The 72,089-nt window shown below is 33.8% G+C and overlaps 2 protein-coding genes and 1 long non-coding RNA gene across 8 annotated transcripts in view; 2 read left to right on the top strand and 1 right to left on the bottom strand.

Annotated features, from left to right (window-relative positions):
- The first annotated feature begins 3,774 nt into the window (after window positions 1-3,774).
- On the top strand, window positions 3,775-11,710 carry LOC107875700 (THO complex subunit 7A). Of its 3 annotated transcripts, XM_047402109.1 has the most exons (4): window positions 3,786-3,944; window positions 8,158-8,765; window positions 10,928-10,998; window positions 11,112-11,244. In XM_047402109.1, exons 2-4 carry the CDS (start codon window positions 8,172-8,174, stop codon window positions 11,176-11,178), a joined length of 732 nt encoding a protein of 243 aa, XP_047258065.1. In that variant the 5' UTR covers window positions 3,786-3,944; window positions 8,158-8,171; the 3' UTR covers window positions 11,179-11,244. The 3 variants fall into 3 exon arrangements, with proteins under 3 accessions (XP_016578004.1, XP_047258065.1, XP_047258066.1); XM_016722518.2 differs by lacking the exons at window positions 10,928-10,998; window positions 11,112-11,244 and adding an exon at window positions 11,352-11,710 and having other exon boundaries at window positions 3,775-3,944; XM_047402110.1 differs by lacking the exon at window positions 10,928-10,998.
- Window positions 11,711-13,292: 1,582 nt separating this feature from the next.
- On the bottom strand, window positions 13,293-15,473 carry LOC124890269. The gene is made up of 4 exons (XR_007049061.1): window positions 14,779-15,473; window positions 14,368-14,500; window positions 13,903-13,950; window positions 13,293-13,580 (listed from the first exon to the last, which is right to left on the bottom strand). It is a non-coding gene; the product is annotated as an uncharacterized LOC124890269 (long non-coding RNA).
- A 52,981-nt stretch (window positions 15,474-68,454) lies between these two features.
- LOC107875716 (probable E3 ubiquitin-protein ligase RHC1A) overlaps window positions 68,455-72,089 on the top strand; it is a 4,861-nt gene continuing 1,226 nt past the window's right edge. The window contains exons 1-2 of one of the 4 annotated variants that reach the window (XM_016722534.2): window positions 68,455-68,695; window positions 72,021-72,089. The exon at window positions 72,021-72,089 is cut by the window's right edge and continues 1,226 nt beyond it. In XM_016722534.2, the coding sequence (XP_016578020.1) occupies window positions 72,079-72,089 (11 nt within the window). In that variant the 5' untranslated portion in view covers window positions 68,455-68,695; window positions 72,021-72,078. Of the gene's footprint in view, window positions 70,393-71,995 lie in introns of all 4 variants that reach the window. The other 3 variants (XM_016722541.2, XM_047402112.1, XM_047402111.1) reach the window with 3 other exon arrangements.

A 72,089-nucleotide genomic window follows, 5' to 3' on the forward strand; every position in this document is an offset into this window, starting at 1 on the left:
ATGCTCTCGATGAAATTGAATAAACAGATGACTAGCAAGTTGCAACAGATGCCACGTCTGTTGGAAAAGCAAACTGATATATTCATCCATTGCAACAGATTATCAATATGTTCTAAGTTATCTGACAGATGGAATATATTTTGTAACAGGTTACCCATCTGTTAGATTTATTTTAAAGCAATTTTCTTTTCTTTTAGAAATACAATAAAAAAATAAAATGTTGTATTTAGATCCATTTTTTTTATTTACATTTTTTTTAATTTACATATTCAAAAAGTCACCAGTTTTATTTAATTAAGGGATATGAACAGTTGTGGCTTTTTGTTTGACTTAGTCACCCCTTCCAATTCAATGATTTTATAAATAGGTCCCTCCGGCCTCCTCTCACTAGTTCATTCTACTACACTTACAATACAAATATGTTTGGTCCAGATTCGTACAAGAAGATTCATATCGTGTCCTTTCATGAAATTCAAAGGCAGTTTGATGAACTCCAGAGGGATTTGGCCGACTTTGGAGCAAAGTTGAGGAAGGCCCTGCTGCTGCCGGATGAAAATTATCCGATTGACAATACTAATAGCAATAGTAATAATAATAATAATAATAATAATAATAATAATAATAATAATAATAATAGTAATGATAATAATAATAGTAGTAATAATAATTAGGTTATGTTTTTTTTTCTTTTAGCGTATGTATGTATTTTCCTCCTTTTGTATATCGTATCTACCCAAGGGATTCAAAAATCTATGTTTGGTGGTCGAATTTAAATTTTTAATTTTTATTTAGTATTTAATTATCATTCTTGCTTCTTTCTTATTCTCAACATGTCGACAGAGGTTAATCTGATGTGACAGATAGAGCATATGTTGCAACAGGCGGTTATTAACAAAAAAGGGTTATTGTTATTGAGAGGGTGAAAAGACATGACTTTTCGATTATTTAATATGAAAAATGGTTCGTAAATAAATAATAAGAAAATAAATGATAAACACAATTTATAACCATAACAGAACGGTTATTTAATTTTAATAACTAATCGTGACTCTTCGACATATATATTTTTAAATCTATTTTTTTAATTTATATAATAAAGACTACCAAATTTGGATTAAAGATATGTTGATTATTAAAAAGGATAACTTATATGTGCAACAGATATGTTATTTGATGCAATAGATTGTAGATTTGTTGCAATAAATGGTATATCTGTTGCAACTCAAAAAAACGATTACTAAAAAGAACTTATCAAGTCACAACTTTCAACAGTAATAAAAAAGCCACAGGTATTATAAATGGAGGTGAACAGTCGCGCCTTTTTGTTATTGAATCTATTTTTTTAATTTATATAATAATAAAAAAGTCACCAAATTTGGATTAAAGATAAAGATATGATGATTATAAAAAAAATATATGTTGCAACAGATATATTATCTGTTGCCACAACTCAAAAAAAGGGTCACTGAAAAGAACTTATCAAGTCACAACTTTCCACAGTAATCAAAAAGTCACCAGTATTAATAAATGGAGGTGAACAGTCGCGCCTTTTTTCCTAACTTATTCAAATTCAATCCTCTATAAATAGGTCCCTCCTTACTCGTTCATTCTACTACACATATCTATTTATTTCTTGCTCTTGTCTTTCATAATATTACACCTTCAACTACTTTCTCTTCAAGAACTTGATTGCTTTTCCCTGTCTCTAGTAAGTTTTTTTCTTGTTTTTTGTGTAAATATACGTTGTATTACTTTTGGATTCTTTTCTTTACTTTTATTTTTGCAGTTTTTGTCAATTTATGTGTTCTAGATATGGGCGATTCAGTGTGGGATATCGCTATTTTACGAGATAATATACGAGAACTGCAAAGGCAGGTACATGATATACAGTGGGAGTTGACCGCTGTCAGAGTAAGGATGTTGCGGGAGATCCGCAGGATAAGAAGCGCGCTGTTGTTGCCTGTCGAACATGCGGCTAGTGATAATAATAATAATAATGAAGAATCTATTAATAATAATTAGATTATTTTGTTTCTTCTTTCTTTCTAAGTCTGTATATGTATTTTTATTTGTTTTAGCTTAATAAAAAAATTATGTTTGATCAAATTTGACCATTTTAATTCATATTTAATTTTCATTTTGTCTATTATCTTCTCAACAAATATGTCGATGATTGGACGTAAGGAGTAATTTTAAATCCAATAGCAATAGCAAGATTTAAGATTTATCTGTTGGGTTTGTGGCAGGGGCTGATTTATGTTTTTCCAAACAGATTACTCATATGTTACAACAGATAACTAGTCTGTTTCAATAGATAACTTCCTCCGTCTCAAAAATTACCCTACCCATCCCAAATTGAGATGGCACATTGATTAAGAAAAATAATTAATAACATGCATAGTTTATTATAATGCCCCTTTTAAATGATGTTTACATTTTAATTTGAAGAAAAAGTGATTAATGCAAAGGTTAAAACATGAAAAAAAAATTATCTCTCTTGATTAATAAATAAAGACAAGTAAAATGAGAAATTAAATTAAAAAATTTGGGATTGGTAATTTGAGACGGAGGGAGTATTTAATTTTCATTATGTCTATTGTATTCTCAACAAACATGTTGACGATTGGACGTAAAAAATAATTTTGAATCCAGTAGCAATAAAAAAACATATTGGTTATCTGTTGGGTTTATGGCAGGGGCTGATTTGTGTTGTTCCAAACAGATTAATCAGTTTGATGCAACAGATAATAAGTCCGATGCAACAGATAATCAGTCTGATGCAACAAATATATCTTCTGTTGCAACAGATTACTCATCTGATGCACCAGATGAGTGATCTGTTTAAATTGTGGGCATTTATATTGGATTCATGATCGGCTTATATCCATTGTTGGAAAAAACAGCAGTAACTTTATGACCCAGATGAAAATTCGACTAAAAATCATAATTTGACTTACCAATAAATTAATGTCAAAGTGAAAAGTGGTGATGTTAGAAACAAAATTTGACCTAAGAAATTGATAAAATAGCAACAGTAGCGGTAACAACAACAACAATGGTCGACAAGAAGAAGATGAAGATGATAATGAAGTGAAAGATGATGATAATGAAGATGTGATAATCGGGGCTCGAAGAGTCTCGGACACCCGGTGCAAGTAAAAAAAAATGATGATAATGAAGTAGAAGATGATGAATAAAGCAGCAGCAACAACAATGAACAACAACAGTCGTGAAGAGAGAAAAAACAACAACGGATGAGAAGAGAGAGAAACACGCCTTTTTTCCCTCCATTTTCTGTTATATTAACTAACATTTAGATCAAAGTATAAATTTAAAAACATGTGGGTTATTTTTAAACTCCTCCAACTTTCTTAATCCATAATAAAGTAATTGTCGTCTCCACCTAATAATTAAGACTTGTATCACCTACACCTCATTTTAAAACTCTTTTGTTACCTATAGCCCAAAGCCCCATCTATCTATCTATCTATCTATCTATCTATCTATCTATATAGTATATTTTTATTGGGTTATCGATTTACCCAATAACTCAATAAGAAAAAATCAAATCGAACCAATAACCCGATAAAAAAATTATAAAACAATTAAAATCATTAACCCAATAATAATAAATCCATAATATTTTATCGTATTGGTTGATTTCGCACACCCCTAGTAGTAGAAATATATAGTTTCATTGTGGTGTATTTATTTTTAACATTTATTTATTAATTAAAAATTATAAAATTGCCGGTGACTTTTAAAAAATGACAACTTTTAGTCAATATATTGACAAATAGAAAGGGATGGAGGGAGCAGGGAGTAAAGAAGGTGGTTTGCTCAAAAAATAGGAAGTACTCTAAACCCCTGAGGTTTGCCTTTTAATCGTCAGAACAGCAAGAACGAACGTTTTGGCGGCACCGGAATTTATATATTTCAACAAAGTATGTATGCCTCTCTCTCTCTCTCTCTCTCACACACACAGATTCTCTGTGTAATTTGCAAGTGTTGATTACAGCGTAATGATGGTAATAAAGCATTTCTACATAGGGGAACGGACATTAACTAGTTAGGGATTGAAATTGAAGAAAATAGATTTGTATAGTCGATTCCAACTTGTTTGAGATTCCGAGACACTGTTGATTGATTGATTGAGCTCTATATTACATACTCCATCCGTTCATTTTTTTTTATTACTGTGGTGTCCGGGTCAGCTTGCGCACACTTCGTTCGACTAATTCCACGGGATACCTGCTAGCTCTCACCAGCAAAAGGTACCAGATAATTCTGTCCGCTAAGGCTAGAAAGATGGGAAAAATCACCTAGTGTTTGTCTCTATTGGGAATTGGCATTGAGACCTCATGGTATTCAACCCAACTTCATTGAGCCACTAGGCCACACCCTTGGGTTACTCCATCTATTCATTTTTACTTGTCACGTTTAGGGTTAAGTTGACTAATCTTCCAAGTTATATTGAAAGTGGTTGAATGAGAAATCCTCTATGTACTAAATGTTCACTTTTCCTATCTGAACGATTGTGATATTTTAAGTAGGAAAAGTGAGCTATTGATAATTGACAAGTGTTTTGATATATAACTCGTGATAGTTTGGGTAGGAATCCACACATGATAGTTCAAGTATGAAACTCAAAAACCGAGGTACTTTAGGTGTGTTTTTGATTCTTCACTCTTTTTTCCCTTCCAACTCATGGACCTTTCAGACACAATCTGAAGATGAAATCACTAGAAAACAGTTTAAAATTTTGTAAGTTATTCTAAACGCTAGACATTATATTAGATTAATTTAATATTTTAAATTAAGGTACTTGAAAACTAAATGAAAAATAATATAAGTTACAAATTCTTTGTCATATTAATATGATTAAGAAAATACATCTTAATATGTTGGTCAAAGTTGCACCCAAGGGTGAGGCCTTGTGGTTCAATGAAGTGGGATGAGCACCAGGTCTCATAGGTTCAATTCGCAATAGAGGCGAAATCACCATGTTTGAGTATCAAAAACATGATCAGTAATAAAAGTGAAAGGAGGGAGTAGTTGGGGATTAAAAGGGATCATGATGATTATGGAGGATTCATATAGCCGATTCCAACTAGACTGGGATTTTGAGACAGTTGATTTATTGATTAGTTTGTTGTTTGTGCAGAAAAAAGGGCATCTCATGCTCCCAATTTTGATTGATTGGTCTTTCTATTTCCTCTTGATTTTATGTTTGCAACTGTAATTGACGTACCGGATGGAAAAACAGTTAATGCACCCACTTTTATTTGAACTTTTGAGCTCCCCATTTCCTCTTCCAACAAGGGTGGCTCCGAGTGGCGAAGTCAGAAATTTCGATAAGGGTGTTCAAGGATACTTTCAAAAATTATTAGTATATATATATGAAAGTAACATTTGACTTATATACACTAGATAACTTTCCTACGAAGGGTGTCCGATAGACCACCCTTCGACATACATAGCTATGCCCCTGCCTCTAATTGTAAATGGCTTTGCATTGTGTTCCGGATTATTCTTGTGACTTTGTAGTTCTCTCTACCCCATGGAGGCGTATAATTTACTGTCCCCAGAACCCACTTGTGGGACTATACTAGGCATGACGTTGTTGTTGTTGTCGACTGTATGAGTTTTGAATTTCTCTGAATTTTACTTGCTAGGATGCATTTGGTATAGATTTTTCATGAAAAAGGTTGTGCATTTTGAAAACTTATATATGGGTCATTTTCTAGTAGTTGGTTGGATACGGAAGTAGGTGAAGTATGGTATGGTATAAGATGGAGAATAGAGGATAGGTGCACTATGGTAGTGTTTTCGTGGCAATTTTTGAGTTTCGAAGATTGACGACATTATCTGATGAATTAAGTAAGGGTTGAGATGTTAATAGTAAAATGACTTCCACTAGCAACTGATGTAAGTTGTTTTTAATAGTAAAATGACTTCTACTTGTGACCAATGTAAGTTATTTTCTCCTTTTTATTGGAAAATGTTGTCCTAGGAGAATACATTTCCAGATTTCAAGGCAACCAAATGCTAGAAAATGATATAATCAGCGAAGACATTTTAAAGGAGAAACTTCTCATAATTGCAGACATACTAATAATTCCGATCATTTTTTCCCTTCTGCTTTATCTAACTCTTCCCAACTGTTTGTTCTCTTGGTGTAATCTATCAGTTTCCCATTAGTTTGTCAATTTTTTTCCTCTTTTGTGTCTGATTGTTCTTTTCTAATTCTTGTATCTTTTGATTCGTTTCAGTGCTTTCAGGGGATTAGCTGTGTTGGACATCCTACTCCCCAAGTTACCTACTGAAAAGAAAAAAAAAAATTCTAATCTTCTAGTCAGTAACCAAAAAAGATAAATCTCATCTTCCTTTTCTTTCTGATATATCCAATTAGCTGTGTTGGACATTGTTAGAACATGAGTAGGAATAGGAATAGCATATAAAATCTTACTTGGAAAAAGATTGTAATGTAGTGTCCTATTAGGGAAAGGATTGGAAATGTATTGTCTATACATAGGGCCTCAATGTAATAATGTAGTTACAACAATTCAATAATATTTTTTTCTTGTATTTCTCACATGGTATCAGAGCTTCTACGATTTTGGTAAGGAATCAAAGAGTTTCCGCTGCCGGCGGGCGGCTATACTCCATATATGCCGCCCGTCTGGCCAATGATTATGTTAGCAAAAGTTGGGTCACTGGCTCGCTGTGTATCTTTCTAGTGACTATTTTCTCATATATTTGCGTGGCACCATGCAACTGTCCGGTAACTACTTTTTCATATCTATTTTTCTTAGCACCGTACTTCTTTTCGGTGACTATTTTCTCATATCTGATTTGCGTAGCACTTGCTAGCCGGGGGCTCAGTCTTTCAAGATTCAATCTTTCCCCTTCCGGTCCCAGGGAATGCATCTTTTCGGACTACTGTCTCATATCTGAGTTGCATAGCACCATGCATCTTTCTAGTGACTCCTCAGATTTAATTTACATAGTTCTGTACGTCTTTCCGGTGACTCCTCAGATCTTTTTTAGTAGGGTCGTGCCATCATTTCGACCCTGCCCATATAATTTCTCTTTTTCAGTAGGGTTGTGTCATCATTCCGACCCTACCCATATACTTTTTTTTTCCTCAGATTGTAGTCACTTTTCAGCCATCAAATCTAATAATCCAGCGTGTGAGATGTTTCGGCTAAGTTTCCGGTGACTTTCATGTTCAAGATCTACTCGTCTCTTGATTTCGAGATGACCCGTATATTTTATACCAGTTTTCGGCAATTTTCCAGCGACACATCGACTTTACGGCAATAGTTACTACTTTTCGGATCATTTTTTCAGTTTGTTCCGTTTCAATTGAGGTCTCCCAAATGTCCAAAACAGTCCTTATCAGTTTTCTTGCAGATATCTTCACCAAGTCCCTCACCGATTCTCATATTAGTTACATCCATAACAAGCTTGGTACATATGTCTTCTATGCACCAGCTTGAGGGGGAGTGTTAGAATATGAGTAGGAATAGGAATAGCATATAAAATCCTACTTGGAAAAGGATTGTAATGTAGTGTCCTATTAGGAAAGGGATTGGAATGTATTGTCTATAAATAGGGCCTCAATGTAATAACGTAGTTACAATAATTCAATAATATTTTTCTCTTATATTTATCACAGACATCCTACTCCCCAAGTTTCCTACTGAAAAGAAAAAAAAATTCTAATCTTCAAGTCAGTAACCAAAAAAGATAACTCTCATATTCCTTTTCTTTCTGATATATCCAATTCATCAACTAGGATAGGTCGCTTTTGGTTCTGGTGAGTAACTCTGCCTATGATAATGGCTTACTGTTGCATTGTGGCCCTATTCTAAATGAAGGATGAGGGTTGCAGGCTTGCAGCAAGTTGAGGGTTGATGTAGAAGTAGTCATTATGAGATGATATCTCTAAACATTTTTTATAAAGAATCTATATAACCTGCTACAACTAGTTTGGAATCAAGCTTAGTTGATCAAATAATGATTAGGTGAAAGTTCTGTATTGATCTTGCTGCCTACCTATTTCTGCTGTTTCCTTTTTCAGAGTTGTCAAGTTTATCCATGATTATTTATATTCCATCATTTGCTGATCCTTTGAGATGGTTTTTCATTCAGAATAGGAAGAATAGATGTTGGCGAAAGGCAGAAAAGTTGCTGGGAGGGCTGAGATGATGGCTGCAAATTATGCTTTTGGCCCACTTGAAGATGATATAATTATTAAGCATAGACTTCTCACTCGCACAACAACCACTAGAGGTGAACCGCCATTGAAGAAACTTCAGAAAAAGTTTACTGCTTTTGCTTTGGAGGTAGAGAAAGAAGCTGATAACTATGGTGATTGTGAAAGACTCGCCAAAGCTTTCTTGCAAGAGCTAAATACATTTGAGATTCCGCTCCTAAAGAGCAAAGCAGTCATAGATGCAAATGTTAGAGAGAAGGAGAACTTCAATGACCTAAAAGATGAGATAAATGGGCAAATTTTACAAGCTCAGGCTGAAATAGAAGATCTCAAGAGGCAACTTGAAGAAAGCAAGAAAGAGAGGCAGCACAAAGAAGAGTGTGAGTCTATCAGGAAGTTGGTTGCTATGCAGCCTCCAAGATCTGAAACTCAGAAGGTTATTACAGAGCTTGAGAAAGAGATAGCAATGTTGGGCACTGAGAATACTGCTAGTTCAAGAACATTGGAGCTTCGTAAAAAGCAATTTGCTCTTCTATTGCACGTGGTATGTATCGTTCTATAAAGTCTGTATCCTATTTCTGCAGGGAGTTCTAGCTAGATTCTTAATTTCTTCTGTTGAATTATGGTAGCTAAAATATGCTTTATGAGCTAAAGAGAACTGACATAACGCACTAATAAGCGACAGGTCCACAACTTCTTTAGAGAAATACTGGATAATTCTCCGTCACTTTGGATTCAGATTTTGCATACTTAATGTACTTTAAACCTGTAAAATCGGGAAGAGACATTCTCTTTACCTGACTTTCCCTATTGGTATTAATGTCAACTCTCTAATTTTAATAAAACTGATGGAGAAACTCTGGTCAATTCATTTGGAGGAAGTAACCATCAGCAGCAGGTGAAAATGCCAGGCTTCTCAAAGTTTTATTTGTTCGCTTCTACTACTGCAGGTTGTTTATTAAGCAGTATCATTTTTTAAATTATCTAAGATTTAGCCATTTGCTCTCATCATTGCCTTGGAATTCTATTTTTCTGACCTACAGCTACAAGGCAATCAAACTTCCTTTTTATTTTTTAAAAAATTGACTATTGGATTTGTCCATCCATTTAAGTCATCAATATTAGTATATCTCAAAGATGTTAAGTGATATGTAAGTCCGGTTAGGGAACTTGGCGTTGAGTATTTTTGTGTTGTTAAAAATTCTGAAGTGACTCTGCTGAAGTTCCTCTTTCAAAAGTTATTTACTTACATCTCAACGTACATGATTTGAATGTTGATGAAGGGTTTCATTGCTTCAAAAGAACTACAACATAAGAAAGAACAACTTAGAGCCTCCTTGCCGATACTTGCTGCCAGAATTAGTAAATGTGGAACAGAAACTAATTGATTCTTTTGTTTCCTTTTTTTTTTTGTCTTATATGTTCATTTTGTGACAGTAAGAAGGTTCATAAAAAAAATGCATCTTGTTCTACTTTGTCTCTTATAGAAACTTGCAAAACATTATGGTCTTGCATATAAATTGCTCAGAGAATGGTTTTAAAATTTAATGTTTTTTGAGATTAGTTATTGAGATGTAAAAGAGTTTCCTGTAACCAGTGTTGTTAAAAACCATCACATTGATTTGAAGCAAAGGGTTGTTGTTTCATGGGTGAACCCATGTGTTTCAGAGAAATGTTCAGTTCAAATAATGACTTGCAACGTGATCCAAATGAGAAGAGATTGATTCTTTGAGTCTCAACTTTGAGAATTACACTCAAAAGAAGGTGCAAGTAACACATAGAGGACAAAAAGTGGAAGGTTGCTGTAGACGGTTTGGTTGTGTTTTATAGAGATATCTGGATGCAATGACCCGTAGGTCTTGAACCATGATGGTGTTAAAAGGGAACGTAGTAGACTTAAAACCACATGGGAAAAGTTATATCAGAAGATTTATAATCTTTTAGAACAGGTAGAATTAGCGGAATATAGATACAATAGAAGAGAAGGATACATATTGTCTATACCAACTAGTTGAGATTATGGTTTAGTCTTATACTCTTGTTGGTGAGCACATATTAGTCTAATATTTTGCTAGGAGTCTTTTTGATCTTGGTACGGCATTTGTATAGTCAATAGAAAAGTAGAGAATGTGTAGTTCTAGAGAAGCTAATTCTTGAATCTTAGAATGAGAAGTATCTAAATAAGGTGAAGTGGAGAGTGAGAATTCATGTACCGACCCTATTAGTCCGGCATTGAAATTAGTTGTTGTACTGTGGCATTTGGTAGAATAACTTTCCTGTTAAAGTCAAGTACTTTACCCTTGTGAGCCTGATAATCGTAGAGCTAAAAAGTTCAGTAGATTCAAAATGAGTTATCTCCATCTTGGGGAAATATATATATGTGTGTGTGTCTCTGTGTGCTTTGTGTGTGTGTGGATGGAGAGAGAGAGAGGTTGAATTTTATGTCTTAAAGAAATTCTTGAGTTTGTGGCCCATCAATTTCAGTGGGCCAAGGCCACACACTCCCCAAGTGTCAAAAGTCTGAACTGTAGCACTGGTCCATTGGCAAGAATCTTATTTTTCCATCTATGCATTAGTTTTCTTTGTGAACTTCCATTCTTAAGATTAACAAGCTCAGTGTCTAATGATTAGAAGGGATATGTAATAAGTAAAGTTTAGAAGGGCTGTAATGTTAATGGCACGCATTATTGATCATTTTACTTGCAGTATTTTAAGGGGCTTAAAACATCTCAAATCTTGAGCTGCTACATCTCTGTGAAGGGTTATGTTAAAATTAGGTTGGCCCTTCTTTCCCCATTCCGTCATACTCCACAGTATTTTGCTTTCATATTTTGAGCTTCCACATTTTTATATGTATTCAACTATTCTCTAGTTTATTGTCACCTTGTAGCTTGTGCGACTTGCAATTACTAGAAGTGCCCAGGCTAACTTTTCTAACACCCATGAAAAGCAACTGATGTGTATAAGCAGATGACAGGATCACTATTGTAAATGAATCCATCTGAAATTTTCCATGTTTGTAGGTAGGTAAATACATTCTTGTAAGTGCTTAATAGTTTATCTGTATCTTGAGAACACTTTGATTTGTAATTATGGATATCTTTTGCTGATGTTGAAATTTTTTCGTTAGGTTGACGAGTTGCAGAACACAATAGAGGAAGAACAGAGAAGCTTGGTGGAAGAGTCGAGGAATGCAGTTGATGATCATAATAAGAGTGGGGTGGAGGATGCTACTGGGGTTCCTGAAGCAATGGCTGTGGATTAGCCAGTGAGTGCACCCAGATTCCTTAATTATAAGTGTACTCTTTATGCATCATCCAACTGTAGCATCTGTCACTGAAGATGGTTGATTTTGTTGAATTTACTTTTTTCCATTTATAAGCATGTAAAGAGTATTTACCTAATGCCATTGGCGAGCTGAAATACTCCTACAAAAATTAGCAATAGACAGTACCTAATATTGGAAGTAAAGTCTTTTAAATTTTGTAGCTTTTGTATGATTCATAACTTACTTCATATTAGGGGAATTTACATCTCACAATTCTTACGAAGTGCAGTGCTAGTACTCCCTAATGATGCTGGTGCTGAAGAGGTATTTGCTTCTTCGTGGCAGTTTCTTTTAGGTTATGCTTTGTTTTCTTTTTAATAGTTCAACAAAGTTTAACCTTTCAAGATTGGTCAGAGTCGAGTAGACAACTGTGGGCAATCTGAGTTCTATCCACAGAAGTATAGGATAAGTTGGCTTCATTTTGATTTGGCGCTGTCGCCAGGTCACAGCCCTGTCCTGAAGTAGGGATAAAATTCACTATTTTACAATGATGTTGAAGGCATAATCCAGCAGGCTGCACCAATCATGTTTGGTAGGGTCGAGGGGATGTGAAACTTTTCTTAGAATTGAGCATGAGAAATAGCACATCACATTATGCTGCACATGTAGCTTTTTGTTTTATCTTCTGGCATCTTAGACTTACCTTTACCCTGCATGCACCACATACCGTTTGGTAGGGTGTATAGGAATAGTGTTGAATAGGGTGTGTTAGTAATGCTGGTATTAGTTATGTTGAAATTTATTTCTTATGCCTTGTTTCATTTGGTGTATCAAAAATAGCATGTATTGCATAGTTTCTAAAAAGATTATGTATTTACAAAAGTACCCTCCATAAGTACGCTGAAAAGGATGTGGAAAAGGTTTTGACTTTTGAGGGACGATTGTGTCTTTAACCATTCTAATGCATGCATTAAAAACCCTTGCATTGCTAACATTGTAGTTCGTCATGCATTAGTTACACATAGCATAATACCAAATAGAGTCAAGTGTACCAAATAAGGTATTAGTAATACACAAAGCTAATGTGTGCATTATTTTTTCTAATGCTTCCTACCAAACAACCCCGGGAGTGTTGATATCTTACAGATTATCGATACAGAACACTTATTGTCTTTCTATATCTCAGTTTAATTAGTTCAATCTCATTTATGTAGTTGGCATACTAAGGGACAAGCCTTTGTCAGATGACAGATATCTCCTACCAACTGTTGTATTTAGTCCTTAGCAACCTTTGGTTTGGAAAAGAATTTCCAAGCACCTGGCTTTTTCGAGGCATACCGTAACCTCCCCCCCCCCCCCCCCCCCCCCCCCCCCAAAGGGCATTCATTTTCTTATTTTTATTTTGACAATGTAATTTGTTTTCATTATGCTATTTAATTATGGGGCTTGGATTAGTTTTCTGGTTGTAGAGATGTCGAATATGACACTCTTTTTATTGTACCATCTTGAGTTTGACATGCACAAAATTGGTGTTGCTAGAATAGAAGATGGAGTAAATACTGCTGGAAAACATAAACCATGGCATCTCAATTTCTTTGTTATTGATGGGCCATTCTGTTTTCTTTTTGGGGTCATTTGTACTTCTGTCATATTTTGTGTTAGTTTTTAATTTTACCCCTTGGTGCAAATAACTTTTTTGCCGGATATGTTATAACTAGATGACGAAGTCCGTGCTAGCGCGGGCCCAATAATAATGATGTAGCTATTATTTGTATCAGACAAATATATATCATGATCGCTTGAGAAAATCCATCAGGTGAGTTTTAGTAAGTTCCTCTTAGTTAGCACGAGAGCATGACCCCAATCCAATGAGATCTGCCATTTGCCAGTACCATATGAATTGACAACTACACTCAGGAAAAAAAGAAAATTCTAAACAATAATATTTGCCAAAATCAAGTTGCCTACACTTAGAACTTCCCCAAAGCCACAAAGATCCATCATCTGGTATGGCGGCAGAAATAACATGTGATGCAAGTGCGGCTTGAGCTCTCACTTTATTTAATTCTTGTACTCTTTTTGATGACTGACCTGAATAATTGGCACACAATTATAGTATAACTTAAGACACTCATGCACAATTTCAAAAGTGAAGTGAAAAATACCAGCGAAATAAACATCTACCCATAGTAACAATTTTCAAAGTGCCTATCAGAAAATACTGTTCAATTTACATCCTACTGCTTGTTGCCTGATAAAATAAACTCTTTATGGATCCAAAAGGTACAACAAGAAACTATAGTTCAAATATAGGATTCAAATGGTTCTAAATGAAGGGTGGTTTGCAGATGTGGAACATGACATCACGTATACATCTTTGACAACAAAACTGAAATTATTGAACAATTCTTACCTCTTGCGAGTTCAAGAGTACAACGAAGTAGTTGCTTATTGATTATATCTGTAAAAGTATCAATAACACCAATAAATTTCAAAAGCGAACATAAAACAAGTTGCAACTTAGATTCTATAATCCATATTGGTTGAACTTACAATTACACAATAATCAAAACTACATGACCCGTGAAGTAAAGTTCATCAAGAGAAAATGTATCAAGTATTTCACGAGTGAAAAATACATTGTCTGTCATCCAGAATTATTTATTATTTAACAAGGAGTGCTTGAATACCAATTATTGTAGCAAGAAATCCTCTAATCTTCAACTCATAATATTCTTTTGTTATCAAAACAAAAATCGTGTTATGTTCCTTATGTGCTCTATTCTATCATTTAATCTCCAATAGCCGGCAGTACATTTTTTAAAGAAGATTTCGATAATACATATAAACTTTTTCATTTAATAAAACGCAGAAGAACCTGAATTTCGAACACCAGTTTCATCTTATCTGGCAAAAGTTGAATCTGCTTCTGTCGCAACAGCTTTTGCTAGGTTGACTTTACTGTTCCAGGTGGGCCATATAACCAAAAGCTTTCCATGGTTGACGTTTGCCTAGTAAGAAAGTATATAGAGAAACAAGAATGTTAACTCAAAGAGCTATGAATGAAAAAGACTTCTACGAAATATTTTCATATCATCAGGAATTTCTCACTTGTACGACTCTTTTCATTATTTTACCTTTTTCAAGTCATGCCACTTAACATAAGAAAGGAAAACAAAGAAAATGCTTAAAGGCCCCGAATTTCACTTTTCAATTTGTTAGGAAACTCTTAGCATATAATAAACCATAGAAAAATAGCAGGGAGTATAAGGAGAAAGATATGAGTTACCTTTTCGTTTTTCTGTTTGTGTATAGGTTTTTGAGGTATTTTTGCAAGGTGGATGGAGGGACGAATCACTCCTACTGCTTACTATAAACATCACTTTCAGGGAGTGAAATGGCCTGCAGATAAAACAGTAGTATTAGCTGTGATAATAAATAAATGAAAACAATATTTGGTGGATTATTTGATATAATTCAAGGATGAACGAAAAACGCTCTTACATGATGTGATATTGTTTGAAGAGAGACAATATGCATGAAGTAAAAGTCGCATAGCAAAAATAAAAAATAGAACCAACCTCTTTAATGGAGAAACATTGGAAAGTTGACTATTTTCAACAGGATACCGGATTACTTTGTCCATCGGTGCTTGGGAATATGGAAAGAAATCACCTAGCGTAAACACTCCAAACACCACCGAGTAGTTGACAGACTTCCCTTCGAGTCCTATATATCGATGCCTAACCTGCTATTACCATGGTCCCATAACTTCATAAGCATCTCATCCTAAAGATCGATATCTACACCATCCTACTGAACGATGAAAAATACATTCAAACAAAAACTTTAACATTGATTTTTTTTTATAAGGAATTGATAAATTCCGATGCACTATCCATTTTAGTGAAGTATGAATAACCAACCACAACATATTGTAAAACAGAACAAAATAGAAGTGCTTCAACAAACTTCTAACAGTATATCTTATAACATAACTGGTTCAAAAAATACTAATCAAATTAGACATACAAAAAAAAGTGAAGAAATAAAACAATCTAAAGGCACAATACAGACATTTTCACTTGGCCTCAATAGCCACTAAACACTTCAACTTTGAGAATGCAAATCTGGACACCTCAACTCATCATAAATTTTGGAGGTGTCTAGATAATTATTTTGTAAGTTGGAGTGTTCTAGATATGCATCCTCAAAGATGGATTGTGTTGAGACCCAGTTAAAGGTGTCTATCTAGGTATTATGCCTAAATAAAAAAGGTGCATCTTTACATTAAGTGAGTTGATAAAGGCATCATATATAAATAGACACATAAACTTGACCTCCACTGACAAGTAAGCACTCTAACTTTTGAGAGTGTTAAGGTCTCAATTGATGACTGAACACTCTAACTCGACCCCACTATGTCTCATGGACACCCGACAATTATGTGGTACTCAAAGTTGGAGTGTTTAACTACAGGTAGTGTCTATCTATTTATTATACCATTGATAAATGCCACAGTGTGGAGATTAGAAACTAAAAATTAGAAAAGCCACCATAACCAAAAATGTAAAAACTTCAAAGGGCATCACAGAAAAAATGAATTAAATAAAAAGCTCGAAACTTTACAAGATTAAATCCCAACAACAACAACAAACCCAGTGTATTCCCACTTTGTGGGGTCTGGGGGGGGTAAGATGTACGCAGTCCATACCTCTACCTCTGATGAAGTAGAAAGGCTGTTTCCGAAAGACCCCCGGCTCAAGTTACGAGATATCAAACAAACACATAGTACAGCACAGAAGCAGATGACATAACATAGATACTGCAGCCATAAGGAATATAAAACAGAGTAAAGCAGGAATGCAGGAATATAAAGCAGAGGAAAGCACACAGATTCGTAACAAACATAGAACACGGAACACGGAACAGAACATTGAATACGGAATCATACCAGGAATACACCCCCACCAATTACCTCCCTACATTAGCGACCCGAACAGGCCCTAATCCTCTGCCGTAATTCGCGTCTTCCAGACCTTCCTATCTAGGGTCATGTCCTCGGTAAGCTGTAACTGTTCCATGTCCCGCCTAATCACCTCACCCCAGTACTTCTTCGGTCTACCCCTACCCCGTCTAAAACCATCCAACGCTAGCCTCTCACACCTACGGACCGGGGCATCCATGCCCCTCCTCTTCACGTGTCCGAACCATCTCAATCGTGCTTCCCGCATCTTACACTCCACTGAAGTCACCCCAACCTTCTCCCGGATAGTCTCATTCCGAGCTCTATCCCTTCGGGTCAGTCCACACATCCAGCGCAACAACAAGATTAAATCCCATGTTAGAAAATTTTAGCATCAAACAAACCAAATCAACAAAACCCAATATCCATAATCTCACAAAGAAGTACAACATTACCTCCTTGATCAAACAAAGAAGCTCTAAAAGGCTGCATTTTTACAACAACAACCCTATTATAAGAGGAAATTGATGGCGCTGAAGTCATACGTATCCCTGTTATTTATGTTTTTACTGCCATTCTACCCAAAAATGCCAACTTTCTATATGTACGAAACCAAGAAACTCAATAACTCAAAAGGAAAAGCAAAATCTTCTTCCAGAACTAATCTTGAAAGAAGCATGGCAGACAATTATTTGGAAGAGAAGAACAAATGATGCAGAGGATGAGCAAGCACGTACCATTTGCAGTTTGTTTCTTCAATTTGATTAGCAAGTACAGAAGCTATACGTCTCTATTTCTGGCAATCATCACACTGCACCTAGGCATTTCTTGGCTGTAAAGAAGGCTGATTCAGCTCATTTTCCGCATGATGTCCAAGTTTGAAATGCCAATAAGTATTTAACTATTGAAGAAGCAAAATTGGTTTAGGCATATCGACAAACAGTGTGCAGGCAGCATCCAAGGCTGATATTAAAACGAAAAATTTCTCCAGGAATTGGATACCCACGAAAGGAACTTGTGTATAATACAGAATATAAAATCTGAGAACAGCTTACCTTTTGCTTTACTGAGAAAAATTCAAATATATATGAAAAGTAGGCATGCAACTAATAAGCGAACAGTAACCAAAATAGTGCGATAACCGAAACATAATCTCTATTCTTAATGCAAGGAACAAATACTATACAAATGCTCCGTCATCTATGAATCTATGAATCTCACTAACAATTCAGCAGGAAAATCGTAAAATTAAGTTAACCTAAGCTCAAAGTAAAACTCCCAAAAAAATATATATAACTAGATTTAGATCAAAAGTAAAGCAAAAAATAATATCGAAATTCCTATTGAAAACATATAACTAAATTCAATTCGAATTGATTTTCAAATTCCTAAAATGATTTAGATCAAATGAAACATAAATAAATTCAAGTCGAAGTAACTTTCAACACAAAATGATTCTGAAATTCCTTACAAGATTATAACTAAATTCAAATCAAAGCAAAACGAAAACGATTTATATATTTAACCGAAATCAAATAAAAGTCAAATTTATTATTAACCTGAACGGAAGCTTGAGGAACATGATTTTTAACAAAAATGATAGCAATAGCTGCAGCGCCGAGAAGCGGAATTAGGAAAAAGAAAACCAAAATAGCTACAAAAGTAAAGATGTGATGGGGGGATGACAATAGACTGCCTGCGAGATGGATGAGACAGTGGAGTAAGGGATGGGAATAGATGCAGCGAGAGATAACTGAGGCGGTGGAGCATCATGTAGTAAAATTAAAAAAAGACTTCAGGAAAAGACCATTTTGCCCTTGGAAGCAGGCATGACGATCATCACCTGCTTCTAAGGCTCTACAAAAACGATAGCAATAGTTGCAGCGCCGAGAAGCGAAATTAGGAAAAAGAAAACCAAAACAGCTACAAAAGTAAAGATTTGATGGAAGGGACGTCAATAGACAGACTGAGAGATGGATGAGGTGGTGAAGTAAGGGATGGGAATAGATGCAGTGAGAGATGACTGAGGCGGTGGAGCATCATGTAGTAAAATTGAAAAAAGACTTCGAAAAAAGACCATTTTGCCCTTGGAAGCAGGCATGACGACCATCACCTGCTTCCAAGGCTCTTCTATATATTAGAATATAACTATTCAATTTAAGCGGCATAATGCTTAGATGACTATAATAATTAATAAGGGGTGAAATAACAAAATCGTGATTGAAGCAGCGAAGTAGAAATGTATTGAATGAATTATAATAACTAATTAGAAGTGATATAACAAAATTAATATAATAAAATACTTTTGAAAAAAATTAAGTGGATCTCATATAAGACGTCAAGTTAATTTAATATTAAATATTATTAATTTTTTAAAACTTAGATGACTTTATCATAATTTTTTAATGTTAATTTTTAATACCTAGATGACTCATAATAATTAATAAGGGGTGATATAGTAAAATTACGTCGAACTAACTAAAGCAGACATGTCAAAAATGTTTGTCTTTTTTTATTAAATATTATTAATTTTTAATGTGTAAATGACTTATAATAATTAATTAGAGGTGATACATTAAAATAATGATTGGAGCAGCTAAATTTTTTTTTTCGAATAATAAAAGTGAAACTTTGAGGAACTTAGTAGTCATTTTGAAAACTACCTTTTTATTAAATGTTATTAATATTATAATACTTAAATGAAATAATTTATAATAATTAATTAGGAGTGATGTAGTAAAATTACGTTTGAAGCAACTGAAGCAGGCAGCTGGAGCATCCAGGACGACCCCAAGCTGCTCAACATTGCCGCTTCTATTATAGGGTAACTAGCCAGCTTACGCCGTGCTATGCATGGCCCAATGTTGATCCTTAAAAATTTTACGTTATGTATAATTCTATCATTTAACTAAAAGCTTTATTTGTTTGGTTGATAAATTCTAAGTTAGACATATAATATTATATTTAGATTGATGAAATTTGCATAACGATATTTTAAGTTGTTCAAACTTTTGTGACATTGATAGTGAATTATATTTTTTAAAATAATTTAAATTCTTAATTATTGCGATTTATAATTTTTTTTCTATTCTACTAATTAGAAGTGACGTAGTAAAATTATTATAAAAATTACTTGTAAAATTTTTTTAAGTGGCTCCATATAAGATGTCATGTTAATTTAAAATATCAAAAATTAATTTATATTTTTACATCTATTTTACTTTATTTTATTAAATATTATTAATCTTTTAATACTTAAATGACTTATAATAATTAAGTATGGTTAATTTAGTAAAACTAAGATTGAAGTAGTTGAAACAGTCATGTTATAAATATCTATTTTAGTTTTTTATTAAATATTATTATTTTTTCAATACATAAATGACTTATAATAATTACTTAAGGGTAATATAGTAAAATTACAATTGAAACAGCTGAGACAGACATGTCGAAATGAGCAACCTGCTTCAGCTACTTATTGTGACTTCTTATATAGGATACTAATAATATAATTTTCTTTAATGCTTAAATAACCATAATAAGTAATTAGGGATGATATAGTAAAATCATGATTGGAGCCGCAAAGCTGACATGTATTAAAAGTGATATAGCATAATAACTATAAAAAATTACTTGTGAAAATAATCTAAGTGAGCCTCATATAAGACATCAAGGTAATTTACAGCATCAAGAGTTAATTTATTATTTTATGTTTATTTCATCTTTTTTATTAAATATTATTAATTTTTTAATACTTAGATGACTTATAATAATTAATTAGGGGTGATATGGTAAAATTACGGTTGAAGCAATTGAAGTAGACATGTCAGAAATATTTATTTTACTTATTTATATTAAATATTATTAATTTTCTAATACATAAATAACTTATAATAATTAATTAAGGGTGATACAGTAAAAACACGGTTGTAACAGCTGAAGCAGGCAACTGAAGCAGGCATGCCGACCTGCTGTCTGCTTAAGCATAAAACTCCCTCTTATATATAACTATTCAATTTAAGTGGTATAATGCTTATATGACCATAATAATTAATAAGAGGTGATATAATAAAATCATGATTGAAGCAGCGAAGTAGACATACATTGAATGAATTATAATAACTAATTAGAAGTGATATAACAAAATTAATATATGAAAATACTTTTGAAAAAACTGAAGTGGATCTCATATAAGACGTCAACTTAATTTAATATTAAATATTATTAATTTTTTAAAACTTAGATGACTTTATAATAATTTTTTAATATTAATTTTTAATACTTAGATGACTCATAATAATTAATTAGGGGTGATATAGTAAATTACGTCGAACCAACCAAAGCAGACATGTCAAAAATGTTTGTCTTTTTTTATTAAATATTATTAATTTTTAATACGTAAATGACTTATAATAATTGATTAGAGGTGACACATTAAAATTACGATTGAAGCAGTTAAATTTTTTTTTTTTGAATAATAATAAGTGAAATTTTGAGGAACTTAGAAATCATTTTGAAAACTACCCTTTTATTAAATATTATTAATATTATAATACTTAAAGAAAATAATTTATAATAATTAATTAGGGGTGATATAGTAAAATTATGTTTGAAGCAGCTGAAGCAGGTAGCTGGAACAGCCAGGACGACCCAAGCTGCTCAACATTGTCGCTTTTATTACTCTATTTTTAATACGTAAATGACTTATAATAATTAATTAGAGGTGATACATTAAAATTACGATTGAAGCAGCTAATTTTTTTTTTTTCAAATAATAATAAGTGAAACTTTGAGGAACTTAGTAGTCATTTTGAAAACTACCCTTTTATTAAATTTTATTAATATTATAATACTTAAATAAAATAACTTATAATAATTAATTAGGGGTGATATAATAAAATTACGTTTGAAGCAGCTGAAGCAGGCAGCTGGAGCAGCCAGGACGATCCCAAGTTGCTCAACATTGCCGCTTCTATTATAGAGTAAAATAAATACAGAATATCAATATCAAACTTAAAGGAAAAAGGAGACAACTTTTAGAGAATTTTAGTACTATTATTTATTACTTGAATCTATCTATAAAATTGTACAAAAGGATGACTATTTATAAACCATGAAACTTGCTCCCTAAGTTTGTTAATCTTGACATTAAGTTGTCAATTTGGTCAACTATCTTGGGTGTTCAAATTCAATTTGAACAAGTAACTTTGACGTTCAAATTCAAGTTAAATAAGTAACACTTGATGTTCAAGTTCAGGAAATTGCATGTCATATATCCAAATATGGGTGACTTTAGATATTTGACTTGAATAAGAAATGTCTTTAGAGATTAATCTTCCTTACTTTTTAAGTATAGTATAAGTACCATTTTGCCCCTCTACACCTCAAATATATTTTTAAACTTTCCATACTCATTTGTCTCTCAAATTTTATTTTTTATTATTTTCACCTTTTATTTTTTCCTTTAATTTTATTATTCTATTTTTTATTATTTTCACTTTTTTATTTTTTCCTTTAATTTTATCATTCTATTTTTTATTATTTTCACTTTTTATTTTTTCCTTTAATTTTATTTTTATGCTATAATTCATTTGTCTCAGCCTTTATTTTTTTCTCTATTTTCTTTTTTCTCAAGCATTATTTATTTCTTTTCTTAATTCATTTGTCTTTAACCTTTATTTTTCTTTTATTTTTTGTTTTTATCAGTTCTCTTTTTTTTTCCTCATTTTTCTCAAACTTTATTTTTATTTTTTCCTCTCATTTTTTATTTTCCCATTTTTTTAATTCTTCGCTTTTTTTAATCTTTATTATTTTCTTGCCTTTTTTTCTCAAACTTTTTTTTATTTCTCTATTTTGTTTAATTGCTTTTTTCTTTTTTCAGTTCTCTTTTTTCCCCTCATTTTTATCAAACTTTATTTTTATTTTTCTCAATTTTTTTAATTCTTCAATTTTTTATTGATCATTATTTTTTTCTTTCCTTTTTTTTCTCAATCTTTTTTTTATTTCTCTATTTTTTTTTTTATCAGTTCTCTTTTTTTCCCTCATTTTTCTCAAACTTTATTTTTATTTTTTCCTCTCATTTTTTATTTTCTCAATTTTCTTATTTCTTTACTTTTTTCTTAATCTTTATTGTTTTCTTGCCTTTTTTTTCTCAATCTTTTTTTTTATTTCTCTATTTTGTTTGATCGCTTTTTTCTTTTTTCAGTTCTCTTTTTTTTCCCTCGTTTTTCACAAACTTTATTTTTATTTTTGCTCTCATTTTTATTTTATTCAATTTTTTTAATTCTTCACTTTTTCATTGATCTTTATTTTTTTGTTTCCTTTTTTTTTCTCAATCTTTTTTTTATTTCTCTATTTTGTTTGATCGTGTTTTTTCGTTTTTTCCCAACTTCTATTATATTTTGCTAATAAATAAAAAATTAGATAATCTGCAAATGGATCTTCTTTTTTGACATCAAAACAAATTTAAGGACTTGAATTGTTGTTACGAAGTTCTTTGAAAATTTTTGAGATAAGTCGTGTCTCTAAGGCGAGAGTTGTGGAATATCTCATAAATAAAGACATAACGTGGTAGTGTCAACTCTTGCCCGTGGGGCATAATTTATTATTTGAAAGTCCTTGAGCTAAGTTTTGCCTCTAAGGCAAGAGTTGTAGAACATCCCATAAATGAATACATAACGTGGTAGTGTCAATTCTTGCCCCTGGGGCATAATTTATTATTTGAAAGTCCTTGAACTAAGTCTTGCCTCTAGGGCAAGAGTTGTAGAATATCCCATAAATGAAGACATAACGTGTTAGTATCAACTCTTGCCCGTGGGGCATAATTTGTAGTTTGAAAGTCCTTAAGCTAAGTATGGGCCTCTAAGGCAAGAGTTGTAGGACATCTCATAAATAAAGACATAACGCGGTAGTGTCAACTCTTGCCCGTGGGGCATAATTTATAGTCTGAAAGTCTTTGAGCGCAAGAGTTATAGAACACCTCATAAATGAATACATAACGTGGTAGTGTCAACTCTTGCCCGTGGGGCATAATTTGTAGTTTGAAAGTCTTTGAGCTAAGTCTTGCCTTAGAGGCAAGAGTTGTAGAACATCTCATAAATAAATACATAACGTGGTAGTGTCAACTTTTACCCGTGGGGCATAATTTGTAGTTTGAAAGTCTTTGAGCTATGTCTTGCCTCTAAGGCAAGAGTTGTAGAACATTTCATAAATGAAGACATAACGTGGTAGTGTCAACTCTTGCCCGTGGGGTATAATTTGTTGTTTGAAAGTCCTTGAGCTAAGTCTTACCTCTAAGGCAAGAGTTGTGGAACATCTCATAAATAAAGACATAATGTGGTAGAGTCAACTCTTTCTCGTGGAGTATAATTTATAGTTTGAAAGTCCTTGAGCTAATTAAGTTTTGTCTTTAAGGCAATAGTTGTAGAACATCTCATAAATGAAAATGTAACGTTGTAAAGTTAACTCTTGCCCGTGGGGCATAATTTGTAGTCTGAAAGTCCTTGAGCTAAGTCTTGCCTCTAAGGCAATAGTTGTAGAACAACTCATAAATGAAAACATAATGTAGTAGTATCAACTCTTGCCCATGAAACGTAGCTTGTTGTTCGAAAGTCATAAGTCTTGCCTTGTGATAGTGTCAACTCTTGCTCATGAGATGTAACTTGAATGGAAGAAATCAAAGAAAAGAAAAAAATTATAAAAATTGCAGAAAATGAGAAAAAATTTTAAAAGAAAAAAAATCAAAGAAAATGTAGAAGTTGAGAGAGAATAGAAAAAAAATAAAGGTTGATAAAATTAAAAAAAAAAAAAGATTAAACAAAAATAAAGGTCGATAAAAATTTTAAAAGAAAAAAAAATAAAAATAAAAAAAATAAAAAAGTTTTTTTTTTATAAAAGTAGACGTTGAGAGGTGTAAAGAAAAAAATAAGGGTTGAGAAAAACTAAAAAGAAAAAAAGAGGAAAGAGAAAATAAAAAAATCAAAATAATATAAAAGAAAAAATAAAAAAAAGAAGTTGAGAGGAAAAAAAAAGTAAGGTGTAAGAAAAATTAAAAAAAAAAGAGAAAAGAAAAAATAAAAATCAAAGTAAAATTAAAAACAGAAAAAAATAAAAGATGAAATATATAAATATGGAGTTGTTATCCACTGTGAGGATCATTTATGTAATTTATTCCATTGATCAGGGATAATTTCGTCCAAAAAAATATTTGTTAATAGGTAAAGGCTATTTTAAGGAAGTCTTTTTATTTGAGGCTAAAATTTTAAAGTCACCTCAATTTGGATTTATTTTTTAGATTCACTCGTTCAAGTTCAATTTAATTACTAACTACTATCTCTCATTAATGATATTCACATATACATATGTCACATGAAATCTATATTATATAACAGAATAATATATATTTTAAAATAAGATTATATAACAGAAAATTTGATAAAATAATATTGATTTTAAAATAAGATTGAAAAAATTATTCAGAAAAAAATTAAATAACTCTCCTGGTCATACTGCTCCAAAAGTGTGTCATTAAAGATTTATGATTTAGATGCAAATTACCAAGTTCATTAAAAACAATCCTTTACACAAAGCCTTCATTTCAAAGTGGAACAAATTTTTTGTTTTTTTTGTTAAGTTAAGAAAGATGCATTGATAATTAAAAGAGTTTGTACAGGTGCCTATCCAGATGCAAAAATAAAGCTGCTTTGGTTCGCTCCATGTTGAGCATTTACAGAACGGGAGAGAGTTTTCCCTTCTAAGTCTTCCCAAAAAAATATGCCTACACTCGCTGGCGGAGTCGTATAGACATGTAGTTTGTCAAAAAGGTCCTTTTCCGATCCCTGCTTAGCCAGCATGCCCGCTATCCTGTTCTGCTCCTTATAGATGTGCTGGACTGGAGGATTCTCCAAGCTCTCTATTAAAGATCTGCAAGCATTAACAATTGAATCATAGAGAGGGTTACCATGATGAAGCATATTTAAAACTTCCATTGAGTCTACCTCTACAGTTAAAGGTTTGATGTTATGATGAAGAGCTAAAGTTAGGCCTTTTCTTAAGGTCATTAGCTCCATAAGGTTTTTGGTTGTATGGGTGAAGCTTTTGCTAAAGCCCATAACCCAATCACCTTTGTTATTCCGCATAACACCTCCAACTCCCCCTTTTCCTGGATTCCCAACATAAGATCCATCAGTGTTGAGTTTGAAAATGCTGGAGTGAGGGGGACCATCTTAGATTGATGACAATGTTGGGGTGGTTTGCTTTATCATTTCCCAAAAAGTGGTATTCTATAGACTCAACATGAGGAATGTTGAAACAAGGTTGGGACTTGATATTTTGGAAAGAGTTGGCATTCCTAACCTTCCAGAGATGCCAAAGACAGAAGGGTAACAAGATGTTCCAAGGAGTGGTGGTGTCAAAGTAGAGGTTGTTAAGTCTTTCCCAAGTGTTAGGCCAATTGTTGGGGTCAAATATATTGGGGTGGAGCTCAATGTTACCTCTGTACTTTTGAATAAGTTGAGCTCATAGGGATTTGTCCATGGTGCAAGAAAAGAAGATATGGGATTAGTCTTCCTGGGTGTTGTTGTACTTATGGAAAGAGGGGTTGATGTTGATGCCCCTATTGTAAAGGTTAGTGTTTGTAGGGGGAGAGTTATGCTGGATGAGCCATATAAAGATTTTGATTTTATTGGGAATGTTCTGGTTCCAGATCCAATTAAAAGAGTTGTTAGGTGTTTGAGGGGTTTTGTTCTTATTGGCAATGTATAGGTAGGCACTCTTACAAAAGAAGGTTCCATTACCCTTCATCACCTACATAGGGTTGTCCCTGGTAGGTGAGAGATGGGAATGAAAGAATTTTTGACAGAGTTAACAATGTTAGGAGGGATATCAAAGGGTAAAGTGAGGACATCCCATCTTTCTTCCTTCCAAACATCTTAACCAGAATCGGGTTAGGAGGGTTGGTATTAGGACTGTGGATGATGGTGGCTAAGGTAGGCATCCCAGGAATCTATCTATCCCTCCAGGCATCCACTTTGGTACCATTTTTAATGACCCAATGAAGAGTATTCCTGCACCTATTCCAGCTCTTAATAATGCTGCACCAAGTCCTAGAAACATTGTAAAGGTTTTTTTCCCTGTTACCATACTTAGCAATGAGGGTACTAGCCCACAAGGTGTTAGGGTTGGAATACATTCTCCAACCCAGCCCATAGAGGAGGGCAGTATTCTTAATATCAGCCTTATGCATACCTAGCCTCCCTCCTTTTGGGTAAGAGTGATGGTGTCCCACTTAATAAGGTGAATTTTTTTCCTCAGCTCAGTGGTGCCCCAAATGAAGTTCCTTTGGGTTCTGTTAATAATTTTATACAGGGAAGTAAAGAGATGGATGTACTGCATAATGTGGTTAGGGATGCTGGCAAGGGAGGATTTAGCAAAGGTGACCCGACCAGACATGTTAAGGAATTTTGTCTTCCAGCCTGCAAGTTTGCTCTTAAAGTTGTCAATGAGGAATTGAAAATCAGACCTAACAGGATTCTTGTGGAAGATGGGAAAGCCCAAATATTTACCAAGGTTGGTAGAAGATTGGATACCTAGGAGAGAGGATATGTTATCCTGGGTATCTTGGGAACAGTTCTTGGAGAAGACAACCTTGGATTTACTATAGTTAACTCTTTGGCCTGAATGGGAGCTGAAATTATGGAGAATTCTGTTAATGGTGTGACAACTTTGAGAGTCTACCTTGGCAAACAGAGTAAGGTCATCGGCAAAGAAAAGGTGAGAGATAGAGGGCCCAGTTCTAGAGATGGATAAGGGAATCCAATTCAGAGTATCAACCTCATAGTCGATTTTTCTGGAAAGAAGTTCCATGCATAAAATGAAAAGGTAGGGTGACATAGGGTCCCCTTATCTAATGCCTCTAGAGGGGTTAAAAGGGGAAATTTCCCCCTATTAACCAGAATAGAGATGGAGGAAGTTGAGATACAAGAGACGATAAGATTAGAGAGGTTAGTGGGAAAGTTAAAGTAGAGGAGGGCCTGTCTAATAAAGGACCATTCAATCCTGTCAAAGGCTTTCTCTAAATCAATTTTCAGAATCATGTTAGTCTTCTTGCCCTTCATTTTTTAGAGATGACTAACATATTCTTGGACAATGATGGCATTGTCAAAGACTCTTCTTCCTGCCAAGAAACTGGCTTGAGTAGGGCCAATGATATTTTCCAGTAAGGGCTTGATCCTAGTGGCAATGATTTTGGTAATAATCTTGTACTGAGTGTTGCACAAACCAATAGGTCTGATATTTTTTAGGGTGTTGGAATTTCTACACTTAGGGATTAGACGCAGGTAAGTGGAGTTCACTCTAGGATCCATTGAATATGAGGTGAAGGTATCCTGATAAAATCTAACAATGGAGGGGGGGCCTAGAGTGTCCCAGAACTTTTGGTACATGAACTGATGGAGCCCATCAGGGCTAGGGGCTTTGTCAGGCTTAAAGGAGAAAACTGCTCTCTTGACCTCCTCCTGAGAAGGGACAACTTAGAGTAAGTCATGCATAGAGGAGTTGATGGATCCCTCAGAGGAGGGATTGGATTGAGTCTTAGAATACCCCAGGGTGTGCTCAGTGGTGTAGAGTTTAGAATAGTAATTGGAGACAATAGACTCAATATCTTTTTGGTGATAGTGCCAGGAGATTTTATTTCTCCTCCTTCTGTTCAGGGTGGAGGTGTGGAAAAATCTAGTATTTGAATTACCCTAGAGGAGCCAGGAAATTCTTGATTTTAATTTCCACAATTCAGTCTCTAAGTTAAGAATATTATTGAAGTCCTTCAGGAGGGTTTGTTCTGGCCCTTGGAGGAAATTACTAGTGGGATAGTTTGGGGATTTCTGGATAACAGCCAACCTTGTAAGCAAGTGCTTTTTCTTTTTGAAAATATCCCCAAAGATATGTTTATTCCAAGATCTGGCCTTGTTTTCAAAGTCAGAAGTGGCTGAGGTAATGCAAGTACAGTTATGGAAGGAGTCTCTGATGAGGTTGGGTAAGTCCTGGTGACTTAACCACATAGATTCCACTCTGAAAGGCTTATTCTCAATGGCAGGAGTGCTGCCAAAGTTGAGGAATAGAGGGGAATGGTCAGAATGGGTTCTGGGGAGGTGAGTGGTGGTGGCTTTAGGGTAGGAATGGATCCATTGATCATTTGCAAGGCATCTGTCTAGTCTTTCTAGAATGAGCTCCTGCCTATTTTTGTATCTCATGTTAGACCAGGTGTATTTACTCCCTCTAAAACCTAGATCAATAAGGTTATAGTAATTGAGGCAATTTATGAACATGTTGATTCTATTGAAGTTAACTTTTGAGCCTCCAAATTTCTTCGTGGCTCTAAGAACTTCATTGAAATTCCCTCCAACTAACCAACTCTTACCCTCAGGGGTAATATATGTGTCCGAGAAGATTGGTAACTGCTCCCAAAGTTTAATCGTAGAGCTAAGGTCTGTACTAGCATAGATAATGCTAATGAACCAGGATACAGGAGGAGAACTAACCTTGACTTGGGCATTATAGACTGAGCAGTGATGGAGATAGTGGAGATGGAGATGGAGTCATCCCTCCATATGATGACTAGACCTCCTGAGTTACCAGAAGCTTCAGATTGGATATAGCTATAAAAACCCAGGTGCTCACAAAGATCCTGATGGTTACACAACTTGGTTTCCAAGAGGGCAAGGATGCAAGGGTGATGGATGTTGATCATTGCCTTGCAATGCTTCCTGAACTCAACATTTTTGGCTCCTCTAACATTCCATATTATACAGTTCTTTATTTTGGAGTGCAGCGGATGGGGATGCATTGTCACATTCACCTTGTCCTTCTCCTTCGAGTTAGAGGTGAGAGATAAAGTTGAGGCCTTCCTCTTCTTGTTTAAAAGGGTCAGGGTGACCCTGGGAGTATCGTTCGTCGGGTTGTTCACTATATGTGAACTTACTCCCAGTTCTCCTATCCCCAGTGGGATCAGGATGGTCACTATCTCCTGGACTGGGTCTAAGAAGTCGAGAGTTAGGGGTTGGACTATGTTTAGAACCTCTGTTCTTGGTATTCTTAGCAGTAACAGGAATTCTTCCAAATCTTTATTGGATTCTTTTAGTGCCTCGAAGGCGTTTACACTCTCTATCCTCTCCAGCATTAGGTATGAAGAGATTGGGGACACAGGAGGAAAAGGTGGGATAACTTGGGGTGCCTCCGATGGGGGGTAAAGGATGGTCCCGGAAGCATCAGAGTAGGGTTGGGAGCTAGAAGAAAGGGGAGGCTCAGGCTCATTTCGTTCATAATACTGAAGAGGGACTCTGTGCTTAGCTCCTCTTGAAGAGGGGAGTTGATTACTTAGAATAGTGTGGCCATCCAGACATTGGGTCTATAAGTTTGTAACCCCTGGTTCAGACTCATCATTGTTAGTTGAGCCAGATATTGAGGGTCCTGAATGAGTATAGTGATTTGTCTTCTCTCCCATTCCAGGTAGATTAGGACTGTCTGGTTGGTTAGACAAATTTACAGCCATGAGGTTGGTTGGTGATTCGGTGCTAGAGGGACTGTTGTGATGGTTATGTTGGAATTGTGGTTGTCCATGGTTATTTTCTAGAATGCTCTTATTCGTGCATTCATCCATATATAAGGGGTAGTGAGAAGTGTCTGAAGGAAGCTGAGGCATTTGGCCTTTGGGAAGACCACTAGCATTTAATGTTGTGTCTGAACTGAGGCTGTCTTTCATCAAATCACAGGGGGAAGTGCAAGAGTTTCCCGCTGTCAGGCTAGTAGGCTTATCATTGCCTATGTCCATCTCAGCTTTGGGGGACCCACTAAGGTGGGCCTCTTTTATTTTAGTATCTTTGTTTAGAAGAGGGGGGAAATTAAATTTGGGGGGTAATCAGAAGGGAGTTGGGCCTTGTGGGCCGTCCCAAGTGGCCCAATTGGGGCACTAGAACTGGTCCTCTGCATGCCAGCTGCTTTTTCTTTCCCTTTAGGGTTGGGAGCTGATTGGGCCTGGTTAGACACTTGGCCCATGTCCCTTTTGGTACCCGTATTGGGTTTTAAGGGTTGTTCATGGTTCAGCCCAAGGGAGGTGGAAGAAGAGGCGGTGGGCCTAGCTGACCCACTCAGCGTAGGGTTAGGGCACTTACCTGGAGCCGCCGCCTGGGCTTTTATTTTTTCGGTGTTCAATCCCTTCGTGTGGGGTTGGGATTTTGTTCCTTGTTTTTTTTTCTTGGCAAAGGTTACCGTTTTTCATTTTGATGGGTTCCCTTCTGATGGTAGCTTAGATTCAATTGGGGTATTTGTAAGGTCCCCATCTTTGCTTGTGGTAGCTTCAGCCGATTTGAGATTGCGCAGGGAGAAGGAACAGCCACTCATCGTGTGCCCAATCTGCCACAATTCTTGCAGAGAAATCCCTCTCCTCGTAAAAGAGTTGTTGTTCGTGATGATTTATAGTGATGGTAGGCATCACCGGTTCATCCAGGGAAAGTTGGACACAGATTCTAGCGTATCTTCCTCTCAGAGCCGCTGAGGTGCATGCATCGACCTTTAGCAGGGTTCCAATTTCTGAGCCGATTCTATGAAGTATAGCAGCGGCATAGAGTTTTGTGGGCAGGTGTGAGAGCCTGATCCAGATCGCCGTAGAATCGATCTTTGAGTAACTTGGTACAAAATTTGGTTCCCACCTTCTTACCGATAGGTAACCGCCTGCTATAAACCATGGTCCATCCTGGAGAATGCGTGATTGGCTTTCCAAGGTGGTGAGTTTGGCTATGTAAAATCCCAATCCAAGATCTATGCGGCAAAGGGTTCTAAAAGTTGCCACAGATCGTCGAGCTTTCCTTTTAGGTATTGGAAATTGAAGTTTCCTTTTATTGGCTTGATGATAATTGAGTGAATCCCAGGAGTATAGAGGCGTAGCTTGTCTTCCTCGGATAATAGGATCCCCTTGGCTTCAGATCTTTCTTTTGTTCCCAGATCAGGCCTCGACAGTCTCGGTTGATTGAGGGAGTTTAATTTCCCTGCGGCAACATCTTTATACGAGGGGATAAGATCTTCGATGAGAATTTCTCTGGAAGGGTTGTTTCTCGATGGATTTGGTAACAAAGGGGGTGTTAGAGTTTCATCCATGGTGGATGAAAACTTTAGACTAGGGAGAAGGGAGAGGGGAAGGAAAGAGAACGGGTCCCTTCACACGAGGCTTTACCTACCGTCAATGTTACGAACAAAAATTAACTTATGATACCAAACTGTAATTTTGTCTAACTGAAGTGATTTATTGGTAACCTTTACCAATAGCCATTTTGTGCTTGGGTGTACGTATTTTGGTAAATACCCAAGTATCATATCTAAATTCCAATCTTTTGACATTTTGTTGTCCGTATTACGATATTTTATGGAAATTTAAAAAAAAAACGGTATTTGATATTTATAGAAAATAAATACTGAAATACTTATTATATGTACAATCCTAATGTATTAGTATCATAGAGGGAATAATTTACTTTATCTTTTTTATTTCCTATATAATACTAATACATTAGGATTGTACATATAATAAGTATTTCAGTATTTATTTTCTATAAATCGAAATGCCTAAAATCATAAAGTTTCGGGGCCAAATGATTTTTGCCGTTATTATCAAATACTTCCTCCGTCCTATTTTACTCGTCCTAATTTGACATTACATATTGATTAAGAAAAATAATTAATAATATGACTATTTTATCATAGTACCCCTATTAAATGATGTTTACATTTTAATTTAGAGACAACATTTAATACTAAGGGTAAAAAGAAAAAAATTGTCTTGTCTTGATTAATAAAAAATGACAAGTAAAATAGGAAATTAAATTAAAAAATTTGGGATGAATAAAATGAGACGGAGAAAGTATAAACTAAATACTCAATTACATATAGCCATGTATATAATAATATTTAATTATGTGTGTTGTTTTCACCCTAGCACTAGATAATTTTCATTCATTTCAAGCATGAGAAAGTTTTCCATCATTGCCAAATTCACAAGTCTTCCCATCATTGCCAAATTCGCAAGTCTCCACAATAGGTAAGTCAAAGTCGAACATACCAAGACTATCGACTTATTTTACTCCAGAAATCTAAACCAGATTATACTAAACTAATTCAATATAATAATAATAATAATAATAATAATAATAATAATAATAATAATAGGATATTTCAAAAACTAAATATCTAAATAATCTAATCAAAATTTTTGAAGGATAAATTAAATAATTTTCCAAACATCATTATCATTAATACTCATTATTTCATATCTTTAAAATAATTACATATAATTCTATAATTTAGGGCTTTGTTTCTTCTTATAACTTGATACATAACACATCTCGCGTATACAACTTTTACTCCACCAAACTCAATCCTTTTAACGCACATTTGTCTTTCTAATATTTCTTACCAAAAATCTCCATAAACACTCATCTTCTTCACAAACGACTTCCACCATCTCCACCATAACCATTTCCTTTTATGTTCAACACACCATAACCATTCCTCAACACCATTAATGCAGTCCCGATTGAATTGAACCTCAGTTCACTATTATACTCCCTTCAATGACACCATGAACAAACCTTGAATTGTTGGAGGAGAATAGAATTTCACCTGACTCTCACTTCACCATTGATTTCCTCCACTGATTGTTGCAAAGTCCACGATCATATTCAGATAATCACAAATTCTAGTCACCACACTCACTGTAAACAACAATCTGTCAATCACCCTTCATCATTAATTCATTAATTTTTTATCAGTTTCGAATCTTTTTTAATCTTTTAAGCCAATACCCATTAAGAAAAAGAAAAAAAATTGAACAATCAGTTGTTAGGTTTTCGATGAGATACAAAATTGGCAGTAATGGTACCAACAAATGATGGAGATTGCAGTGGTGGTGCCGGTGAATGATGGAGATGGCAATGGTGATGGATTGATATATCAATCACAAGTATCAAGTATACATGCATTAGACATATATATTTTGTTATTATTAAAGGTTGTGTTTCAATAAATTTTGAAACAAATACATTGGTTAAAGATTTTTAGAGTTATGTTTCAATTAATTTTGAATCAAATGCACCAGTTAAAAGTTTTGAGTTACAAAGAACATGAATTTGACAAATTCACTCTTCTTTAAGTTTTAAGTTTTAGGTTCTTAAAAGAAAGTTACCTTTTCATGAAGCTATTAACTATTACTTAATTAATATTTTTCTCTTGCATGAAACTTTTATCCTATAAATATTATTTCTTTTGTTTGAAAAGACAAGCACTCAAAAATACTTTTCGCTTGAGAAATAAATACATTTGAGAGACATAATCAAATGGTGAGATCACCAGTTCAAGCTTAGAATAGCAACATTCTTGAATACTACTTGTCTTGTGGCTTAGTTGAATCCTGAAGATAGAGTTGTTACTAATTCTTTCATTTGCTCGTGGGAGAGACTCCAACTAGCTTCAAGAAGTGTATTATTGTGCATCTAAGTCAAGAAAGTTTTATTTTGAATTTCTTGCACGATTATTATTATTGTTCTTATACTTTAAAGATAGGTGTCTCTATGGCTTCTATATCAATATCAAATAGTATTTCATTTTTGTCTAATCCTAATTTTAAAATATTTGATGGAAAAAACTTTTCTAGATAGTGTGGAAATATGAAATTCTTTTTAAGAAGATTAAAGTTGTCATATGTTCTTGAAGAACCTTGTCCTAATGCTCCTGGTTCTGAGGTGCATCTGACTAGGCTACTTTAATTAAAGAAAAAATTGTCAAGCGGCAATATGATGATTATTTGTACAAGAATTATATTCTTAGAGGAATGTCGAACAAATATTATGATCAATATTATGTTAAATGCAAATTTACTAAAGAGATATGGGAAACTCTTCAAGCTATTTATTTAGCAGAAGAGGCGAGTTCTAAGAAATTTCGTGTTTCAAATTATATGGAGTTCAAAATGGTTGATGACAAGTCAATCACTGAACAAGTACAAGAATTCCAACTTATAGCTACTAAAATTGCTATATCTGAAATTGCTCTTGATGAAAATTTTCATATTGGTGTTATTGTATCAAAACTTCCTCCATCTTGAAAAAAAATATCGAAGCAAACTCTTACACAAAAAGGAAGATTTGACTCTTGAACAATTGTTGCAACACTTGCAAGTTGAACAAGAGACACGATATCGTGAAAACAATATTTAGAAGGAACCTATCATTAAAGCCCATATGGTTGAAAACAATATTTTGAAGGAACCTATCATTAAAGCTCATATGGTTGAAGAAAAATCAACCAAGAAGGAACCTGCAAATAAAAAATTTCAAAGGCAAAGAAGACTACAAATTTCAAGCGTAATTGTACCAATTTTAAATTCAATGAATGCTATCATTATCACAAAATTGGTCATTATGCGTGTGATTGTAGAATTCTCAAAGACGAAAAGAAGAAAAAAAAAGTAAATTAAAAAAAAAAAAAAATCTTGTGGCAATGGTCACAGAAGCATTTGTAGTGGAACATCAAGTGGAATGGTGGATAGATACTAGCGCAACTCGTCACATATCAGATGGATGTGAAGACTACATTCCTGAACGGCTATCTAGACGAAGAAGTCTACATGAAACAACCAGAAGAATTTGTCATTTCTGGTCAAGAACGTAAAGTTTGTTAGCTTCTTAAATCTCTTTATGGATTAAAACAAGCTCCAAAGTAATAATTGATAAATTTAGAAAAGTTATGATTTCTAATGGCTACTTAATCAATGACGGAGGTATCTGCATATTTAGTAAATTTCAAGAAAATTTTGATGCTATAATATGTCTTTACGTAGATGACATATTGATTTCTGAAACTGATATCGAAAGTGTCAAAGAAATAAAATATTTTCTTGCTTCTCAGTTTGAAATGAAAGATCTTGGAGAAGCTGATGTAATTTTAGGCATCAAAATAGTAAGATTAGCAAATGATTTGAATCTTACTCTGTCAAGTTATATTGAGAAGGTTCTTTGGTCATTTTGACGACAAGTCTGCTCCTACACCATTTGAAACTAGCATCAAACTAGTGCGGAACTCTGGTGATATTCTTGATTAATTGACATATTCTCAAATTGTTAGAAGTCTTATGTATGTCATGCACTGTACCAAGCCAGATATTGGTTATGCAGTAGGAACTTTGAGCAAGTTTACTAATAGCCCTGAATTTGACCACTGAAAGGCCTTAATTCGTGTTTTAAGGTATCTGAAGGGTACAATTAATGTTGACTTGCATTATTCTATATTTTCACCCGTTTTTGAAGGCTACAATGATGCTACTTGAAATTCTTATCTGAATGACTCTAAATCTATTACTACTTTAGATTTTTACTTTGGCTGGAGTAGCAATATCTTGGAGATCAAAGAAGCAGACATGCATTACTCACTCAATCATGGAGTCAGAATTTATTGCTATTTTTTTCTGGAGAAGAAGCTGATTGACTGCGGAGTGTGCTGATAAATATTCCATTATGGGGTAAGCCAATACTACCTTTGACTATATATTGTGATACTAAAACTGCTATATTTCGAACTTTAAGTAATTGTTACAATGGCAAGTCAAGACAAGCTCCTCTCAAACACAATCATGTGAGAAAATTATTGGAAGATGACATAATATCACCTCAATATATGAAGTCCAAACTCAATTTAGCAGATCCTTTATCTAAAGGGTTAGGCAAGGAATTGATGGTACAAACTTATAATAGGATGGGAATAAAACATGTTGTAAATTGATTGTACTTTGTGAAAACCCTACCTAATGGTGAAATCTTGGGTTCAAAGGAAAAAAAAAGTAAAGTTACAACTGTGAGGCACATCAACCAAACTTTCTTATTCCCTAGAGAGTGAGTAGATGCACATAAGTTGAGATTTTACCTATTGATAAATCTATAAAACCGATCTCTGTTGGAGTAAATAATAATACTCTTGATAGATTTGACAGTATTCCTACAGAAAAGAAGAATGAGATTATATTTTCTTAATAAGTTTATACATTAATTTACTGATACTTTGTTGTAAAAGATTTACTGATACTTTGTTGTAAAAGAGGATGAGATTAATTTCTCTTAATGAAATTCATAGACAGTTTAGTCGGAGTATGTAAAGTTAATATTGATGAATTCACCTCACTAAGTGCGAAGTGGAGGCCGCTTCAATAAGATTTTAACAGGAAAATCTTAAAGCACTTAGCTAAAAGGATTCAGGACACAAGACCGTAAGGTGTCAAAGGATTTTAATTTTCACCGAAACATAATAATATGCGTTGAGTATTTTTCTACACCATTCAATGAACCACTTAGTTCAAGATTTGTTCACTAAGTAGTCAATGATTTAGAAAAGTCTTCACCAGCTAATGGTTCAAGTCCAAAAGACACCATTATTGATGCATGTTGCTAGATTGATGTCTCAAATGAATTTTATTTTTAAAGATAAAATTTCTTGAAACAAGTGAGAGATTGTTATTATTAAAGATTGTATTTCAATAAATTTTGAAACAAATACATCGGTCAAAGATTTTTAGAGTTATGTTTCAAGTAATTTTAAATCAAATGCATCAGTTAAAAATTTTGAGTTACAAAGAACATGAATTTGACAAATTCATTCTTCTTTAAGTTTTACGTTTTAGGTTCTTGAAATAAAGTTACCTTTTATTTTAAAATATTCATGTACCTATTAACTATTACGTAATTAATACTTTGCATGAAACTTTTATCCTATACATGTTTCTTTTGTTTGAAAAGACAAGCACTCAAAAATACTTCCCCCTTGAGAAATAAAAATATTTGCGAGACATTGATCAAATGGTGAGATCACCAGTTCAAGAATAGAAGAGCAACATTCTTGAATGTTACTTGTCTTGTGGCTCAGTTGAATCCTGAAGATAGAGTTGTTACTCATTCTTCCTTTTGCTCGTGGGAGAGACTCCAACCATCTTCAAGAAGTGTATTATTGTTCCTCTAAGCCAAACAAGTTTTATTTTAAATTTCTTGTACAATTAAATTATTGTTCTAACATATCTGACAATGTATCAAATAAATATATTTGATATAATAGATACATATCAAGAACTTGTGTATCTTCCCAAAAATTTAAGGATGCTACATATGTTTGAAGTCAAATACTTGTAATATATGTATCATACATGTGTATCAGATAAAATTAGTGCTACATATGTATCAATATATATATCTTTCATATGTACCAAACACACGTAAACAAGTACATAAGATGTTTGATGAAATATGTGAAAAATGTATGACAAACGTATTTTAATACATTTAAAAAGTTATCAGAAACGTGTTCAAAAGATTTCAGATTCCTACTTGAATGAAACTTAAATTTAATTGTTGTCTATGTTTGATACATATTTTTGATACACATGACACCAATCGAAAAATACCAAATCCACCACTCAATCCTACAAATGTTCAAAAACTTGAGATAGGAGAAATTGAGCAAAATTATAAATTGCAAATCATAAGATCTGATGAAATTTTTTTGAATTTTTCTTCTATTTTAAATATTTTAGAGATTCTTTTCTATGATTTATTTCCCTACATAAATGTGATTTCTATTATTTTGTTATTTAAGTTACTAATTAGTTGGTAATATATTAAAACAATGTTATGAAATTTTATGCAATTACAGAAATTATGATAAAAAATGTTAATTGACTCTTTTAACCTATGAAATTTCTTTTAAGTTATCCATTTTTAAAACTGCACTATACCATGAACCCCTTGTTGGCATGTACATCGTACTCTTCTCACTTCAAACTACAATAAAAATAGGGTATGCTATTTGGCACGGATCACTTTGGCTCGAATGACACGAAAGTTATAAAAAGACCACAATGTCCTCTAACTTCAGAACAACCATGTTTTCCTCCAAAATGCAAAACCACCTTAATTTTTTCTTTCTTATTTCCTTTAGGCTCCAAAATCATTTATTTTTTCCTCCAAAAGCAAAACCATTTTGATTTTTTTTTTATTCTTTCATAAATCATAACTTACTTTACTCTTTTAATTACTTCTTATATTTTTACTTTTTATTCTACATTTTCCTTACTTATTCTAAGCTCTTTCATCTGATTTGAAGTCTTTTAATCACCATTTTTGACTTGTATTGTATATTTTTGTTCTCCCAATACTTCTATCTCTTTATTTGTTTTACTATACAATTTTTTTTATCTTTTTTATTTTTAAATCTTTTTTTTTAATTTTAAATCCTCCATAAATCTCATCTACAAAATTCCTCCTATATTTTTTTTTAAAAAAATTAAATTCAAAATAATAAAAATATCTAACTAAGAGAAACCATGAATGAAATTTTTGGGACTAAAAATAGTGATAGTTTAATCGCTAAATTAATTTATTTATATAACAATTAATAAATAATATGATTACTTTTAAAGTTAAATTCAGTTTTATTTTGTTTACAAACAAAAGAAAGTCACCTTTAAATATCAATTCAATTGATGGTTATCAACGTGATATTTCAACTGTAAATTAATTAAGTTTGACTTAAAAGTTTCATTGTAAAAATTTTATCTTAACTCCAAATAACTCGCATGTTGAATTTATGTAGGTTTGACTGAAAATTCAACGGTATGCAAAGATTAAGTAAATAAAAAAAATTGTTGGGACCATCATATAATATTATTCTAACAAACTGGTCCAAAAATTTATAATCATTGGATCACGTGTTCGAGACTAGGCAACTGTATTAAAATACAAATTTAATTTAGTTAAATTATATTTTAATTTTTTAAAGTATTTTTATATTGTTTCACTAAAATTATAAAGTATTTTCATAATTATTTTATCTAAGGAAATTAAGTAGTTAGTAAAAATTGAACCCAAAAAAATTTTCAATTCAATATTTTTTTAATTTCATTTTCACTTCATCTCATTAAAATAAAGATTAAAAGGAAAAAGCTACATGACTGAACAAACATAAGCTCTTAATAATCTTATTTAGCTTAAGTTTTAATTAATTACAATTCAAACGATCCCTAATAGAAGAGGTAGTGAAAGGAGTTACAATTCATCGTCTCTCTGTCACGATCTGAACCAGGGCCTAGCCATGACGGGTATCTCAAGTCCCACGTAGACTGGAGATCGCTCCCTGTACCTAACCAAACCAAACACACACCACCCCATGGTCGATGAATTGCAAACATATAATAAGATAGCATGCTATAGTCTAAGATAGTTTTAAACGCATGTCTATAACCGACCACCGACGACCGTCCAAACGACAACCGACATTGCCCAATAGCCACAGTAGTCCAAATAAAGTCTTCTAAACAATGATCCAAAACTGAATGTCAATAAAGTATCGGGACATGCCCTCGACAATAACCAAATCTAACGAAATAGTCAAAATACAAAGAAAACCATAATCATGAAATGGGGTCTTTCGGGATATGGAAGCTCACCACTTTAATCTGACTCGTTAGCTGATCCCAAATTCAAGTCACTAAGCAGGAAGAGTAGAAGTATGACCAATTCCTGCATCGCGTGGGGATACAGCGTCCGAAGATGATTAGCGGGGTGAACGCTAGCATGTAAATCGGGAATAAGGATAACATAATGACATAATCAATAGTTTAAAATCATTCAAAACCAGTGTACATAATCAAATGCATAAACATACATATCTATATCTATCTATCTATCTATCTATCTCTCTCTATATATATAGAGAGATATATATATACATACATATATATATATATATCACATGCTGGACTAGAAAATAAGGCTTAACATGAGTTTCAAAACTTTAGTCTGGATTGTGTAGCTCAACCATCATATAATAGTACCCATGAGCTATATGGGCTCCATCTCTCACCCCCTAGTAGGGCCCTAGTGTGTGTAGCTGCACGAACCAGAGAATAATCTCATATATATGCAAACGGGGGACTCGAGCCTCCCAACATATCTCAAGGTAACTTAAGCACCCGATCATATAATGATTTACGGGGGACTCGAACCTCCCTAATCATGAAATAATAATAAGGGGGACTCGAACCTCCTTGGTCACTTTGACCCCCGCGTCGGCAAATGCGATTTTCAGTATTAGTCACTCAAACCTCCACTTTAATTACTCAACTACACAACCCTTATTAAAGCTCAATTAAAATAATTATCACACATTCCCATTCATTTAACCACATTCCACATTAAGGCATACATTGTTGGTATTGTAATTGCAACTACACTTGCAAAGCAACAACAACATGCCAAAATAATTTTCATTAACTTGGAGAAAACAACTCCCTTTGTTCATCAATACACGAAGGGGGTCATCGATTTCCTTTGTTCATTAGATCATATCATTATATTTCAAATACCTATTTGTATCATATAATAGTCCAACACTAGTTTAATTTTACAAATTCCCATAGTTCTCATAATTGAAACCAATTTTACTTTATGAGGTTAGGGTCATAACCACTTTAAAAGTCACAAGTTTGGGAAATCACAATACCTTAGTTCATTCACCATACCCATGCACCCACAAGTTTAAAACCATATATAAGGCATGAAAATGATATATAACCCATGAGAAACATTGTTCAATTCAAAAACATTCAAAAAAAAATCCAACCTTTTTTTCAAAACCGATATAAACATCTCATGAACAATACCTTAAAACATATTCTTTTACAAAATTAACAATGAGAGAAGAGTAACATGCTTTTCATAGTTAGATGTACGTAGGAAAACCACCCTTGAGAGCCCTAATTAATCAACCTCTTGAAAACCCTAAGTGTTCTTGAGCTTGAGAATTTGGGAGTATTTAAGACATTACTTAGATTGTTTTCTGAGCGATAATAACATCCTAAAGAGGTTATAAGATGTGGGTTTCAAGTTGGGTAAGAGGGAAAATGTCTAGAATGCCTTCAACTAAAAGCTGAAAAGGGTCGCATTTGGTTACGAGTCAACCCTTGACTCGTAGCCACTCCTTATAACTCGTCACCATGAATCTAACCATGCCACTACCACCAAGGCACCCTACACTGTTGACCTTACAACTCAATGGAACCACTCGTAATGGGGACTCTATGACTCGTAGGGTTCAGTCGTAGTCAACATAGAACCCAAATTGGTACTTACACTGGACATCCTACGACTACACTTAATGACTCGTAACATATCCTTACGGTTCTTAGTGAGACACTCATACTCAGAGCAAAATCAAGCGACAAACTTACTGATTTAGTTATGACTCATCCCAACGACTTATCAGGATACCCTACGACTCATAGGGTCCAGTCATAACTAGGGCAGTGAGCTTAAAGCTCAGGAAATTTCCAAGGACAAAAAATTTAGGGTGTTTCAATTTTTGCCACTTGGATCATTCGTCCTAAAATGACAGGTCAAGGAAATTACTAGCACGATTTTACTCCATATATCTCTACTCTTACCTTTAACAAAGTTAGAAAACAAAAATGCTAGGAATAACACATACCTTAAGAATGATTACTCGAAGCAAAAAATTAGAATGGATACTTGGACTTCATGTCCTCTTCGGCTTCCCAAGTAGCCTCTTCAACTTTGTGGTTCCTCCATAGAACCTTTATCGAGGCTACGTCCTTTGTCCGCAACCGACAAACTTGCCGATCCAAAATTTCAACAGAGACTTCCTCATAAAATAAGGACTCTGAAATACCAATATCCTTGATAGGTACAATCAGTGATGGATCACCCACACACTTTCTCAACATTGACATATGAAACACAGGGTGAATTAAGCTCAAACCAGATGGCAACTCTAATTCATATGCAACACTACCAATCCTCTTCAAGACCAAGTACGGGCCGATATACCGACGATTGAGTTTCCCCTTCCTCCCAAACCACATTACTCTCTTCATGTGAGACACTTTTAAGAACACCTAATCTCCAACACTAAACTCTAACTCCCTACGCCTCACATCCTCATAGGATTTTTGGCGACTTTGGGCAGTTTTAAGTCAATCCAGAATCACCTTCACCTTATCCATCGCTTGGTGAACCAAATCCAATCCATACATCTCTGCCTCACCAACTTCAAACCACCCAATAGGAGATCTATACCTCTTACCATACAATGCTTCAAATGGAGCCATCCCAATACTAGAGTGGTAACTATTATTATAAGAAAACTCTATAAAAGGTAAATGATCAACCCAACTACTACCATAGTCAATCACACAAGCCTGAAACATATCTTCCAATGTCTGAATAGTCCTTTCCGTATGCCCATCTGACTGTGGATGGATAGTAGTACTAAGGCTCACCGTAGTTCCTAAACCCCTCTGAAACGTACGTAAAAAATGTGATGAAAACTGAGTACCACGATCTGAAATAATAGAAATAGGCGTCCCATGCAAAATCTCTTGGAGGAATAACTTTGCATAATCCTCTGCTAAATAATTAGTCCTTACTGGCAAGAAGTGAGCAGACTTAGTCATCCTACCCACAATGTCCCAAATAGAATCAAACTGACTTCGAGATCTAGGAAGACCAGTAATGAAATCCATATTAATTATTTCTCATTCCCATACAGGCAACTCAATCTCTTGAGTCAACCCACTAGCCTTAAGTGCTCAACCTTCACTTATTGACACACCATGTATTTTGCCATAAAATTGGCCACTTTTCGCTTTATATTGTTCCACCAATAAATCTCCTTAAGATCATGATACATCTTTGTCGAACTAGGATGAATTATATAACACAGCTCATGAGCCTTAACCAAGATCCTCTCTCTTAACCCATCTATATTAGGAACACATAATCTGCCTTGGTACCTCAAGATACCATCGCCATCGATCTCAAAAGTTATAACCTTTTGCTATCCCACATCCCCCATAATCTTTATTAAGACAAGATTTAATACATGTTTCTCCTTTATCTCAGTAACAAGAGATGAGTTCACCACCTCTTGCACAAATACACCACCATCCTCAGAGTCCAAGAGACAAACTCTAAAGTTAGCCAAATAGTGAAGATATTTCACTAACTCCCGATTATCCTTATCTACATGAGCTAGACTCCCCATGAATAACCAACTAAGAACATCAACAACCATATTAGCTTTGCCTGGGTGACAGTGAAGACTCATGTCGTAGTCTTTCAATAACTTAAACCACCTCCTCTGCCTAAGATTCAACTCCTTCTGGATGAACTCATATTACAGGCGCTTATGATAAAGATATCTATATGGACTCCATACAAATAGTGATGCCAAATCTTTAATGCAAACACCACGGCCAACAACTCCAAGTCATGAGTCAGATAATTCCTCTCGTGAACTTTCAACTGCCTAGAAGAATAGGCCACCACCCTACCATGATGCATTAACACACAACCAAGTCCCACACGGGATGCATCATAATAGAAAACAAAACCACCAATGCCGTCAGGCAGAGTTAAAAGTGGGGCTGAAGTCAATTTATTTTTCAGCTTTTCAAAGCTACCCTCACAAGTATCAGATCACATGAACTTTACCTTCTTCTGAGTCAACTTAGTTAGCGGGGTAGCTATAGTCGAGAAACTCTCCACAATTATCCTATAGTAATCGGCTAAATCCAAGAAGCTCTAAATACCAATTGGAGTCATGTGCCTAGGATACTTCTTAATCACTACAGCTTTATGCGGATCCATCATGATCCTTTCACTAGAAATAAAATGACCCAGATAAATAATAATTTGCAACCAGAACTAGCACTTCAAAAACTTAGCATAAAAATGCTGATCTTTCAAGGTTTGTAACACGATTTGGAGGTGATCGGCATGATCCTCCTCATTATTGGAATACACCAGAATATCATCTATAAATACAATGACGAATAAATTAGAAACTAATGAAAGACCCTATTCATCAAATCCATGAATGTCGCTGGGGCATTAGTCAAACCAAAAGACATAACTAAGAACTCATAATTACCATACCGGATTTGGAACGCAGTCTTAGGGATATCCACCTCCCTAATCTTCAAATGATGATAACCAGACCTAGGATCAATCTTAGAGAAACATCTAGCACCCTAAAGATGGTCAAACAAATCATCAATCCAAGGAAGAGGATACTTATTCTTCACTGTATCCTTATTCAACTGATGGTAATTAATGCATATTCGAAGAGAACCATCCTTCTTATGCACAAACAAAATAAGAGAAACCCACAGAGACATACTAGGATGGATAAAATCCTTGTCAAAGAGGTCTTTCAACTATTACTTAAGCTCCTTCAATTTAGCCGGAGCCATTCTATAGGGAGGGATAGAGATAGGATGAGTATCTGGAACAAGATCAATCCTAAAATTAATTTTTCTGTCGAGAGCTACTCCAGGATGATCGTCAGGAAAAAAATTAAGGAATTCATTAACCACGAGAATAGATTGCAATGAAGGACCATACGAGTTAGAATCCTTAACCCATACCAAATGATGGAGACATCCCTTGGAAATCAACTTCTGAGCACTAAGATATGATATGAACCTTCCCTTAGGCACTAGAGAACCCTCTTCTCACTCAAAGACCAGCTCATTGAGGAATTTAAACATGACCTTACGGGTTCGACAATTTAAGGAGGCACGGCACGAGCACAACCAACCATCCCCAATATGACATCAAAATTAACTATGTCTAACTCTATCAGATCTACTAGAGTTTCTCTGCCACCAACAGATACTACACAACCCCTATAGAATCTTCTAGTAACTACAGAGTCATCCAACGAGGTAGAAACAGAAAATGGATCAGGGATACACTCGAGACCAAAACCAAAATAAACAACCACAAATGGGGTCACATAAGAAAGAGTAGACCCCAGATCAAGCAAGCAATACACATCACGAGAAATGAGTCAAAACATACCAGTGTCAACATCGAGAGATGCCTCAAAGTCCTGGCGGGTAGCAAGAGCATACAAGTAATTTCGGCCAGTGTCAATACCAGAAGCAGAAATGACACTCTTTAGTGCAAAAGCTGATGAAGTGGTAACAAGAATATTATTTGCCGCTGAAGCAACCTTAGAAGGACAATCCCTCTGCAAATGACCAATCTAACCATAATTAAAATGCTTATTCCTCTTTTCTTTAAAAAACCCATGGTGCACCTGCCTGCAGAATCTACAAGAAAGATATGATAGAGCAGACTGAGCCCCATCAGCCTGAGATTAGGCACCCGGTGCCCTAAACCCATCGTCATATTGAGAACGATGATCACCGAATGACTTTGGATAAGAAGCACTAGCCATAGAGTAGGAACTAGAACTCCCCTACTTCTTCTTAGACCACTTTCCACTATCTATACCACTCTACTACTGACTTCTACCCTGATAAAAAAATCTAAACTTCTTGCTCTGCTTCTCTCCTATCTTCGCCTGCTTCTTCTTCTCTTCCCTAATCTGTTCCATATACACAACCAATCTGGAGAGGTCTATATCCTTGTTCAATAAGAAAGCCTTACTATCTAGGATCTAATTATGAGACAACCTAGAAGCATATTTCCTCATTTTAGCTCTCATATTAGACACTAACTCGGGAACATATCGAGACAACTGATGGAATTTTAAGGCATACTCTTTGACCGTCATCCTACCTTGTTTTATATTAACAAACTCTTTCGCTTTTGCCTTTCTCAACTCTTGAGGAAAGAAGCGGTCTAGAAAAGCACTAGAGAACTCATCCCATACTACATATTCTGCATTATATCCCCTAGACTATTCCCATTTCTCATACCATTGGCATGTCATATCCTTCAGTTGATAGGCTGAGAATTATACACCCTCCACATTAGTAGCATGCATGAGCCGAAAGATCTTCTCCATCTTATTGATAAAGTTTTAAGGATTCATCTTAACGTTAACACCAGTGAACATAGAAGGACGCAATCTCATAAACTGGCCAACCTTTGTGTAATCAGAAGATGGCATAATAGAAGCTACATAGTCAGATTGGGAAGCTACCAACCGAGCCAATATATAAATGGACTGATAAAATTTTGCATTTGACACGTCAGCCTGGAGAGTTCGAGGAAGACTAGTGGGGACCGGTGGAACTCTAGGAGGGCAATAAGAACTGGACTTGTAGATCGAGTCTGTACCCCATAATCAAGATGTGTCCCATCAGCATTGTCCTCAAGTGTGACAGAGGAGTTTCTATGAGCTTCAGATTATCTAGGAGGCATGATTTGTAAAACGAACAAACGAGAGTTAGAGAGACTCAAGACCTTAAACTCTATATCTTAAAACAGAACAATAAGAAAAAGAAACATTCATAAATACCTCTTAGATTCTCCCTTATAAGTGTGGTATGCTACACACCCATAAACGAGACTCTACTTGACACAGCTTTGTTAGACACCCAATGATACTAAACCTAGGGTTTGATACCGCCTTTGTCACGACCCGAACCAGGGCCTGGCCATGATGAATATCTCAAGTCCCACGTAGATCGGAGATCACCCCTGCCCTAACCAAACCAAACACACCACACTGATCGACTGAATTCTGAATATATAAAAAGATAGCATGCAATAGTCTAAGAAATTTTTAAACGCATGTCTATAACCGACCATCGACGACCAACCAAATGATCGACCGACATCGCCCAAAAGCCACAATATTCCAAATAAAGCCTTTTAAACAATGATATCATTGTATTATTCAATATTTCATTATAAAACTGAATATCAATAAAATATCGGGACATGCCCCCGACAATAGTCAAAAACTAAATCCAAAGAAATAATCAAAATATAAAGGAAATCATAATCATGAAATGGGGTCTTTCGAAGTATGAAAGCTTACCACTTCAATCTAACTCGCTAGCCGATCTCGAATCCAAGTCACTGAGCAGAAGAAGTAGAAGTATGACTAATGCCTACATCGCATGGGGATGCAACATTCAAAGATGGTTAGCAAGGTGAACGCTAGCATGTAACTCAAGAATAAGGATAACATAATGACATGATCAACAGTTTAAAATCATTCAAAACCAGTGCACATAATCAAATCCATAAACATACATACATACATACACACACACACACACACATACACATATATATATATATATATATCACATGTTGGGATGGAGAATAAGGCTTAACATGCATTTCAAAATTGTATCCTGGATTATGTAGATCAACCATCATATAATAGTATCCACAGGTTATATGAGCCCCAGCTCTTACCTCTTGGTCGAGTCTAGTGCATGGTAGCCACACGAATTGGAGAATAATCTCACATATATGTACACGGGGGACTCGAACCCTAACATATACTAAGGTGACTTAATCATTCGATCATAGAATAATTTTCGGGGAACTCGAACCTCCCTAATCATGAAATAATAATAAAGAGAACTTAAACTTTCCTAGTCACTTTAACCCCAACGTCTGCAAATGCGATTTTTTGTACTGGTCACTAGGACCTTCACTTTCACGACTCAGTTACTCAATTCATATTAAAGCCCAATTAAAACAAGTATCACACATTCCCATTCATTTAACCACATTCCATATTAAGGCATACATTGTTGGTGTCGTCATACCAACTACACTTGCAAGGTAACAATAACATGCTAAAATAATTTTCATTAACTTGGAGAAAACAACTCCCTTTATTCATTAATACATGGAGGAGGTCACTGACTCCCTTTGTTCATTAAATCATACCATTATATTTCAAATACCTCTTTGTATCATGCAATAGTTCAAGAATAGTTCAATTTTACAAATTCCCACAATTCTCATAATCAAAACCAATTTCACTTTAAGAGGTTGAGGTCATGACCACTTCAAAAGTCACAAGTTTAGGAAAATCACAATTTCTTATTTCATTCACCATACCCATGCACCCACAAGTTCAAAGCCATATTTAAGGCATTGAAATTATATATAAACCATGAGAAACATTATTCAATTCATAAACATTCAAAAAAAACAACCTTTATTTCAAAACCCATATAAAAATCTCATGAACAGTAACTCAAAACACGTGTTTTTACAAAATTATCAATGAAGAAAGAGTAACATGGTTGTAATAATAAGATGTACGGTGGGAAACCACCCTTGAGAGCCCTAGCTGATCAACCTCTTGAAAATCTTAAGTGCTCTAGACCTTGAGAATTCAGAGTATTTAAGACGTTACTTAGATTATTTTATGATTTAATGACACCCTAAAGAGGTTATAAGATGTGGATTTCAAGTTAGGTAAGAGGGAAAATATCTATAATGCCCTCAACTTAAAAGCTAAAAAAGGTCGCCTTTGGTTACGAGTCAATCCTTGACTTGTAGCCACTCCTTACACTCGTGGTGATGAGTCATAACCACGGCAGTACCACCAAGGCACCCTACACTATTAATCTTACGACTTAATGGCACCATTCGTAATGGGACCCTACACGTAGTCAACACAGAAGCCAAATTGGGACTTACACTAGACACCCTATGATTACACCTAATGACTCATAAAATATCCTTAATAAGTGCTCAAACTCAAACCGAGACTAAAAAGTGTAATTCTGTAAGTTTGGAATTAAATCGACATAATTGTGTCAAAAAAGTCAAAATATCCATAGATTAAAGTAAAGAATAATGGTAAAAAAGTGGATTAGTAATGGACTGGCCTCATTCTCGATCTAATTTCTAAAATAGTACATTTAGTTCCAAACGCCCATAAATCATTAAATAAGGTGGTACGATTCCCATCATAAAAGAATACATTTTAAAAGTGAAAAGTCAAAATAAATGCCTTTTCAAAAAATAGTAGTAAAATCAAGGATTGGGTTGGTCTGTGAGCCACCTATACTCAGAGCAAAATCAAGCCACAAACTTACTGGTTTGGTTACGACTCATCCCAACGACTCGTCAGGACACCCTACGACTCATAAGGGTTCAGTCGTAACCAAGGCAGTGAGCTCAAAGCTCAGAAAATTTTTCAAGGGCCAAAAATCAAGGGTGTTTCACTCTTTGTCCAATTAAGTGCATTCATACAAGTGTGAACTATAAAATAGAAATACATGTAGAATTGTATCAACGAATACAAAAATATAAATGATGGTGTGAATCCATATACAATAAGCAATTGTGTTATTTTCATTATCATTCATGATTTATGCTCGACGTAACCATATTTTTTAAAAATACAAAAAAAATTAAACAAAAAAAGGAGAAAGAAAAAAATATTTAAAAAAAAGGAAAAAATTCAGAAAAGAAAGAGAAATAGAAGTTAGAGATAGAAGAAAGAAAAAAAGTAAAAAAGATGAAACAAAAATAGGAAAAAAGAAAAAGAAAAAAATCAAAAAAAAAAAAAGGAAAACACACAAAAGAGAAAAATTGAGGAAAAATTAAAAAAAAAAGAATTTATTTTTAAAAAGAAGAGAAAATACGAAAAAGAAAAAAATGAACAAAAATACGTAAAAAAAAAAGAAAAAAAATTAAAAATAAAGAGAAATAGAAGTTAGAGATATAAGAGAGTGAAAAAATGAAAAGAAAAAAGAAAACGAAAATAGAAAAGAAAAGAAGAAAAAAGGTGAAAAAGGTTGCATGTAATTGCTCTTAATGTATTTATATCTTATACTGAATAAAATTGGTTGCATACAGTTGATACATTGGCTACATATGATAATTTAAAAGTTAGATTATGGGCTCCCTAATTTGCTGTAAGATAGGTTATTTTCTGAAAGTTTTTCATCTTAATATATACATAAGAGTGAATTAAGTTATTACAAGTTAATAACTGTGTTGACTACAAATTTATTTTTCTATATTTTAACTAAGAATATATTAATAATTGGTCAAAATTGAACTAAAAAAAAAAATTCAAAGATAATATCTTTCTAAATTATTTTTTACTTCATCTCATAAAAATAAAATTTTAAAATATACATAAGAGTGAAGTTGAGTTATTAGAAGTCAACGATCGTGTTAACTAAAACTTTAAAGATTCTTTTTCATATTATTTCGCTTAAATTTTTAAATAGATAATCAAAATTGAACTCCAAAAATTCTCAAACCACTTATTATATTATTATTATTATTATTATTATTATTATTATCATCACCACCACCACCACCACCACTACTACTACTCTATCTCATTAAAAATAATTTTAGAAGTGAAATTAAGTTATTAGAAGTCAACAATTATGTTGGCGAGTCATGAAAATCACAAATTAAGACTCGATTTAATCATAATATATATTAAATCAACATTTTTCAAGTAGAAGTCAATCATTTATATTGACTATAGTGAAAAATTGACATATGATTCAACCTTAACATAGATTGAATCAATATTCCTCATTATAAGTCAATCATTTATTTTGACTATATTCGTGATAAATTGAGACTCGATTCGATCCTAATAGAGATCGAATCAACATTTTCAATTAGAAGTAAACCATTATGTTGATTATAGTCATGAAAAAATTAAATTCAATTCAATCCTAACATAGATTCAGTCAATATTTTACAATTAAAAGTAAATCATTTATACTGACTATAGTCATTCAAGACAAATTGAGACCCAATTCAATCCTAACATAGATTGGACTAATATTTTTCAATTAGAATCCAAACGTTTATGTTGATTATAGTCGTAATAAATTGAAACTCAATTTAATCCTTACATAGATTGAATCAAAAAAATTCAATTAGAAGTCAAACATATTATAGTGGTGAAAAATTGAGACTTAATTTAATTCTAATATAAATTGCATCAATATTTTACAAAGAGACGTCAAACATTTATGTTAATTCTAGTCATGACAAATTGAGACTCTGTTTAATCATAATATAGATTGAATCAATATTCGTAAGTTAGAAGTCAACTATTTATGTTGACTATAATCCTGACGAATTGAGACTCAATTTGATCCTAGCATATATTGAATCAGTATATCCCAATTAGAAGTCAACTAATTATGTTGACTATAGCCATGACAAATTGAGGCTCAATTCAATCCTAACATAGATTGAATCAATATTTCTCAATTAGAAGTTAACTATTGTGATAATTAAAGTCATGACAATTTGAGACTCAATTTATTTTTTATTAATTTACAAAATTTAATTTAGCTATGGACCTTTTAAAATGTTAAAAATGTAAAAATCTACACCAAATTACCTATATAAAGGTCATTTTAAAATTATAATTGTACACACACATCTAGAGGATGATTTGTACCATCTCTATCCCAATTTATATAACTCACTATTTTAATCAATCTAAAAAAGAATGACATATTTCAATATTACCAATAATTTTTTTAAATAAATTTTAGGGGCTGAGCATCACCCTAGACTTTATCATTAATCACAAAGAAAACTGTACATAGAGGGGGGCATAGACCTGACCTCAACTTCTGTGACAGCAGAAAAATGTATGAAACTAATACAATAGTTAGTAGTATACAAAGAATTTTGTCTATCTCTATTAGTACATAATAAGCCTACTTTCTAGTTTTTTTCATGCTCTAAGGTGGTTCTTGAAGCTTGCGCAATTTCGTTCTTCTGAAACTTCGCATACCAATCTTATCCAACTGAAAGTAACTTGCTACTTCTGAGGAAAGTTGACTACAATAAAAGTAATGTTGAGGATGTTTTGATTGGTGACTAACCTTTGATAAGGCATCTGCTACAAAGTTGTCTTCCCTGTATATATGTCTACAAATGCACAGTTGGAACCGTGATATGATCTTTAGTAATAACTCTACTAAAGTTTGTAGATTCCAGTGGGTTGGTACTTGTTCTCTTATCCATCTAATCGGAAGTTCAGAGTCCACCTCTAGAAAAACCTATTGTATACCATTACTCAGACACCAAGAGAGACCGCATATAGCAGACTCCGTCTCTGCTTGGTTGTTGGTCCCATGTCCCAAAGGTGTAGCATAAGCATAAATGAGATCACCAATGTGGTCTCTAATGACACCCCCCTGCTGTAATCTTTCCATGGTTATTGAGTGCACTTTCATCAGAGTTCAGCTTGACCATGTTATATGGGGATTTAGACCAGTACACAGTTGTAACCTTTGTTTCTTATCCACACTTCTCAATATATGCCATCAATTTATTCCATCTAGCTGGCCAAGGGATATAAGGGAAGGCTATAATAATTGAGAGATGTCCTTGTAAATCAAGAATTTTACCTTTGCTAACTGGGACTTTTTTCCACCATACTTTATAGCACATCTGTTTTTCCATAAGTTCCAATAAATAATAATTAAAAGAGCCTGGTTCACCAGTTTATGAGCACTATTAATAGACATAGAGTTCCACCATTTCAACAATAGGATTCCTAGTGAAGTTGTGTCATTAGTAATCCCCATAGATGGTGAAAAGTATTTTCAGATGTGGTTTGCAAATGATTCATCAACAAAGATATGAGAAATGTTATCCCAGCCAGAAGTAGAACAACATCCACAGATGGCAGGGGGTATGCCAAAATTGGCTGAGCCTTTCATTTATAGGCAATTTCATTCTTAGAGCTCTCCATAGAAGGAAAGATTATTTAAATGGAATCAGCCTATGCCGTGTGTATATGTTCAGCCTTATTTTTTCTCTGTGTTCTCCTATCAAACCCTAGGAAGAGGAACAACTGAATTCACCATTTGCATTCAGTGTCCAAATTGGAGAGTAAGGGACTCCATCATGGGAGTAGAAAAAAACTCTGAGGATCATTTGTAGTAGATGAGGGGGAATTATTGTAGCTATATTTTGAGTATTCCAGGCACCATCAGTCAGGAAAGCTGCAACCTTGTCATTATTTGATCTTACTCCATCAATTCTGTAGTTGTGCAGAGGCCCCAGACCAGACCAGTTATCCCACCAAAAATAGCATGTACCTGATTTGATTCTCCATATAATATGTTTTTCAGTTTCCCTTTTGTTCCTCATCATGTGTTTCCATACCAGAGATTGGCTATTAGACCCTTTCCTAGCCACAACATTTACTCTCTGGAAGTACTTGGTTTGCAAAAAATTGCCCAAAAGAGTATTTTTAGTTCTAAACACCCACCATTGCTTCAGCTGCATAGCTTTACATGTTTCAGAAAAATGTCTAATTCCAATTCCTCCTTCAGTAACCGAAAAGCAAAGAGATCTCTAAGATGTTTGGTGATATTTCTTCTTGTTGTCTTTCCATCCCCAAAAGAAGTCAGCAAACATACATAAGAGCCATTTTAAAATAGTCTTCGGGGATACATGCTGAGAGAATATGGATGGGGATTGATTGAAGAACATGCTTCACCAAAACAGTTCTATCTCTATAGCTAAGAAGTCTAAAGTGCCAACCTGCTATTCTGGAAGCTACTTTGCTAACCAGTCCAGTATAGTGACTGATTCTTTGTCTTCTAATATAAATTGGACAACCAAGGTATGTAATGGGGTTGTGCTTTTATTAAAAACTAGTTTCATCTTTGATCCTTGAGAAGTGGAGGGAAAAGCTTGATCTTGCAGTAGAAAATGGCTCTTATCCTTGTTGATGAGTTGACTAGATACTTCTTCATAGGATGCCAATGTCTTCATAATCAATGTTAGTGTAATTCTCTTTCCAGTAGTGAATATGATAATGTCATCAGCAAAGTTGAGGTGATTTATTTGAGGTTCTTTCCATTCCATGTGAAAACCATAATATTGAGGATAATCGTGTAGATTATTTAATGCTCTTAATAGAACTTCAGCCCCAAGGATGAATAGAGCAGGGTAGAGGGGGTCACCTTGTTTCAATCCCCTTATAGAGTAAAAAAAGCCACGCCTAGTACCATTCACAAGTACTGAGTACCAGTTGTTTGATAGTGTCCTCCAAATTATATCAATAATTGCTTCGCTAAATCCAAATCTTCTAAGAACTAAGCAAGTGTATGACCATGACACCCTGTCCTAGGCCTTGGCCATGTCAAGTTTGATAACTATATTTCCACCCACAATTGGTTTTTTAATGACACCAATAATCCCCTGGGCAAGCATAATGTTTTCTTCAATATTTTTACCTCTCACAAAGCCTGACTAGTTGCTAGAAATAAGAGAAGAAATGATAGAGGCTAGTCTAAGGTAGATTAGTTTAGAAATGACTTTGTTGGTGAAGTTACTCAAACTGATGGGTCTATATTTAGAAAGTTTATTGGGGTGAGTTACTTTAGGGAGGAGAATCAAACAAGTGTGTGAAAAGTATTTAGGCATAACTTGCCCACAAAAGAATGCAATCACTATTTGTAGAAGATCCGAACCGATGATGTGCTAATAAGACCGATAGAACTTCTCATTCATACCATCAGGGCTAGCTGCTGAGTGGGCATTCATTGAAAAACTACAGCCTTCAATTCTTCCTGAGTAGGAATTGCCTGAAGAGTATTATTTTTATCATCTGAAAATACTTTAGGGATATTAGCTAACATCTCTTCTTGTATATATTCTGCTTTCCCAGTAAATATATCATGGAAATGTTGACATGCAGCTACATCAATTTCAATATCCCCTTGAATCCAAACCCTTTTCTCATTCTTTATTTTATGTGTAAACATTCTTCTTCTTCTTTCTCTAATAAGATCATAAAAGTAACTAGAATTTGCATCACCATATTTAAACCAATGCAGTTAAGACTTTTGTTTTAAGATAGCATCCTCTACTTTTAAATGTCTGATATATTCAGCTTGTAATCTGTGGAATTCCTGTCTGTTCACATCTATACTATTTAGAATCAAATTTTTCTCTGTTTCTTTGACCCTCTCTTCATAGGAATTCACATTAGCATAAATATCTCCAAATTCTTCTTTAGACCAGTGACTTAGAGTAGAAGTTAATCTTTTCATCTTCTATTGAAATCTCTACAGAGGTACTCTTATACAAGGGTTTTGCCAGTATATCTCTACAGTGTTAAGAAATATGGGGTTATCCACCCATCAATCCAAAAATTTGAAATACTTAATGTGTGAATCCACCCTTTCCTGCATCTCCAGTAATAATGGACAATAATTAGAGACAACAGAGGACAAGTGAGTAATATTGGACATTGACATTTTTTTCAACCATGTATTATACGTCATTGTTGTATCCAGTTTTTTCCAAATTCTAAAGTGAATGCCTCTGCGGTTGGACTAAGTGAATTTGGGGCCATGGAATCCCAAATTAGTTAAACCACAGGCTTTAATCACCCCCAGAAATTCAAAACTCTTCCTCATATTATATGGAATGCCTCTCAGTTATCATCAACTTCAGTAATTACATTAAAGTCACCAATTGTGCACCAAGGCAAAGTTGTTGCAGACAGGTTCACCAGCTTATTCCACATAGGTCTTCTTAGAGTGTCTCTGCACTTGACATATACAAAGGTTATAAGATAAGGTTAAGCAAGTGCACTATGAGTAAGAGAACAGGTAGTCTATTGATCATCATTGTCAATGATGTCACATAAGATATCTAAGGACCAAAAGATCCAGATTTTTCCATTAGGATTGCAGATAACATCTTCCATCTTAAGTTTTCTTTTAGCTTCTTCAAGGTGGGTATTGTTGGATAATGGTTCCAGAATTGCAACCAAGGAAATTTGATGAATGTTTATGAGTTGTTAAAGTCTTTACAGAACACCTTAGGTAAATATACCCCTTGCATTCCATCTAAGGTGTCTAATTATTTCGCTATTTTATAAGGGTAAAACCTGGTAAAAGGTCTGGTTGTGGGACCAGTCATACTGGGAAGAGCTTGTTTGGTTTCTTTCTTAGATTTGAGTAAGGACCTCTTGGAGAGAGTCCTTGCTGGCTAGCAATTTGGTTTACTTCCATTGCAATTCCTCTTGATCACCTGGATCAAATACATCATTCAAATTATCATTAATATTCCTTATGTGTTCCAGTTTACTGTTATTCGATTCATGTTCAGAGTGTATCATTCTATATTCATCCTCTAGCTCCTGAGATGGGTCATTGTCTCTAATATCCTGCACCTGTTCAAGAACCACTTCCTCTTGAGAACAAGATTCAGGGTTAGAGTAAATACCTTGCACCAATTCATTAGCCATCACATTCTCACCATTCTCTATATCCCCACCAGGATTCTCTGTATCCCTTGATTTGCTCAGCTGGTGCTCTTTAAAAGGAGAAATTGGCAAGTTCTTTTTATTTCCTTCTGCAACATCTGGAATAGCAAGTTTAGCAGTGTTAGACTCTTCTAGTTGTTATGGCAATTCCTTGGTAACATCATCAGTATTGACTAGAATAGCATAGTCAGTCCCTACAGGGTCTTGTTGGAGAAATGTAAATGCATTAGATGTAGTTGGGGATGCAGTATCCTACTTGCTTAGAGACAGTGGTTTGAAGACCATTTTCTAGTTTGTCCTAGGTTGATCACTCTTTTGCATTGAAGACTGAGCTTTCTTTATACCTCTCTTTTTTTGAGTCTGCCACTCATTGCCTTGTCTTTATCTATATTGTGTTGTTGTAGTGATTGGATATCTGGTGTTATCAGCTTTCCTTGATTCACCTGAGAGTTATCATCCTGCCTACAATTATCCTAAGTAGTGTCATTTGAATCCATCTTTCTCTTAACAACCCCATTTTTTTCTTTAATAGCATATGTTCTTGCAGCATGTCCTTGATGTTTGCAATAGATGCAATAATCAGGTACACCTTCATATTGAATTGCTTGCCATCTACCTTTACCATGCTCATCATCATCATACCCCATCCAGACATGCTGAGGTCTTGGCTTGGTTAAAGCAATTTGTAGTTTGACTTTAGCCACACTACCCTTGTTTTCTTATAAGTTGCCAAATCCAAGAACAACACCTTCCCTATAGGGGATAATATGGGTGTCGCTACCTCCAAGCAATAACAGTTCCAGGGCAACTTTGGTAAGCTAACCCCTAAAGGAACCAATAGAATTTTCTCTTCAGGGTTAAATATGGGATTCCACAGTTGAAATCTCATCATCTATCCTTGGATATACATCTTCCCTTTTGACCAAATAGTTGAGTTGATCATATTCATTAGCTAGATCTATATACAAATGTTTGGAATTAAAGTGAGTAAGTTTGACTTGCCCCTTTAGTTCAGTTTGTAAAATGAATTATTTCATCATCATCTCCATCTTAGGCATGTTGTTTTCAAACTTTCCAATTAGTGTGAATCGACACCTTCGTGATAACTTTACTTTATAATCATCAAACTTAAAAACTATCGCTGGGAGGCCTTGTTTGATTGCTATTTTGGGTGGTTCAATCTGTATAAATTTTGCCTTCATAGCCTTTTAAGCTCTCAATTTCATTACTAGTGAATGAGCAACCCTGGGATGAGGGGGTGCGGGGCCTTGAACTCGTTTGGGCCATACAACATTAGAACCTGGAGCCCCCAAATTCATAGGAGCACTAGGCATTAACCCAGACATGGACTTTTGAAATTCAACGTTAGGGTTATTTTGGGTGTTATTTGGGTATCAGCCATGTCAGCCTTCACATTATACGATTTAGTAGATAAGATAGGGGGTTTACTGCTAGCAGTGGTTATTGTTATTGCATTCGTTATTGCCATCATTGAACTACTCAGAAGGGCTTGTGATTGGGTTGTAACCATTCCCAATTTCTCTGGTTCTGGAAGATTCGCCTTAGCTTGCTTTGAATTTGTTGTCAATGGATATTGTATTGATTTTTGCTTCACCTCCCCCATATTGCGTTGTAATTTCGATTGAGCTTGGTCAATTATCACCTGAGCCCATCATAATTGATCCTAAAAAATTATGCAATCACTGGTGTGTGTCACTTGCTGAGAGGTATGTGGCATGTGTGTGGGTGAATTTTTTTATGAGAATCGGATGCATGGATGACGCCCCTGAGGAAAGATGTCCGGTGGCCGGAAGAGCACCACTGGCGGCAGCAAAGCCATAGCAGCCACCAATTGTAAATGGCGGGAAGTAACCAAAATTGTAACTGCCTAGGAGAGAGAGTTTTTAGAGAGACAATTTGTTCGACGCACACATCAATGGCGATAACCCATACTATGATCTGTAGGCTACAGAATGTAGTAGTGAGTACCAAAAGAATGGTACTCAGTAGGCAACTCATATTACCAACAATTTAAATTTTAAAATACCACTTTATCCTTAATGAAAATGATTTATAGTCACGCAAACATCTATAGCTTATTTTAGAACACAAATTTCAAAAGTCTTTCTTTCTTAAACTTCATGTTATTCAAAGTAACTCATACAAATTTGAAAGGATGGAGTAATTTATATTTTGATAATTCTAAAACCTAATTTATATTCAAAATGATTTGTTTTTAATCTTTTAGTTATGTTGAAATCGAATATAAAATATCTGTTGAGGAAAAGGAGCACTGGAGAAAAAAATATTTATCAAAAAACATAAAAAATAAAACGTGATAACTCAAAAGAAGAACTTTAAAGAAATGAAGGAGAGAGGAAACTTTAAAGAAATGAAGGAGAGAGGATGAGTTGAAAAAATAGGACCCATTAAAACACTTGTCAAAAAATTAAAGTGGTTCACGCAGAAAATCTTGGGTGGTTGAGGCACAAATATGACATAGTGCGGGCGAAATTATTTTCTGATTAACAAATATATGGGTCCCATCTATATTAACCCCTCTCTCCATTTATTTCTCTCTCCCCTCCTTTTACTCATCAACAGATTTTTCTTTATTTCAACCCTTTTTTTTATTTAATTCTTCTGTCGCCTAATTTTTTATATAAATTTTATTTGAATTTTTTTTCATCCATTTTGTTTATATCACGTGTATAGATCTATATGCATGATATAAACAAACTAAATGAAAAAAAATTCAAATAAAATTTATCTAAAAAAATTAGATGACTAAAGGATTAAATAAAAAAAGAAAAAGGATTGAAATAGAGAGAGAATATTGTTCTTCAAATTTTCTTTAAAAAATATTATGCTGGAGAGTTGTAAGAGGTTCCATGTATATTTTGCCACATATATTGATGGTCCCATTGTTAGAAAAATGGGCAAAAAAGTCCCCTCTGTTTCCTTTTTTAACTTTTTCACATTGGTTTAAGCCTTTTCATCTTTTTCTTTGTTAATTATTTCGACTTTTATTTCTCTTCCCTTATACTTTGCCAATTGGTTTGATTTTTCTCATCTAATTAATCCTAATTTTATATTTTAATATTATTTTATAAAATCGAATATTAGTTATTTACATAATTAAAAATAGTTCTCACTAATTTTGCTTCTTCAAAAGAAATATTTATTTTATTCAATAATGTCGCATATGGAAAAAGTATTAATCAATAATATTATTTTCTTTATATTTTAATTTTGGAAAGTATTTGATAGATTTAGTTGTTTTAAACTATGAAATTTCTCCGAGAAGGACAAGTGCAACTTAATTTTACTCTTTTATATATTTTTTCATTTTTTACGCTCTTTAAGAAATCATAAATAAGAAGAATATTTTATTAATTTACTATTTTCGCTCTTTTTTTAGACACTCTATTACTATTTTATTTATTAAAATCAAGATTAAAAATAATAGCGGCACTTTTGAAATTTTACAATATCTATAGTTTCAAAAAGGAATTAATAATATGGAAAATGAAATTTTTAATTAATTATATCTTAATTTTGTAAATTGACATATAATTCGGAGCATATATTTTAGTGACTTCTTTGGAGGTAATGGTATGGTCTGCGTACATTTTACCCTTTCCATACCCACTACGCGGAAGTTCACTTGGTATGTTGTTATTGTTGTATATCTTTAGTAATGTGAACAAGTAATATTTCCTCATTCACTTTACTTGTCTATGTTTGATTTGACACGTCCCTTAAAAAGTCATGAATAGAATATATTTCCTCTATTTAAAAAAGAATGGCCTATTTTGACTTGGTAAGGAGTTTAAGAAAAATAAAGAAGACTTTTAAATCTCTGATCGTAAATTAAAGTTATGTCAAATTTATCAAAATATCTTTTAATCTTATAATAAATAGTCACGTGAAAAGATAAGATAAAAATATGAAGTAAATGTAAGACAAAAAGAGAATAATATAATATTCAAAATATGATGAGTTAGGAGAAAAATATTGAGTTTCTCACTTACGTGAATAAAAACATTCAGGTAAAATAAGTAGAAATTTTTTAAAAATTAACTGTGAAAAAAATAGCAAGCTGAACAAAAATAATTGTTGTATAAAAAAAAAGAGAAATGGACGAACAAGACATAATTGAAAAATCATAGAGGTAGAGAGAAAATAGAGCTAAGACTTTGGTGCATTTATGAGAGTGGGATCCAATAATATTAAAAAGGGAGAGAATGGGACATTTTTGCTCTCTTTTCTAATAGTGGATAAGATAACTCGGGGAAAGAGTTGTGTTAGCTAGTGTCAACCTAGATTTAAATTAAAATCGGATAAATATTAAGGATGGTTTTCATTGTGGGAGGGTAATTTGGGAATCAAAAAATTATGAAGTCACAATAGAATCCTTCTTGCCACTTTAATTATCAAAATACAGGCCAAATAGTGTTTGGCGTGCCATTCGTGCCAAAAACCTTCGTGCCAAGTATAATTTCTGATAAAGATAAATTTATCACATCAAGCTGTAATATTCTCTAATGAAAATGATTAACTTATTTTTTTAGGCCAAACCCATCGACAGACACTTGCTAACTTTCACTTTGGCACCTCAAGTAGACTGTGTTCATTTTAAACATCTAAAATAAGCATAGAATGTGTCACTTTGGTACTTTTTGTGAATATTTTAAAACATCTCTGAAGAGTGTAGACACACGCTTTCAAGTGGATTTAAAACACCAATTAAAAAAAACCACCTCATTTTTTACGCCACATCATACTGACTAAAACTAAAAAGGAAAAAAGGAAAAAAAATGAATCATTTACCCATTCTCAATTTTAGACCCGAAGAAAATCCTAGGTTAGTTGCAAAGCACATCATGATTTTGCTTCGATTTTATATAAATTCAAAGTGATTACTAACTACTAATAGTGTATTTTGCAGGTATCTTGTTTGCAATCAAGTTTTGATGCTTTTTTATTTACTTTGGATTCAAAATCGAATGTGAAGTGTGATTTTCTTGACGAAATTGAAGATATTGGAGGCCTACCAATTTTTTTTTTATTTTTCTTCATATTTATTGATGTGTGGTGTGTTTGTTGATAATACTATAAGTGTTTGAATAGTCCTTGTGTTTAGAAATATTTTGGAGATTTTAGTTTGGGTTTTGGGGATTTTTTTGAAAAATGAGTAATATAGTTCTGATTTCTTTGGACTTTGGGATATTTCAGTTATAAAGTGTGAATTTTTCTGGAGATTTGACTAATTTAGAGTTATTTTGATAATTTTAAAATTAAGGGCTTTTTGGTTATTTTTTTACTGTTCAAAATATTTGAAGGGTTTCAAGAAAATATTATGAATGACTTTATTTTGACTTGTTTTCATCATGGAGGGACTATTATAGTTAAGAGTGTGCAAAAATCGAACCGACCGATAAATTGAACCGATAAAAATGTTATTGGGTTATTGGTTTGTTATTGATTTAATAAAAAATTTTATTGGGTTATTGGTTCGGTATTGGTTTAGGCCTATTGGGTTATCGATTTAACCGATAACACAATAAGAATACACTAAAATTACTATTTTACCCCTATTTATATTTTTTTATATAAATATTTATATTATTTATATGTATTAATTTTATATATATATATATATATATATATATTGGTTTAATACGTAATTTTATTAACCAAGGATCAACTGACCCGACCCAACTTGACCCATCATATCCAAATATATCAACTAAATATCTAGTAGGGTCTCTAAAATGAGAAACTAAGAAAATCCCTTTCATCTTCTTCCCTTTCCGCCACATCTCCATGGCTTTCTTTGTCAATGAACAACTTGAGTTGTTGCTTCTTCGGATTATCAATACTATCCCACTGGTGTTTTTGATAACCTCGTCTTCTAGCTTGCAAGAGTAAGCTTCCTTATTGTTTTTCCTTTCTCCTTCCTGTCTCTGTGTACCTATTAACCATTTCTTTGTTCCAGCTGAAATCTCCAGTATGTAGATGAAATCTATCATTTTGATGCTATAAAAGACGAATTCAGTCCATTGAGAAAAGATACATCCACCTGGTAAGAAACCCTCTTTGAATTTGTTGAATCCACCTCCTAATCTTACATATAACTTGCTCCTCCATTGATAGTTGACGAAGGAAGGGAGATTATACAGTGCTCGGACCCCCTGACAATTAATAGATGTCAATTTCCTCAGCTATAAATCTTTAGAATCAGACCTTCGAACCCCCTGATCTACTGAGAGACTAAGATTAATGGTTGTACTCAGTAATATTGAGGAAGATATAGATGTCCTCGAAAAGTTTGAACAAGGTATAAATATTCTAATTATATTAGTTTTGTGTTATTATTGTAAACAATAATTAACAGTTTCGTGACTGATTAATATAATTTCTCTGTAGAATTGGCTAATCTAGCATTCTTGATGATTGACGTAGAGTTGAAGTTCTTCTTTTTTTGCACTTGAATCTGGGCATCTGGTAAGCCACATATCCTAGCTATAATCTGTTATAAGTCATATATTTTCTTAAAATTAGTCACTGAATATAGTGAATAGTCTAACACCTAGGTAAGTGCAATATTGCTTAAATGAGAAAACATTCTTGAAGTAAGGGAGTCCCTGGCTATATTGACCAAGTAAATCATTTGTTTTATGCAATTTCTGAAGCATTCATATCTTAAAAGAGTTAGGTTGAAAGATTATACAGAGATGGAGTTCTTGAACTATGAATTCCCACTAAAGCCTTTACTTCCACTGAATCCTCTGTTGTCTTTCTTCATCCTACCCATTTCCATTTCCTTTTCCCTCGTTTGACCGCCTTCGCTACTTGATCCAGATGGATTCTATTTTATAAGTATTTTTCTTATTGGTTAAACCGAAAACCGAACCGTTAAGAATCAATAACCGATAAACCGAAAACCAATAAAAAGTATCTTATTGGTTGGTTATTGATTTTGCATATTAAAAATCGAAAACCAATAAACCGAACTGATAACACACATAACCGAACCGAACCGACCGATGCCCACCCCTAATTATAGTCGACACTAACCTTACATATAAAAATGAATTAGATGTCTTTGTTATTGCTATTGATAAAGATCACTTCAATCATTTTGAGTTTCTTTCCTACACTAATGATCTTGAGTATACAAAGGTGAAGGAATTTTATTGTCAACACATAGATGATGGTGATTTAGTTCAAATTTCTAATAATAGACAGTTGTTAGACTTTGTGATAGACTTAAAACATGGTGATGAAGTTGATGTGTTTGTTGAACATGTCATTGATGAGACGATCTTGAGGTTGTATCAACCTCTGTTTGTCTTTTAAAAGGGCCATGGTGTAATAACTTTTTTGAAGATGGTATAGATAGTGATGGTAATGAGGACTGAGGGCTTAATCCAGATTTGAATAAAAATGAAACAGATCTTCCTAGTGAGGAATTGGGTGGAGGTAAAATTTCTGATGAGGATGGTTCAGACATTGATGAAGAGTTGAGAGTCTTTAGGAATGAAAGTAAAAGCAAAATAAATCCTAAAAGAAAGTCAAAAACACCTGAAGAAATTTTAATTGATGGAGTTGGTATTGACAAAGGTTTTCAAGACATTGACAAAAATAAAAAAATAAATATGTGGGTAGATTAAGAGATGATGCAGAGTACATTGATAGTTCAGACTGTGACAGTGTTGATAGCACTGATTTGTTAGATGAGAATGCTGTTGTGGGTGTTGATTTACCAAGAAAAAGAAGTATTAATAAAATTAGGTATGATGATGAGTGTAATTTTGCTATTTTTGAACTTGGTATGATTTTTAATGATCCTAAGAAATTCAGGAAAACTTTGGGAAGGTATGCAGTAGTAAGCAAAGTTCAGATTGTTTTAAAATCTAATGAAGTTCATAGAGTAAGGGCTAAATGTAAATTCAAGAAAAAATATAGTTGGTTGCGTTAGGGTGCAGTTGACAGAGATTCAAGTACTTTCTTGATAAAAAACTATAATCCAGTACGTAAGTATACTACATCAAAAAAGAACACGATGTGTACAACTAAATATGTTATCAACAGATTCAGGGAGAAAATAATTAAAAAACCATCTTTGAGGATTTGAGAAATACAAAAATTATGCAGAGAGAAATTGAGATTGTATGTGAGTAGAACTATATGTTATAAGGCAAAATTATAGGTACTAAGGGAGTCTTTGGGGAATTGAAAAATGGAGTTTGCAAGATTATGTGATTATGCTGAGATAATAAAACAAACTAATCCTGACGGTCTTGTTTGACTGAGAATGGATAGTAAAACTATCTCAGGTAAAAATCTGTTTGTATAATTCTATGTTTGGTTGAATGCATTGAAGAAAGGATGCAGAAAAATTATAGAGTTTGATGGATATTTCTTAAAGAGTGCTTGTAAGGGTGAAGTTCTTGTAGCAGTTAAAAATAATTAAAATAATCAGATGTTTTTCATAGCCTAGGCAGATGTGGACAAGAAAACTAAGCATAGTTGATTTTTTTTAATCAAATATTTAAAAGAAAACCTGCAGTTGAATACTGAAGCAGGTCTCACTGTGATGACTGATATGCAAAAAGGTAATATTTAACTATTTTCTTAACTGTAAATTATTTGTTATACTTCATTTATTTGCCAGTTGCTTTAACTATTTTTTTATCTTGCAGGATTTTCATGCAGCTATTTTTGAGTTACTATCAAATGTTGAAGTTAGAAGGTGTGCTACACATATCTGGTCCAACTAGAGTCAAATGTAGGAGGGAGAAAAAAAAAGAAAACAGTTTTGGAGATGTTCCAAGGCAAGTTTTGAAGTGAAGTTCAAAGAGGAACTTGATTACATAAGCCAAATTGATGAACTAGGTAAAAATATTAATAGTGATTTGTTTCATTATCCTAGGGAGTCATGGGTTAGGACATTCTTTAGAGAAGATTGTAAGTCTGACTCTGTTGAAAATAACACATCTGAGACCTTTAATTTAATATTAGCCAGTAGACATAAATTTATTATTATCATATTCGAGGAAATTAGAAGAAAATTGATGACTAGAATAGTAGATATGATTAAGTTTGCCAGCACTTGAATATGTGCTATTTCATATATGGCTAGACTTGTATTAGAGGAGAATAAGGTCAGGGCTAGGGTTTTCAAGGTGCTTTGGAATACTGATGTTGAATTTGAGATTGGAGAAGGGATATATAGGCATACAATGAACTTGATTAGTAGGACTTGCAATTGTAGAACTTGGCAGTTGAGAGGTATTCCTTGCCAACATACTATTTATTCATTGTATCATGTTGAAGAAGAGCCTAAACCTTATGTGGAGCATTGATATAAGAAGCAAACTTTCATGAAGGCTTATAGTCATTTCATCCAATCAATTTTTAGTATAAAGATATGGCATGAAATAAATAATACAAAAATTGAGCTTCCTAAATTTAAGCAAATGTCTGATAGGCGTGCAAAAAATAGAGAAAGAGGCAAAGATGAACCAAAAACGAAATATGAAAAGTTGTACAAATTGCATAGATTGTGGTGTATTTATGAAGCTGACTATTGCATAAGTTTGGGCTTAATTATTTATGAAGTTGTATTGATATTAGTTTGAGCTCAATGTGAACCATGTATAAGAAAGTGATTTTGGTGCAACTTTGTTGTGTTGCTTGTCTACTTTGGCAACACCTTTTACTGTAAATCATTAACAATGCTAAGAATGTTTAAGGTCAAGTCAAAATAAACTTTTCATTTCATTACAAGAAAGGAATGTTACATGGTTACAAAAAAACTGCACCTAAATAGCTGTCAAATACACATCAAAATAGTACAGTTAAACCATTATAATAAACAACAATTTTGGTACATCACACCAGTAGCAATTACAGCATGAAAAGTTCAACAATTAGGCTTGAATATCCATGAGCTCAACAACACCAAACCAGTAACAATACACCATCATAAAAATTTCAGCAACTAGGCTTGAATATCCATGTGCCCAACAACACCAAATCAGTAGAAATAACGTCAACAATGTAGTATCTTCTTGCTCGATTTTGTTTCTCTTAAAGGCTTTGATTTTTCTCAACAAACCCCAAGTTATCCGATTTGCTTATGAAGGATGTCGTTCTTCATACCAATCAAAGTAATCACATCCACCTAATTTCTATAAAAACAAGACCACAATTACAAAATAATTACAAGTCAATAATTAAATAAAAATATTACCTTTGAAGTTTTACAAGTAAAAAACCTACGATTTGAATTTTATTTAACTCAAGAAATCTTCAATAGAGCTTCATGACCACACTTAAAATATCAAAAATCTTTATCACAAAAAATCATGAAAGATGAGCTCGACATTGTCAAGCTCAGTTGAAAAATATGAAAAAAAGATAAAGAAGAAATCAAATACAAATAATTTAAAGAATTTGGATAGAGAAAAAAAAGATGATGAAGAAAAAGATTTAGAAATTTAGGGTTAAATTTTAGGAGGAAGATGAATATATAAGAGAATGTGGTAAAAATAATTGTTGGGGGGAGCAAATCACAGGCCAAGTTAGCAAAAATAGTGGTTCAACATGTCTTGGGTGCGTGAATTACACGCGAGCTGCTAACAGGACAAAAAGTGTCAAAATGACACATTCAATGTACATTTTAAGTGTTTAAAATGAACACTGTCTACTTTAGTTGACAAAGTAAAAGATTGCTTTAACTTTAGGTGCCTGTCGATGAATTCCACATTTTTTTTAAATTTTTCATTCATGTTTTATGTTTGATTAAAATTTTATTAATTTAAATTCGTATCCATAGGATCCATAAAAAAAATACTCTCTATAAATTTTCTTTTTTTAAAAAAAAAATTATGTTGAGGGCTCGAAATAAAAAGAGTAAATACATAATTACCCCACTGATGTTGGTCAAGATTTTCAAAAAGACACCTAAAATTTGAATTCAACCTATTACCCACGATTTTTTTTAATTTCATTGCAAACACATCATTTTTTGCTAAATCTCAGTCACAACAAGGAGAGTGAAATACACGCGCCAATCAGGTGCTGCTACGTGTCAAATACGTTTAATTTATATATTTTTTTAATAAAATTTTACTTTTTATTTAATTTAACACCCCACCCCCTCTTCTCCCACCCCACCCCATTCAGCACCCCCACCTCCTGTCCAACACCCCCACCCCATCAGCATCTCTCCCAAGCACCCCAAACCCTCCCACTCCGTCATCATTCTCTCTTCCTATTCATTTTTTTTTCAAATCAATTCAAAAAATAGTTTTATGATTGAATTGAGTTTTAAAGATAACTAAATGATATGATATAACTGAAAAATTGAGCTTTAATGGTATGATTTAAAAAAAATACTTCTATGGAGGAGCTTTAATGGTGACACTGTGTTGAAGAAGATATTGTGTTGAAGAAAAAATGGTAGGTAGTTAAATGATATGATTTAGTTGTAAAATGGAGCTTTAATGAATGATTAAAAAGAAACTTTAATGGAAGATTTAATGGTAAATTAAGTTGAAGAAGAAAGAGTGGTGGGTTGGGGGGAGAGGCGGTAGAGATAATTTTAAAAAATAAATAAATATTATTTTTTTTAAAAAATATAAATTATATATTAAATTATTTTACACGTGTAAGCTTTTAATTAGTCAAAAAATCAAATTCAAGTCCTTTCACGTATTTGTGGTGTGTGTATATATACAGAGGATCAAAATAATATATTTGCAACGAAATAAAAAAATCATGAGGTAATAAATTAAAATTAAAATTTAGATATTTTTTTACAAATCTCGAAATAATTATATATTTACTCAAATGAAAACCTCATTTAAGGAATGAGCAGTTTTTATCCTTTGGTCCTGAAAATGACATCACTTGTTAAGCTTTCCAATCACCATTTTGGCATGTAGTTGGTGAGAAAATATATAAAAATTAAATGCACACAAGGCGCATTTTAGTACATATCGACTGTAGAACAGCACATCTTTTTGTCTCCTTTCTTTCTTTCTTTTAGGGTTCTTTCATTTTTCTCTCACTCACGCTCTTTACACACACCATCATCATCTTCTTGGTAAGAAAACCCAACTCCCAATTTTTCATTCTTTTTTCAAAATTTCCAATTTTTCACAATTTTAGTTTACATAATTTTTGGGTTTCATTTCATATTTATCATCAATTTGACTTATGTATCTATATCTGTTTTTGTGTGTGTGTGTGTGTTTTTTTTCAAGATTTTGTGTTCTATATATATGATTAACTTTGATAAAGCGTAAAGGAGCTATCTTGATGAGTAATTTGTATGTATCCATATTTGTTTTTGTATTTTTTTTTCAAGATTTTGTGTTCTCTATGTATATTGTTCTTTGATAAAGTGTAAAGTAGTTATCTTGATCAGTAATTTGTATGTATCTATATGTATTTTGTATTTTTCTCTAAGATTTGGTGTTCTCTATGTGTATTGTTCTTTGATAAAGTGTAAAGGAGCTATCTTGATGAGTAGTTTTTATGATATTGAGGATTGAAGATCATAAGAAGGCTGTTTTTGGGTTGATTATTTGGTCAGTTAGTGTATTTTGCTGTAGCAACTTTGTTTCCACTGTCTTATCCCTATAAAGTTACTCGGTATTTGTGTTGGTAGGAGGTAGCGGGTACCTCGTGGGATAGAGCTAGATACAAGTGTAAAGGAGCTAGCTTGATGAGTAATTTGTGTGTATCTATCTGTGTTTTTGCTTGTTTTTTTTTTCCAAGACATTGTGTTCTATGTATATTATTCTTTGATTAAGTGTAAAGGCGCTAACTCGATGAGTAATTTGTATGTATGTAGTTGTGTTTTTGTATGTTTTATTTGTGTTTTTGTATGTTTTCTTTTTCAAGATTTTGTGTTCCATGCATACTGTTCTTTGATTAAGTGTAAAGGAGCTAACTTGATGGGTAACTTGTATGTATGTATTTGTGTTTTTGTAAGTCTTCTTTTTCAAGATTTTGTGTTCTATGTATCTTGTTCTTTGATTAAGTGTAAAGGAGCTAGCTTGATGAGTAATTTGTATGTGTCTGTGATTTTGTATGTTTTTTTTTCAAAATTTCGGGTTCTCTATGTATATTGTTCTTTGATAAAATGTAAAGGAGTCAACTTGATGAGTAATTTGTATGATCTTGAGTATGTAATTTGTATGAACTTGAGTATTGAAGATCATAAGATGGTAGTTTTTGGGTTGTGTGTGTTTTTTTTTAAAAGGATCGGATAGCAAAAAGGGTTAAAATTGCTCTCAATGGATTGAAATAACTTTCAAAGCTATCAATAATTTTATTAAGCATTGGAAGGCTTTAAATAGCCAACATAAAGCACATAATTTGCATTATTTGATATTCAAAATCCTAAAGTTTCTCAACAACTAAAACAACCTAATCTGAAATTTAAAATTCAAATTCATCTTAGTTCTAAACAACTTATTAACTAAAAGTTACTGCAGTAACTAAAACAATTTTCAACAAGTTGATTATTTGGTCAATTACTGTATTTTTGCCATAGTAACTTTCTTTCTAGGGCTAAGGGCTTGGAAAGTTGTTCGGTATCTTTGTTGGTAGGAGGTAGCAGTAACTCATGGGATAGTCGATCTAAGCACAATCCGGCTCGGACACCAATTGTTACTGAAACAAAAAGGAGTTTTACCCCAAGAAGGTGCTCCCATGCTAGAGGGGGGTAGGAGGTACCTCGAAGGATAGTCGAGCTAGGTACAGGTGTAAAGGAACTAGCTTGATGAGTAATTTGTATGTATCTATCTATGTTTTTGTGTGTTCTTTTTCCCAAGATTTTGTGTTCTATGTATATTGTTGTTTGATGAAGTGTAAAGGTGCTAGCTTGATGAGTAATTTGGATGTATCTATTTGTGTTTTTGTATGTTTCTTTTTCAAGAATTTGTGTTCTATGTATATTGTTCTTTGATAAGGTGTAAAGGCACTAAGATGAGTAATTTGTATGATCTTGTGGATTGGAGATCATAAGAATGCAGTTTTTGGGTTGATTATCTGGTCAATTAGTATACATTTTGTTGTAATAACCTTCTTTCCAGGGTCTTATCCTTGTAATACTCTGTATTTGTGTTGGTGGGAGGTGGCAAGTATCTCGTGGGATAGTCAAGCTAAGCACAAGCTGGCTCAGTGGGAAAAAAGGGTTTTATCCCAAGAAGGGTGCTCCTCTCCTAGAGCGAGGTAGGAGGTACCTCGCGGGATAGTCAAGCTAGGTACAAGCAACATCACTTGTTACGGGAAAAGAAAAAGGGGGTTTTACCCCGTGTATGAAGAAGGGTAATCACCTGCTAGTGTGGGGTAGGAGGTTGTTGGTAACTTGTGGGGTAGTCGAGCTAGTCACAAGTTGGCTCGGACACCATTTGTTCCTGGAAAAAAAAAAGAGGGGTTTGAGTGGGGGGTGGGGGCTACCCCTTGTATGAAGAATGGTACTCCCCTTCTAGTGCGTGGTAGGAGGAGAAAAGGGCTTAGACAGGCGGCCTTCTCCTTGAATTTATGCAAAAGAGGCTGTATGCATGCCTCAAACCCATGTTCTCTGCACCAAAGGAGCAACTTTACCGTTGCACCGATCTTGAAATGTTAGTGAAATTAATATATGGGGTTTTGAGATTTCTTTAAAGTAAAAGTGGGAGCCAAGGGTTTACCAGAAACAGCCTCTCTACCCCACAAAGGTAGGGGTAAGGTCTGTGTACATTCTGCCCTCCTCAGACCCCACTTATGGGATTACACCGGGTATGTTTAATGTAGAAATGGTGCGAAATTTCTTTGGATGAAGAAAGTATAATGTTAGTGAAGTGGTTTTGGGAGTCCTTCAAAGTAGAACTGGGATGAACAGTATTTGGATGTCACTATAGCTTTGGAAGAAGTATGCTTCAATTTGTGGTTTTCTCTCTTTAATAAATCATAGAAAAGGAATTTGAACAAGAAGAGAAACACTTTCTTGACGAGAGGGGGTTCCCCTAGTAGTAGATCTCTCCATTTCCAACCAAGAGTTCGAGAATTTGAATAACCACGGGGAAATGTGGAAATCCATAATTTACAATTATCTAATTAAATCTCTGGTGTACTTGACTTCATATAGTCATCGATTCTCCCGAGAGATCTCTAGGGAGGGGAAGAAGAGTGGGGGTGTGTTTACCAGCCCCTAAAAGGAAACAAAAAAGCGAGATCTTTTAAAAATGGCTGAAAGGGGAAGGGAAATTTTAGATTTGGATGTTCTAGTATGACATGTGTTTTGGTGAGTCTGATTGACGCATGACATCACTTTTGAGCACTACCTAATACTTTTATCTGAAAACATTGGCTTATTTTCATATAATCAAAGTGGTGCTAATCTCTATTATAGTTGAACAGTTAGTTTGTGGGTGCAGGATGATCTGCAGCTTGGTTTAAGTTTGCAAGATTTGTTCAAAAAAGTGCTTATAAGGGATGTCGAGTGG

The sequence above is a fragment of the Capsicum annuum genome, unplaced genomic scaffold, assembly GCF_002878395.1.
Source record: "Capsicum annuum cultivar UCD-10X-F1 unplaced genomic scaffold, UCD10Xv1.1 ctg1490, whole genome shotgun sequence".
Lineage (NCBI taxonomy): Eukaryota > Viridiplantae > Streptophyta > Magnoliopsida > Solanales > Solanaceae > Capsicum > Capsicum annuum.

What these genes read in the sequence shown, in the direction of transcription:
- LOC107875700 (XM_047402109.1), top strand. Translation starts at nt 8,172, where the DNA reads ATGTTGGCGAAAGGCAGAAAAGTTGCTGGGAGGGCTGAGATGATGGCT. An exon ending in TTGCTCTTCTATTGCACGTG is followed by an intron (nt 8,766 to 10,927) that starts GTATGTATCGTT and finishes TTTTACTTGCAG; the next exon opens with TATTTTAAGGGGCTTAAAAC. An exon ending in AAGGGTTATGTTAAAATTAG is followed by an intron (nt 10,999 to 11,111) that starts GTTGGCCCTTCT and finishes GTCACCTTGTAG; the next exon opens with CTTGTGCGACTTGCAATTAC.